Source organism: Neltuma alba, unplaced genomic scaffold (assembly GCF_004799145.2).
Source record: "Neltuma alba isolate B1F8T4 unplaced genomic scaffold, ASM479914v2 tig00001301_pilon, whole genome shotgun sequence".
In the NCBI taxonomy this organism is placed as follows: domain Eukaryota; kingdom Viridiplantae; phylum Streptophyta; class Magnoliopsida; order Fabales; family Fabaceae; genus Neltuma; species Neltuma alba.
Genome location: NW_021632408.1, coordinates 1 through 72,089, shown reverse-complemented (window position 1 = coordinate 72,089; position 72,089 = coordinate 1). Strand labels below are relative to the sequence as shown.

General features: G+C 33.5%; 4 protein-coding genes across 9 annotated transcripts; all 4 read right to left on the bottom strand.

Moving 5' to 3' along the window:
* Window positions 1-31,154: 31,154 nt before the first annotated feature.
* On the bottom strand, window positions 31,155-31,881 carry LOC114754754 (probable receptor-like protein kinase At5g38990). Its single transcript, XM_028943576.1, has 2 exons — window positions 31,258-31,881; window positions 31,155-31,163 (listed from the first exon to the last, which is right to left on the bottom strand). The coding sequence occupies exons 1-2, from the start codon at window positions 31,879-31,881 to the stop codon at window positions 31,155-31,157; spliced, it is 633 nt and encodes a 210-aa protein (XP_028799409.1).
* A 13,825-nt stretch (window positions 31,882-45,706) lies between these two features.
* LOC114754962 (receptor-like protein kinase ANXUR1) lies at window positions 45,707-46,984 on the bottom strand. Its single transcript, XM_028943821.1, has one exon. It carries the CDS (start codon window positions 46,982-46,984, stop codon window positions 45,968-45,970), a length of 1,017 nt encoding a protein of 338 aa, XP_028799654.1. The 3' UTR covers window positions 45,707-45,967.
* Window positions 46,985-51,973: 4,989 nt separating this feature from the next.
* On the bottom strand, window positions 51,974-60,829 carry LOC114754710 (membrane-anchored ubiquitin-fold protein 1-like). Of its 5 annotated transcripts, XM_028943535.1 has the most exons (5): window positions 60,744-60,829; window positions 59,954-60,197; window positions 58,672-58,836; window positions 57,771-57,863; window positions 57,415-57,669 (listed from the first exon to the last, which is right to left on the bottom strand). In XM_028943535.1, exons 2-4 carry the CDS (start codon window positions 60,084-60,086, stop codon window positions 57,808-57,810), a joined length of 354 nt encoding a protein of 117 aa, XP_028799368.1. In that variant the 5' UTR covers window positions 60,087-60,197; window positions 60,744-60,829; the 3' UTR covers window positions 57,415-57,669; window positions 57,771-57,807. The 5 variants fall into 5 exon arrangements, with proteins under 5 accessions (XP_028799381.1, XP_028799368.1, XP_028799358.1 ...); XM_028943548.1 differs by lacking the exons at window positions 57,415-57,669; window positions 57,771-57,863 and adding an exon at window positions 51,974-52,029; XM_028943525.1 differs by having other exon boundaries at window positions 57,415-57,863.
* Window positions 60,830-64,710: 3,881 nt separating this feature from the next.
* LOC114754945 (probable galacturonosyltransferase 14) lies at window positions 64,711-71,405 on the bottom strand. 2 transcript variants are annotated; one of them, XM_028943804.1, is made up of 6 exons: window positions 70,976-71,405; window positions 70,262-70,317; window positions 69,989-70,147; window positions 67,601-68,191; window positions 66,019-66,321; window positions 64,711-65,693 (listed from the first exon to the last, which is right to left on the bottom strand). In XM_028943804.1, the coding sequence occupies exons 1-6, from the start codon at window positions 71,184-71,186 to the stop codon at window positions 65,409-65,411; spliced, it is 1,605 nt and encodes a 534-aa protein (XP_028799637.1). In that variant the 5' UTR covers window positions 71,187-71,405; the 3' UTR covers window positions 64,711-65,408. The 2 variants fall into 2 exon arrangements, with proteins under 2 accessions (XP_028799637.1, XP_028799643.1); XM_028943810.1 differs by having other exon boundaries at window positions 69,989-70,144.
* Window positions 71,406-72,089: the final 684 nt, after the last annotated feature.

Sequence of the window (72,089 nt, the reverse complement as noted above, 5' to 3'; positions counted from 1 at the left end):
ATTTGAGTAGATATATTACACCTTTTGAGTTATAAAAATTGTCTTGTGGGATTTTTGGAATTGTGATTGAGAAGTTTAAAAAAATATTTGATCTATATCTTATCGATATCTGTTGAGAAAAGATTAAGACATTTTTTCGTTATATTGTAAATGATTGGTTATTATTTGGATTTTTGGATTGTGCCCTATCCTACCACGTGCTAAGGTCGCCATTGGTGCACATTGATTGGCTTCCTTTATCCCCCATAGTGAGAGATAGGCCTTTGTGGCTTCCTATTCGTCCTCCAGAATGAGGGACAGGCCTATATATCCGATTGATCCCTCATATTGAGGGATGGACTTGTGCAGCTTGTGTGTTAGCCCCCATAGTTAGGGGTGAACAAAATCGAACCGTAACCAAAAATCAAACCGAACCGAATTTAATTTCGGTTTTTCAGTTCAATTATTTCGGTTTTTGGTTATATATTCGGTTTTTATTTTTTTAACAATTCGGTTTCGGTGTTCGGTTCAGTTAGTAGAAAAAAATTCGGTTATAACCTAATAACCAAAATAAATATATTACATATTTATATTAATAATATTATTATAATAAATATATATGTGTGTATATGTGAACTTTTTAAATTTTAAATATATTTATATTCAATAAATATGGTTATAATAAATATTATTATAACAAATCACATTGAATGATGAAATATTTATTAATTAATGGTTATAATTGTGTTTTATTATTATTTTTAATTTAAAATTATTTTTCATATTTATATGTTTTGGTTAATCGATTAACTGAACCAAATTTTCGATTAATTCGGTTTCGTTAGTTCAGTTAATCAGTTCCAGTTCGGTATTTAAAATTTACTCTATTCGGTTGTTCGGTTAATTTGGTTATCATCAATAACTGAATCGAAAAACAGAATGCTCACCCTACCCATAGTGAGGGTTTGGATAATTAAAATTATATTTCTATGAATATATCTATGTTTTTCGAGAATTAATAACTATCCCACTTAACATGTCACGAGCACATGTTAGTATGTATGATAAATGGGAAAGTTAGTTACTGAGGTGTTTGTCTCATCCCGTGATTTCTACTATCTTCAGGTGATAGTTCAGATGGTGATCCATCAGGGAAAGCTTTGGAGGCATAGTATGCTATTATAGTTTGGATAGCATCTTTACTTTTGTTTTATATGCTGATTTACTATATGTTGCCATCTAAGACTCATCTACTCTAATGTTGTAAACTAATACTTTTAATTACTACTATCTGATATGGGAAGCCGTTAGAAGGCTGGAGGTCTTTAAGACTTTGCGTGTTATGCTATTTTAAAAGTGTTGACTTTTGACTAATGGGCTCTATCTTTTATATTAAAATGATTTGTCAGTTAGTATATTTGAAAATATGAGATTTGTATTGGGCTAATAGTTGAATGATATTTCTGAACTTTGAAAGTCCAAGGCTCAAGTTAATGATCAAAGTTACTCATGATATAAATTTATTTCTTTTAATCATGATAGTGATTTTAAAATTTTAATGTTTCTTCTTTCTTATCATGGTTAATCCTTCGAATAAATTTTTTAATTTAATCTAAATGGGTTTCAAAATATCGGTTGTCACACCAAATACTTGTGTGGTGTGGGAGTAAAATCTTGTTTAGTAATATACTACGAACAAGAACTTATCTTTCTTATTTACATGCACCCAACCCAGCTATATCCAAAGGACGTCATGAGAAGGAAGAGATACGACAGTAATATGGAAATGGGAGAGGGGGGGAGTACCTGCAAAATGTCGAGGCCTCACCTGATTGAAATGCCAACGAGAAAGTCGAATGTTACATCATATTGCAAGCGAAGAAAGGAGAGAAGAATCAGAGGACAACCCTTGGAGTATCATCGAACATCGCTGGCTGGGGGTTTAAGAAGCGCAGCTAGATCACACATTGACACTCGGCGATGAAAATCATCAGGTACATAATCAAAAGCAAAACTTCCAATGTTGTCAAAAAGGTTTTTAGATTTTAGGCGTCTTCGGTCTATTTGTTAGTGTCAACATACCAAGATTGCTCATCACCTTATAAGCTAATATGTTCCCAAGCAGGTGAGCCATGCTGATTACGCAAATTCTGTAATATAAAATTGCCAACATTCCACAATTTGCTTGGAAAGGCCTATTTGGAGGTTAACTGCTTACTTGGCAAACTAAGGTCCTGAAAGAGAAAACGTGTCCCAAAGAAACATCCTCAAAAAAATATACCATAGTCGACAAAATGCTATGATAGAATAAAGCTAAACAAATATGCCCATCTGTCCTTAAAACCAGTGTGAACCGAAACCTCTGGTTTGTGAAGAGGACATACGACATTTCCCAATGTTTTTGACATTTCTCTCCCTTGAAAAATGTTAAGTATTATGCAGCCAGCCAATACACACATAAATTCAGAAAACAACAGTAAACCTCTTTTTTTTTTTTTTTGACAATCACTAGAGGTAATGTAAACGATTAAGATACAGAAAACAACTGCATTTAAAGCATTATTTTTACAGCGTATCATATAGATGATATCTTCAGAAATTATTAATATGAAAATAAAAGACTAAAGAATCCAATTCCAATCATTTCTAAGTAAATAATCAGAAAAAGAATTTCATTCAGAAACCATTACGATTTTTGCTGCAACCCACTACTAGAATATTGAACTTTTTAGGCCTAAGCCAAAGTCATGGTTGCATACTTTCATTAGATAGTCTCCACCACAATAAAAGCAATTGAGGGGAAAAAAACTACATTGTAATCAGACTGAAATAACCTGAACTTTAATATACACTTTTTAATGAATAGTACATAGTTATTATACTCTTCCTTAGGACAAATGTATGACCCAAACCAACATAATCCCTTCAATAAAATTACAGTAGTAAGATCCACATAAAGATTATTCATAGATCAACAATAAAAACATGAACAATTGGGAAGCAATAAAGTAAGAACCATGAGTGTTGGAAATTTAGCAAATAATTTACTCAAAATAAAAGCAAATAAAGTGCAGCCGCTAAAGTTCTCTTGACAGTAAAGGAGACAAAGTGAGTAGGGATGTCTCATAGTAAATGCATTTTACGAACCTTCCCAAATCTCTCTGGGATTTTGGTCATCTCTCTTTTGAATGGTTAGAAGAGCTTATCTAGCAAGGGGCTACCGATCTGGCACTGTCACTTGATCAAACAAACGGAGACGAGCTCTCAAGGTAAGCGAGCATAAAAGAATAAGAAAATATAAACATCACCACAAGAAGATTATACTACAAATAAATAAACATCATATATAGAATATTCCAAAAAAGTCAAGGTCAGGCACAAAGCAACTGAAGGATGCAAAAACAGATACCATCACATTCAAGAACATACAGTGCCAGCAGTCTCTACAACAGGAACGCTTTATTTTCCTTTCACATCTGCAACAAGACATTAGCATTGTATCCAGAATTGAGAACCACTACAGAGGAAGAAGCCTGCAAAAGGTGTTGCAAGATATCAAAATTAAAAAAAAAAAAAAAAAAAGTAAACTAAATAAAATTACACAAATATTTAGAAAGTCCCACAGTTTTAGTGACGGAGCAGAGTTGCAATACCGGCATCAATCAATGCCAGGAAGCCAAAGTATTGGCGTTACCTTCGTGCGGTGATATCTAACCATAATAGCGCGGAGCCAAAGCATTATAAGAACAAAATCAGATATTTCACTACTGCAGCATTTTTAATAGAAAAAGCAAAAGCAAAAGCCACCAAACAGAACATGTTGATGAAGCTAAATGACTAGGAAGTCACGGTTCTGTGGTCAAGGTTTGGCATAAATTACTCTTGAGACTCCCCCCCTAGCAAACAATAATTTACAATTAAAGCATTACAATAATAACAGTATATAAATTGAAGACTAAATCAAAAGCGCTTGTAGATCCAGCCACACATCAATAGAATAAAGCTAAACAAACGTGCCCACCTGCTCTCAAAACCAGTGTGAACCGAAATCCATGATTGTGTGCAGAGGATCTATTACATTTCCAACTGTTTTGGACATATTTCTCCCTTGAAAACATTATAAATATCATGCAATCAGTCTACACGCCGGAATTCACAAAACAATTGTAAGTCATGAGTGAGGTCCCAAAAGTGAAATTAGAACATCCTTACATCTTGAAAGAAGGATGGCAGGGAAAATCAGAGGGTCAAAAACTGTCTCAAAAATGAAATTTTGAATGAAGGCATTTAAATCAGCAGAATGGTTATCTTGAGAAATTATTAATATGCAAGTAAGAAAGCATTATTTTTTAATAAAATAAACAGTACACCCATATTTTGCAAGTTTGGCAGCTAAATGATACATTACCTAATCAATGTCTTACTCTTCTGTGTTTCCAGCTGCAAAGTCGTGCTTAAGGTTCCGCCTTGATCTGTTGCTTGCGATAACTGGGGCTAGTTAAAGGGGATTCTCAGCCAGCAATGTGCTTCAACTCAAAATAAGATACTGTTGTCAATTGGTTTTGAATCATCAATGGACTAGGCATGCTATGTTTACAATAGTTTGGTGTGCTTGACTCCAAAGAATGCTAAAAGTTTGAAATAAGTGTTTTTCTTCACCTTTGTCCCCCCATATAATAGGCCTTCCAGCTGCACGAGAGAGCTCTACCAATGACACATTCAGGTATATGCCAACAGCTAGTATTGAATGGGAAATGCAAAAACTTCAACACTAATATCTCTTCACTTCTTTTCCTTCTTTCCGAAAGGCATTCTATCCTTGGTTTACTTGGTGGCTGATTCCTCTCATGCTAAACTTCATCAATATATTTAAGACACCAATAGAAACACGAGTGCATGTATAGACAAATGCTCATAAACACGTGACCTGTTGCTAATGCATTAAGGACAGTTCGTTTCAATTACAATGACAGCAAAAAACATGATTGATTAGCCGAGTTTTACCGATGTGCGCAAGCCCAAAAAACTCTCCTACCTTTGGATTCATTGCGAGAGCTACATCACCAAATGAAGTCATTGGTCGTGTTGTAGCCACCGTCAAAAAAATCACTCCTGGCGATTAGTTATCAAGACATCATTGCTCACAGCAACAGAATTTTTAAAGATGAATCGGCATAGAGAAAATAAAAGTTCATTTCAAAGCTTTACAATCAAATCATCAAATCCAAATGACATGAGCATAATATAAATTTTGCATCCCCTGGGTGTAGTGATTGGGGTGAAAAAATCCAATTAGCAAAATGGACACTGAAGAATGGCGGGAAAGAGAAACAACTCCCTGCAAAATGTCGAGGCCTTACCCGATTGAAATGCGAACGAGAAAGTCGAAGGTTACGTCATATTGCAAGCGAAGAAAGGAGAGAAGAATCAGAGGACAACCCTTGGTTATCACCGATAACTGAACCGAAAAGCCGAATGCTCACCCCTACCCATAGTAAAGGTTTGGATGATTAAAATTATATTTCTATGAATATATCTATGTTTTTCGAGAATTAATAACTATCCCACTTTACATGTCACGAGCACATGTCAGTATGTATGATGAGTAGAAAAGTTAGTTAATGAAGTGTTTGTCTCATCCCGTGATTTCTATCATCTTCAGGTGATAGTTAAAGTGGTGATCCATCAGGGAAAGCTTTGGAGGCATAGTGTGCTATTATAGCTTGGATAGCCTCTTTGCTTTTGTTTTATATGATGATTTACTATATGTTGCCACCTAGGACTCATCTACTCTAATGTTGTAAACTAATACTTTTAATTACTACTATCTGATATGGGAAGCCGTTAGAAGGCTGGAGGTCTTTAAGACTTTGCGTGTTATGCTATTTTAAAAGTATTGACTTTTGACTAATGGGCTCTGTCGTTTATATTACAATGATTTGTCAGTTAGTATCTTTGAAAATATGAGATTTGTATTGAGCTAAAAGTTGAATGATATTTCTGAATTTTAAAAGTTCAAGGCTCAAGTCAATGATCAAAGTTACTCATAATATAAATTTATTTCTTTTAATCATGATAGTGATTTTAAAATTTTAAGGTTTCTTTTTTCCTATCATAGTTAATCTTTCGAATAAATTGTTCAATTTAATCTAAATGGGTTTCAAAATATCGGTTGTCACACCAAATACTTGTGTGGTGTGGGAGTAAAATCTTGTTTAGTAATATACTACGAACAAGAACTTATCTTTCTTATTTACATGCACCCAACCCAACTATATCCAAAGGACGTCATGAGAAGGAAGAGATGCGGCAGTGGAGTACCTGCAAAATGTCGAGGCCTCACCTGATTGAAATGCCAACGAGAAAGTCGAATGTTACGTCATATTGCAAGCGAAGAAAGGAGAGAAGAATCAGAGGACAACCCTTGGAGTATCATCGAACATCGCTGGCTGGGGGTTTAAGAAGCGCAGCTAGATCACACATTGACACTCGGCGATGAAAATCATCAGTACATAATCAAAAGCAAAACTTCCAATGTTGTCAAAAAGGTTTTTAGATTTTAGGCGTCTTCGGTCTATTTGTTAGTGTCAACATACCAAGATTGCTCATCACCTTATAAGCTAATATGTTCCCAAGCAGGTGAGCCATGCTGATTACGCAAATTCTGTAATATAAAATTGCCAACATTCCACAATTTGCTTGGAAAGGCCTATTTGGAGGTTAACTGCTTACTTGGCAAACTAAGGTCCTGAAAGAGAAAACGTGTCCCAAAGAAACATCCTCAAAAAAATATACCATAGTCGACAAAATGCTATGACAGAATAAAGCTAAACAAACGTGCCCATCTGTTCCCAAAGCCAATGTGAACCGAAACCTTTGGTTGTGTGAAGAGGACATACGACATTTCCCAATGTTTTAGACATTTCTCTCCCTTGAAAATTGTTAAGTATTATGCAGTCAGTCAATACACATACATAAATTCAGAAAACAGAGTGAACTTTTTTTTTTTTTTTTTTAACAATCACTAGAGGTAATCTAAATGATTGAGATATAGAAAACAACTACATTTAAAGCATTATTTTTACGGCATATCATATCGATGATATCTTCAGAAATTTAAATATGAAAATAAAGACTCAAGAATCCAACTCCAATCATCTCTAAGTAAATAATCAGAAAAGAATTTCATTAAGAAACCATTTCAGTTTTTGCTGCAACCCACTGCTATACGCCTACTTGTCACCACTTCCCATCATTGTCGACCAACAATGCCATTGAGACCACCATAGATTGAAATTCGACCATGAAAAATCTTGAATTTTTTAGGCCTAAGCCAGAGGCATGGTTGCATACTTGCATTAGATAGTCTGCACCACAATAAAAGCAATTGAGGGGGAAAAACTACACTATAATCAGACTGAAATAACCTGCGCTTTAATATACATTTTTTAATGAGTAGTACATAGTCATACTCTTCCTTAAGACAAATGTATGACCTAAACCAACAAAATCCCTTCAATAAAATTACAGTAGTAAGATCCACATGAAGATTATTCATAGATCAACTATAAAAACATATACAAATGGGAAGCAGCAAAGTAAGCACAATGAGAGTTGCAAATTTGGCAAATAATTTACTCAAAAAAGAAAAAAGCAAATAAAGTGCAGTCGTTAAAGTTCTCTTGATAGTAAAAGAGACAAAATGAGTAGGGATGTCTTATAGTAAATGCATTTTAACGAACCTTCACAAATCTCTTTAGGATTTTGGTCATCTCTCTCTTCTGAACGGCTAGAAGAGCTTATCCAGTAAGGGGCTCCCAATCTATCACCATCACTTGATTAAACAAATGGAGACGGTCTCTCAAGGTAAGTGAGCATTAAGGAAAAAAAGAAAAAGAAAATACAGACATCACTGCAAGAAAATTATAATACAAATAAATAAACATCATAGAATATTTCAAAAAAGTCAAGGTCATACACAAAGCAACTGAAGGATGCAAAAATAGATACTGTCACATTCAAGAACATATAGTGCCAGCAGTCTCTTTGACATGAACGCTTTATTTCCTTTCACATCTGCAACAAGACATTAGCGTTATATCCAGAATTGAGAACCACTACAGAGGAAGAAGCCTGCAAAAGGTGTTGCAAGATATCAAAATTTTTAAAAAAAAAAGGTGAACTAAACAAAATTACTCAAATATTTAGAAAGTCCCATAGTCCTAGTGACGAAGCAGAGTTGCAATACCAGCATCAATCAATGCCAGGAAGCCAAAGTATTGGCCTTACCTTCTTGCGGTGGTATCTAGCCATAATAGCGTGGAAGCCAAAGCATTATAAGAACAAAATCAGATATTTCATTACTGCAGCATTTCAATAGAAAAAGCAAAAGCAAAAGCCACCAAACAAAACACGTTGATAACGCTAAATCACTGGGAAGTCACGGTTCTCTAGTCAAGGTTTGGCATAAATTTCACTTGAGACTCCCCCCAGCAAACAATAATTTACAATTAAGGCATTACATAAATAACAGTATATAAATTGAAGACTATATCAAAAGCACTTGTAGATCCAGCCACACACCAGTAGAATAAAGCTAAACAAACGTGGCCACCTGCTCTCAAAAGCAGTGTGAACCGAAATCTATGATTTTGTGCAGAGGATCTATTACATTTCCAACTGTTTTAGACATATCTCTCCCTTGAAAACATTATAAGTATCATGCAATCAGTCTACACGCCGGAATTCACAAAACAATTGTAAGTCATGAGTGAGGTCCCAAAAGTGAAATTAGGGCATCCTTACATCTTGAAAGAAGGATGGCAGGGAAAATCAGAGGGTCAAAAACTGTCTCAAAAATGAAATTTTGAATGAAAGCTTTTAAATCATTATTTTGCAGCAGAATGGTTATCTTGAGAAATTATTAATATGCAAGTAGGAAAGCATTATTTTAGAATGAATGCAATCAGAAACCATTTCGGCTTTTGCTGCAACCCACTGCTATAAAATGAGATGGACTTAAGTCTGAGCTTATGTCCATTAGCTTCTATTTGCATAGCAAGCTGTTTCGAAACTTCAAAATTTTCATCCTTTGCCCCAGAATTGTAACTGTACATTTCTATTCCAAGCAATGAAGGAAGTCTAAGCTCAACCTGGGTCTGGGCTCAAACTTGCACTTTTGCATTCAACCCAGCTCAAATTCAATAACCCAGTTGATAGGACCCCTGCAAGATTCAAGGTGACTTATTCTAGGAGGCAGAAATAGGGTCGAGAGGATTAGGGGATTCAGAATTTAGTTGTTGCTGATTATTTGTGATTTTTATTCTTTTTGTTCACTGTTCCTATTTTCCTGGTTAGTTAGTTGCAGAATAAGTGGGATACGCCCACTCAAACTTAGGAGCAATCACTTGAATTCTTGAACAACTTTCCTGATTTTTCACTCTGTAAATATTATAAATTGGCATCATGCCCCCGGAATGAATCATTGCATACTTCAGAGAGTACTACATTGTGTGGGAGATTCTCCTAGGTCTATTTACAAGTGTGAGATCCTTACCTTACTTGTCAGCAGAAGAATTCTATCCTTCTTTTTGTTTTTATTTTCTCTTGTCTTTTTAGCTGATTCAGTCTCTGCCAAAGGTTTACTCGGCCACCACTGCCATCGTCGTTAGAACCCAAGCTGTCACCACCACTCATTTGATATGACCAACCACCTTTGCCACTTTTTCCCCCAATAAAACTGAAACAAAGGGACAATTTTCCAGAAAATATTTTTCTAATGGAACCGACAACTGATAAATTTTTTGTGAAACTATAATTTCAAAATGAATTTAAAAATATGATAATAATATAAATGAATTGAGAGCTTTAGGAATCTAAAACGATTGACCGTCTCTTCCTGTAAGAAGGAAATAAATGACCAATAGACCACTACAAACAACCCACCCATATTTTGCAAATTGTTAACAGGGTTAACAGTGGTCATATTTTGCAACTTTGGAAGCCAAATGATACATTACCTTATCAATGTCTTACTCTATGTGTTTCCAGCCGCAAAGTCGTGCTTAAGGTTCTGCCTTGATCTGTTGCTTACGATAACTGGGGCTAGTTAAAGGGGATTCTCAGCCAGCAATGGGCATCAACTCAAAACAAGATAACGTTGTCAATTGGCTTTGAATTATCAGGTTTCAAACAGCAAGCAATGAACTGGGCATGCTATGTTTACAATAGTTTGGTGTGCTTGACTCCCAAGAATGCTAAAAGTTTGAAATAAGTGTTTTTCTGCACCTTTACCTCCCCATATAATAGGCCTTTTGGCTTCACCAGAGAGCTCTAACAATGACACATTCAGATATATCCCAACAGCTGGTATTGAATGGGAAATGCAAAAACTTCAACACTAATATTTCTTTACTCCCTTTCATTCTTTCCGGAAGGCATTCTATCCTTAGTTTACTTGGTGGCTGATTCCTATCACGCTAAACTTCATCAGTATATTTAAAACACCAATAGAAACACGAGTGCATGCATGGACAAAAGCTCATAAACACGTGACCTGTTGCAAATGCATTAAGGACAGTTCATTTCAATTACAATGACAGCAAAAAACATGATTACGAAAGCTACATCACCAAATAAAGTCATTGGTCGTGTTGTAGCCACTGTCGTTGGCGATTAGTTTTCAAGATATCATTGCTCACAGCAACAGAATTTTTAAATGGGAATCGGCATAGAGAAAATAAAGTTGATTTCAAAGCTTCACAATCAAATCATCAAATCCAAATGACATGAGCATAATATCAATTTTTGCATCCCCTGGTTATAGTGATTAAAAAAAAAAATCCAACATATTCGCTTTAAACAGGAAGAAAAGCAAGAAAACAGATTTGAAATTCAAGACCAGATCAAGCTAAAATTGTTTAACTATACTGCTGCCAGAAAATCACAACCATTGATATAGTCTTGAATAACAGCTCCTCCATAATGTTCATTTATTTTATCAAAAAAGTCAAGGTCATACACCAAGAAACTGAGGGATGCAGAGAGAGATACCATCACATTCAAAAACAAGTAGCATATCTGCTGGGAGAAAAACCACCAGCAGTCTCTACAACGGAAACGCTTTATTTTCCCTCCACATCTACAACAAGACATTAGCATTATATCCAGCATTGAGAACTACTACAGACGAAGAAATTCGATGCAAAAGTTAAGGCCAAAGTGTTGGCCTTCCCTTCATATGGCGGTATCTAACCATAATAGCCTGCAAGCCACAGCATTATAAGAAATAAATCAGATACTCCTCCGGTCCTTAATATAGGACCCAATTGTTGAGTTGGTTTTGGTCCTAAATATAAGACCAATTTATCATATTTATCAATTTTCTCTAAATTACCCCTATAGATAGTCCCTCAACTATAATCAAGTAAAAGAAGGAAATGAGGTATTAAGAAAGATGATTATGGTGTTTTAGGAAAGATGTGTCACATTTTTTATAATTGTGTCACATTTTTTATAATTAACTAACTTACCTAACTTTCTTAATCTAATCAAATTAGTTAAATGAGTCTTATATTAAGGACCGGAGGAGTATTTCTCTACTGCACCATTTTAATAGGAAAACCAGAAGCTAAAGCCACCAGATAGCACACATTGATAACTCTAAATAAACATTACTAGGAAGCCACAGTTCCCCAGTCAAGGTTTGGCCTAAATGACACTTGAGACTCCCACCTACAATTAAAGCATTACATAAATAACAGTACATAAATTGAAGACTATATCAAAAACACTTCTAGATCCAGCCACACACCAATAGAAAACAGAACAAGGAAAAGCCACATTCCAGTATGCCCACATGCTAAGATACAGAGGAGTCACCAACCCAAAAATTATATAACCATGCACTTCCTTCTTCAGCACAGCCATTCAGACTCAAAATTTCACAATAATGTAGCTTGTATGTCCAAAATAAATAAATGAAAACAAAAGAGTTCGCAAAAAACAAAAATTTAGATGAATTTATTTGTTTCCCTCCATAATCCGTGCTTGTCTACATAATTCCCACAAGCTTCACAATACCTGCCGCATAGCAGACCTCCCTAGAATCTCAATCTTATATTTACCTTCAAACCACCAACATCATCATCACCAAAGTTGCTCCACCACGCTCCCAGGACAAACCAATAGCTCCTCATCAGGTTCATTTACGCGGCAATCAAATGTTTAATTGTTCCATTACCACAAGGGACGTATTGACTGCCGAAGGACTTGCCTCACAAGAGAAGTATTTAATTTAATTTGAAACTAAATCCCAATGCAAAAACAAGAATATCAGCACAATCATTGACTCCATAAAGAAAATACTGTGTAAAACGTCAAAAAATCAACAAATTACAGAAATACAGGCTTTCAGTATTAATAAAAAAATACCAATTATAGATACGCTTTTCTGCAGTAAAATCGAATGTGAAGACGCCATTCTCTGATGCAGTAATTGAAATATAAGAACAAATGCTAGTCATCACAAAAGAATGAAATACTCCGTTTTCGCCAAAGCTAAAAGCTAGTATAGCCATTGACATTTTTAACTACCAAAAAAAAAAGAAGTTCATGGAAAGAGTTTAGAATTTCGCTTTCCGGTGAGAATTAAACTATTCTTCCCGTCAAACAGGGAGCTTAAAATTTTGGCCTGCCAATTTGCTTAAAAAACAAAGAAGCCGCTCTAATGCCCAAGACAAGAAAAAGAACTAATGGAGAAAAAAAAAAAAAAAAAGCTTTTAGCCAGTAACATTAAATAAAATTCGACACGCGCCCGACAAGTTACCTAATAGACGACTAGCAAACAACCCCCAATCTGCATAAATAGCAAAATGGATACTGAAGAGAGTGGCGGGAAAGCAAAAACAAAGTACCTGCAAAATGTCGAGGTCTCGCCTGATTGAAATGCCAACGAGAAAGTCAATGCACCGGCGTATTGTAAGCAGAGAGAGGAGAATCAGAGGACGACCCTTGGAGTATCATCGGACATCGGCGAGGAAAATCATCAGATACATAATCAAAAACAAAACTTGTCAAAGATTTTTAGATCTTCAGTGTATCTTATGTCTCATAAAATGCATTTTTACAAACCTTCTCAAATCTTTCTGGGATTATGGCCACCTCTTTCTTTTGAACGGCTCCAAGAGCTTTTACACCGAGGGGCTCCATACCACCAAACCACTTCTTACGAACAAATGGCTCTGTTACTTAAATAAATGAAGGCGATCTCTCAAGATAAGGGAGCATTTAAAAAAAAAAAAAAAAAAAAAAAGAAGTATGAACATCACCATAAGAAGATTATAATACAAATAACTAATCCTGATCTGAGAAAATGGAAAGTACGTGGCTCCTTTTTCTCATCTAATCCTGTCCCCGCAAGCACAGCCCATACTTGATGATCCCCGGCGCTCAATGGAGGGGGGGAAATCATCCATCGTCAACTATATATATGCACAGACACATATAATGCGTGGGTCTCAAGAAATCAATCAGAAGCCTTTATTGAACTACAGCTTAGAATCGATCAATCAAATCAATCATGCAACGTTCAAATTACCAATGAGAAGCATTTGTTGAACTACCGTTTAGAATAAATCAATCACTAATCAATCAGATCAATTAAGTAACGATCAAATTAGTAACGTTCAAATCAGAAGTATTGTTCAATATAAGCTTATTTTTTTCTTATTAAATTCGTGGCTCTGTTATATTGGGATTATTAATATATTAGAAGGAAAATTCCTCGACATAAAAAATGTTAGAAGGAAAATTACTTTACAATATTTTTTAGGGACTAAATATACCTAAAATATATTTTAGGGTATTAAATGTACTTTTTAAGATGACAATGTACTTTTTTTTTCAATAACAATATTGAATGTACCTTCCCTAGGTAAGATATGAAAATAAACTTGGAGAAAGTCTATGTTCACGCTGTTCTTTTTGAAAACACAATTTTTTGGGTTGACTATAGTAATGCTAATTTAATTACACATATGTTATTTTCTTAGTATTGCATAAAGGAAAGAATTATAATGATGCTAGTTTTTTTTTTTTGAAAAAAAAAAGGAATTCTCACATAAAAGAAGGAGAAGAATTACAAAGTTTTTTTTTTTTGTCGCAATTATCAAAATCAATTGACACAAAGGCTCCAAAAGAGGGACAAAAATCACAAAGCCACAAGGAAAAAATAAAATTGGAATGGAAATATTGTCTATTTATCAAAGGGTGTTCAAAAAATCTGTGTCGCGTGTAATTTAAAGGGTTTACTTTAACAAATGATTTCATGATTAATATCTATGCTAAGAAAATAGATTCAGTTAACGATTAAATTAAAACTATTACCTAATAAAATAGCAATTAATAAAAATTATACTACTTAATTAAATTATTAGTGCGCTGGAAAAAAATTAAGTTATTAGAGCGGTCTTATATGAAATAAATAAAAGTTCTAAAGTATGCTTTTATTATCATATGTTAAATTTATATTTATTAAGCATTTATTACGTTGGTTTGGGATTTATACTACTAAACCCAAACCAACATAGTCCCAATTTTGGAAAAAAAAAAAACCAAATCATGATTTTAAAAAATGATTTTACGATATGTGAAATAAGTATATAAAAAAATTTTATTTTGACTTACGATAAAAACATTTTTTAAAAGGAAAAATCACAAATAAAGACCCTACAATATACAAAATTATGAATTGGGTCCTTGAATTTGTATAATTCTTGTCAGAGACTCGGTCCCAAATGAAAATTATGAAATGTTAGTTAAAAGACAAAAATACCCTTCTGCTTTTGTCCGATTCTATGCCCACATGCCTCAACTTTATCTTTCTTCACTATTCGAGTTGTCTCCCTCTTCCTTTCTTACGATGACAGCAAGGGATCTGGAAGAATGAGGATGTAGATATTGGTTTTTCTACCGGCAAAGGGCCTAGAAAGCTCGAGAGTGGGATGATAGAGTGAGGCAGAATCAGCCCCATCTATGTCCCAAAGCTTCGGAATCTGAAAGAATGGAAGTGAAGAGTTCGATGAAATATGCATGTGGAGATGATTGATTGGGTGGGGGCTGTGTCTTGGTAAAATGTAGGGGGCTAATGGATTGCCACTACCAGTATTGTTAAACATAACTGCGATCATTGGGTGTCTTCTTTGTAGTGGCAAGAGTATATCCCATTATTCTTAATTCATTTTTTTTCCCTTTCTCAGACCCAAATATTACTGAAAAGAAAGTATCTTCATACTTTATCTGAATTTTTTTGCAATGAGATGTTTTGATTGAAGTAAAAAGAGCTTGGAGCTTTTGTTCGTAGACAAATATTGAATCTTGCAGAAACTGGTTGCTGTCAAAAACACCTCTAGTTTTTTGTTATTTGACTTACCATTGTTATAATTTTACTTAGTAGTGTTGTAACTACAGCTTGGTTAGTTTGATCACAGCAATATGGCATGACAATCTAAAAATGTTGGTATTTTGTTTATGGGCAAAACAATGTTAATGTTTAGTATTTATAGTTGTAAATGGTACCAATGTAAATCTATTTAATGTTCTGAAATTCATGACAAACCCCCTCACAAACTTATAATTTCACTTACCACAGTTGTTATTTGGATTTCCACTCTTGTCAATTGATTTTCATAACTTGGTATTTGATTTACTCAACTTGTCATAAATTACTTATCAGAACTTGTCATCTGCTAAAGAAATTTGAAAATTCTGTCATTTGAAAAGAGAAAATTAAATTTTCATGAATTGCTTATCAGAAGTTATCATTCGTCTTACTGAATTTGTTATTCGTCTTACTAAACTTGTCATTCGCCAAGAATGTTTAGCAACGTGTATGATAACTTCTAATAAACAATTCATAGGAATTTAAGATTCTGCGTTAAAATGACAATCTGCACAGTTCCTTGGTGAATGACAATTTTAGTTTTATTTAGCAGATAAGAAGTTTTGATAAGCAATTTATGACAAGTTTAGTTAGGCAAATAACAATTTTACTAACGCAAATGACAACTTCTGATAAGCATTTCATACAAATTTAATTTTCTCTGTTCAAATAATAGAATTTTCAGATTTCTTTAGTAGATGACAAGTTCAGTAAGGCAAATGATAGAATTTTTGTGTTTATGTCGCTGCTTTTTTGTCACCACGTTTTTAATCAACTGGACAATATTAAATAACTCTACATTATTACAATATAGAACTGATTAACAAAAAATATTAACATTCCTCTGCACAATATAAAAAGACCATCATTATCATATTGTCATGTGTTTCTATCACTGCATTATTGTCATAATAGTTAAAAGTCTGTATTAACAACACTAGCAAGCGAAATTACAACAATGGTGATCATTACACTCCCTCTAATATATTTAATTCCCCCTTCATCACTTGCTTCAAAATGTCCATCAACGTGGACGTAACGTAACAAATTCTGTGTTTCTATCACTGCATTTCTATCATCACAAGATGATTTTTTTTACTTTAGAAAATTACTCCCTCTGTTCCTTATTATAAGAGACGAATAACCGAATTACGTTGATCAAAAAAACAGTTAAAATTAGTTAAGAACAATTAATATGTAAAAAGTATAACTTTTTTTCCAAAACTGCCCTCATTAATAAGAAGAGAGAGCATGAGAGAGAATAATGGTAAATTATTAAAAGAAAGAGAAGTGGGAATGAGAGAGAGTGTTAGTTGGAGACAATAAATATGGGTAAAATAGGAAATTAACACAAAAAAGTAGATACAACTTTTAAATGTCTCTTATATATAGGAACATGCCATAAGCATCAAATGTCTCTTATAATAAGGAACGGAGGGAGTACAACTTAAGTATAATATACGACAAGTTAAGTATATCAAATTATAACTTCGTTTATTTCCAAATTTCTTTGGTGAATGACAAGTTGAGTAATACGAATGACAAGTTTAGTAAGGCGAATAACAACTTCTAATAAGTAATTCATAAAAATTTAATTTTCTCTTTTTAAATGACAGAATTTTCAGATTTCTTTAGCAGATAACAAGTTTTGATAAATAATTTATGACAAGTTAAGTAAGGCGAATGACAAGTTATGAAAATCAATCGACAAAAGTGGAAAGCCAAATAACAGCTATGGTAAGTGAATTATAAGTCTGTAAGGGGATTTGTCATGAATTTCAGAACATTGAATGGATCTACACTAATATCATTTACAACTATAAATACTAAATGTTAACATTGCTCTACCATAAACAAAATACCAACATTTTCATATTGTCATGTCATGCTGCTGTGATCAAACTAACCAATCTGTAGTTACAACACTACTAAGTAAAATTACAACAATAGTAAGTCAAATAACAAAGAACCAGAGGTGTTTTGACAGCAACTAGTTTCTAAATCTTACAAAAACTGGTGTATGACAACTTCTGATAAGCAACTCATAGGAACAATTTGCACAATTCCTTGGCGAATGACAATTTTAGTTTTATTTTGCAGATGACAAGTTTTGATAAGCAATTTATGACAAGTTCAGTAAGACGAATGACAAGTTTAGTAAGGCGAATGTCAACTTTTGATAAGCAATTCATAAAAATTTAATTTTCTCTTTTTAAATGACAGAATTTTCAGATTTCTTTAGCAGATAACAAGTTCTGATAAGTAATTTATGACAAGTTGAGTAACGCGAATGACAAGTTATGAAAATCAATTGATAAGAGTGGAAAGCCAAATAACAGCTATGGTATGTGAAATTACAAGTCTGTGAGGAGATTTGTCATGAATTCAGAACATTAAATAGATCTACATTGATGCCATTAACAACTATAAATACTAAATGTTAACATTGCTCTACCCATAAACAAAATACTAACATTTTTAGATTGTCATGTCATGTTGCTGTGATCAAACTAACCAAATAACAAAAAACCAGAGGTGTTTTGACAGCAACCAGTTTCTGTAAGATTTAGTGACAAGTGTATCTCAAACTAACTATAACATCCTCAAGCTAATAATTTCCATCATTAACTTCACGTTTCATTCTCTTTCACCATATAACCCAGTGACCACACTGCAACCCACCAAGATGATGCCATACCAATCAAGAAGTATATATACATGTAGTGTCTTGGGTAGCTTGAATCTCATTCCCTCCAACATTGATTCTGTATACCATCTCTAGAACATTATTGCTATCAACTTGAATCTGATTACTTCTGCCAACTAGCATTAACGATGAGTCACCATCGTTTTTGTAATAGAGATTGATGGCAATGGCCACAACCTTAATCATATTGATAAATACATAGGTAGAAGATGAATATTTTTTAGAAGGAGATGAATAGAAGGAAGAAGAGGGAGAGGGAGATGAAAAGGGAGAGAAGGACGGAGACAGAGAGAAAGAGAAGAAGGAAAGAGAAAGAGATGGGATGATGGAAGAAAGAGAAGAAGGGTATTTTTTTCTTTTTAGCCTGCTTTCATAATTACAATTTGAGATCGGGTCCTTTTTGGTAATTTAACTTATTCAGGTGACCTCCTTATAATTTTAGTAATTCAAGAGTCTTTATTTGTCATTTTTCCTTTTTTAAAAGTACTTTTTGTGTTTACCAAATATGAGAGTATTTAAATAGAACTCAAATCATAATTTTAAAAGTAATTTTATGGTATACTAATTAAAAATGTGAAAAAATTTGTTTTGTTTTATGGAAAAGTGTTTTTTTAAAAGCACTTTTCACCAATGCCAAACACCCCTTTAATGTTAAATGTAAGATCTCATTTTGTTTTGTTTCTTATATTTAAATGTACCAAACAAGTTTCAACCTAATTTAAGCGGCCATGTTAATGGCTATTATATGTCTCTCTAAAACAAGCAGGTATGCTGCGTAACGTTAGCCAAATACTTGCGTGGTGTGGGAGTAAAATCTTGTTTAGTAACACACTATGAACAAGAACTTATCTTTCTTATTTACATGCACCCAACCCAGTTATATCCAAAGGACGTCACGAGGAGGAAGAGATATGACAGTACTATAGAAATGGAAAGGAAAAAAAAAAAAAAAAAGGTACCTGCAAAAAGTCGAGGCCTCACCCCGATTGAAATGCCAACGAGAAAGTCGAATGTTACGTCATGTTGCAAGCGAAGAAAGGAGAGAAGAATCAGAGGACGACCTTCGAGTATCATCAAACATCGCTGGCTGGGGGTTTAAGAAGCACAGCGCTATCACACATTGACATTCGGCGATGAAAATCATCGGGTACATAATCAAAAACTAAACTTCCAATGTTGTCAAATGGGTTTTAGATTTTTGGTGTGTCTTATGTCAACATACTAAGATTGCTCATCACTTTATAAGCCAATATGCTTCCAAGCAGGTGAGCCATGCCGATTAAGCAAATTCTGTAATATAAAATTGCCAACATTCCACAATTGCTTGAGAAGGCCTATTTGGAGGTTGACTGCTTAGTTGGCAAACTAAGGTCCTGAGAGAGATAACCTGTCCCAGCGTTCAGAAAAGTGTTTTTGATGAGCTAAGAAACATCGTCAAAAAAAAAAAAACCATAATCGACAAAATGCTATGATAGAATAAAGCCAAACAAATGTGCCCATATGTTCTTAAAGCCAGTGTGAACCAAAACCTCTGGTTGTGTGAAGAGGACATACGACATTTCCCAATGTTTTAGACATTTCTCTCCCTTGAAAAATGTTAAGTATTATGCAGTCAGTCAGTACACACACATAAATTCAGAAAACAACAGTAAACGTCTTTTTTTTATTTTAAACAATCACTAGAGGTAATGCAAACGATTAAGATACAGAAAACAATTGCGTCTAAAGCATTATGTTTACAGCATATCACATCGATGATATCTTCAGAAATTATTAATATGAAAATAAAAGACTCAAGAATCCAACTCCAATCATTTCTAAGTAAATAGTCAGAAAAAGAATTTCAATCGGAAACCATTTTGGTTTTTGCTGCATCCAACTGCTAGAAGCCTACTATCACCACTTCTCATCATTGTCGACCAACAATGCCATTGAAACCACCATAGATTGAAATTGGATCATGAAAAATCGTGAATTTTTTAGGCCTGAGCCAAGGCATGGTTGCATACTTGCATTAGATAGTCTACACCACAATAAAAGCAATTGAGGGGATAAAAACTACACTGTAGTCAGACTGAAATAACCTGAGCTTTAATATACATTTTTTAATGAATAGTACATAATTAGTTAGTTATACTCTTCCTTAGGACAAATGTATGACCCAAATCAACACAATCCCTTCAATAAAATTATAGCAGTAAGATCCACATAAAGATTATTCATAGATCAACAATAAAAACATATGCAAATGGGAAGCAATAAAGTAAGAACCATGAGAGTTGGAAATTTAGCAAATAAAGTGCAGCCGCTAAAGATCTCCAGACAGTAAAAGAGACAAAGTGAGTAGGGATGTCTCGTAGTAAATGCATTTTAACGAATCTTCCCAAATCTCTCTGCGATTTTAGTCATTTCTCTCTTTTGAACGGCCAGAAGAGCTTATCTAGCAAAGGGCTCCTGATCTGTCATTGTCACTTGATTAAACAAATGGAAACGATTTATCAAGGTAAGCGAACATAAAATAATAGGAAAATACAAACATCACCACAAGAAGATTATAACAAAAATAAATAAACATCATAGAATATTTCAAAAAAGTCAAGGTCATATACAAAGCAACTAAAGGATGCAAAAACAGATACTGTCACATTCAGGAACATATTGTACCAGCAGTCTCTATAACAGGAACGCTTTATTTTCCTCTCACATCTGCAGCAAGACATTAGTATTATATACAGAATTGAGAACCACTACAGAGGAAGAAATGCCTGCAAAAGGTGTCGCAAGATATCAAATTTTTTTTTTTCAAAAAAAGTGAACTGAACAAAATACACAAATATTTAGAAAGTCCCACAGTTTTAGTGACGGGGCAGAGATGCAATACCGGCATCAATCAATGCCAGGAAGCCAAAGTATTGGCCCTACCTTCGTGCGGTGGTATGTAACCATAATAGCGTGGAAGCCAAAGCATTATAAGAGCAAAGTCAGATATTTCACTGCTGCAGCATTTTGAATAGAAAAAGCAAAAGCAAAAGCCACCAAACAGAACACGTTGATGATGCTAAATGACTAGGAAGTCACGGTTCTCTAGTCAAGGTTTGGCATAAATTATTCTTGAGACTCCCCCTTAGCAAACAATAATTTACAATTAAAGCATTACGTACATAAATAACAGTATATAAATTGAAGACTATATCAAAAGCACTTGTAGATCCAGCCACACACCAATGGAATAAAGCTAAACAAACGTGCCCACCTGTTCTCAAAACCAGTGAGAACCGAAATCTATGATTTTGTGCAGAGGATCTATTACATTTCCAACCTTTTTAGACATATTTGTCCCTTGAAAACATTACAAGTATCATGCAATCAGTCTACACGCCGGAATTCACAAAACAATTGTAAGTCATGAGTGGGGTCCCAAAAATGAAATTAGAACATCGTTACATCTTGAAAGAAGGATGGCTGGGAAAATCAGAGGGTCAAAAACTGTCTCAATTGAAATTTTGAATGAAGGCATTTAAATCATTATTTTTGCAGCAGAATGGTTATCTTGAGAAATTATTAATATGCAAGTAGGAAAGCATTATTTTTTAATAAAAGAAATGACCAATAGACCACTGCAAACAATACACCCATATTTTGCAAATTGTTAACAGGGTTCATATTTTGCAAGTTTGGAAGCCAAATGATCCATTACCTTATCAATGTCTTACTCTTGTGTGTTTCCAGCTGCAACGTCGTTCTTAAGGTTCTGCCTTGATCTGTTGCTTACGATAACTGGGGCTAGTTAAAGGGGATTCTCAGCCAGCAATGTGCTTCAACTCAAAATAAGATACTGTTGTTAATTGGTTTTGAATCATCAGGTTTCAAACAGCAAGCAATGAACTAGGCATGCTATGTTTACAATAGTTTGGTGTGCTTGACTCCAAAGAATGCTAAAAGTTTGAAATCAGTGTTTTTCTCCACCTTTACCTCCCCATATAATAGACCTTTTGGCTTCACCAGAGAGCTCTACCAGTGACACATTCAGATATATCCCAACAGCTGGTATTGAATGGGAAATGCAAAAACTTCAACACTAATATTTCTTAACTCCCTTTCATTCTTTCCGGAAAGCATTCTATCCTTGGTTTACTTCGTGGCTGATTCCTATCATGATAAACTTCATCAATATATTTAAAAACACCAATAGAAACACGAGTGCATGTATAGACAAAAGCTCATAAACACGTGACCTGTTGCTAATGTGTTAAGGACAACTCATTTCAATTACAATGACAGCCAAAAACATGATTGATTAGCCCAGTTCAACCGATGTGCGCAAGCCCAAAAAACTCTCTTACCCTTGGATTCATCGCCAAATAAAGTCATCGGTCGTGTCGTAGCCACTGTCATTGGCGATTAGTTTTCAAGATATCATTGCTCACAGCAACAGAATTTTTAAAGGGGAATCGGCATAGAGAAAATAAAGTTCATTACAAAGCTTCACAATCAGATCATCAAATCCAAATGACATGAGCATAATATCAATTTATGCATCCCCTCGCTATAGTGATAGAATAAAAAAATACATCATATTCGCTTTAAACAGGAAGAAAAGCAAGAAAACAGATTTAAAATTCAAGACCAGATCAAGCTAAAATTTTTTAGCTATACAGCTGCCAGAAAATCACAACCATTGATATAGTCTTGAATAATAGCTCCTCCATAATGTTCATTGATTTCATCAAAAAGGTCAAGGTCATACACCAAGAAACTGAGGGTTGCAGAGAGAGATACCATCACATTCAAAAACATGTAGCATATCTGCTGGGAGAAAAACCGCCAGCAGTCTCCATAACAGGAACGCTCTATTTTCCCTCCACATCTACAACAAGACATTAGCATTATATCCGGCATTGAGAACTACCACAGACGAAGAAATTCCATGCAAAGGGATGTGGCGGTAACTAACCATAATAGCCTGCAAGCCACAGCATTATAACAACAAATCAGATATTTCTCTACTGCACCATTTTAATAGGAAAACCAAAAGCTAAAGCCACCAAATAGAACATATTGATAACTCCAAATAAACATTACTAGGAAGCCACGGTTCCCAGGTTAAGAGGTTTGGCCTAAATAACTCTTGAGACTTCCACCTATAATTAAAGAATTACATGAATAACAGTATATAAATTGAAGACTATATCAAAAACACTTCTAGATCCAGCCACACACCAATAGAAAACAGAACAAGGAAAAGCCACATTCCAGTATCCCCGCATGCCAAGATACAGAGGAGTCACCAACCCAAAAATTATATAACTGTGCACTTCATTCTTCAGCACAGCCATTCCTCAAAAAATTTTGCAATAATGTAGCTTGCATGTCCAAAATAAATAAATAAAAACAAAACGGTTCTCAAAGAACAAAAATTTAGATGAATTTACTTGTTTCCCTCGATAATCCGTGCTTGTTAATAGCATAATTCCCACAAACTTCACAGTACATGCTTCATAGCAGATCTCCCTAGAATCTCAATCCTATATTTACCTTCAAACCACCAACATTATCATCACCAAAGTTGCTCCACCACACTCTCAGGACAAACCAACATCTCCTCATCAGTTTCATTTACGCGCCAATCAAATGTTTAATTGTTCCATTACCACAATAGACGCATTGCCTGCCGAAGGACTTGCTTCACAAGACAGGTATTCAGACTAAATCCCAGAGCAAAAACAAGAATATCAGCACAATCATTGACTCCATAAAGAAAATACCGTGTAAAGCATCAACAAATTACAGAAATATAGGCTTTCAGTATTAATAGAAAAAGTACCAATTATAGATATGCTTTTCTGCAGTAGAGTCAAACATGAAGACGCCATTCTCTGATGCAGTAACTGAAATATGAACATGGATGCCAGTCATTGCAAAAGAATGAAATACTCCGTTTTCACCAAAGTAAAAGCTATTATAGCCACTGAAATTTTTAACTACCAGAAAAAGAAGTTCATGAAAAGAGTTTAGAATTTCGCTTTCCGGTGAGAATTAAACTATTCTTCCCCTCAAACAGGAAATTAAAATTTTACCCTACCAATTTGCTTAAAAAAAAAAAACGAAGCAAAGGAATTTTTTTTTTTTTTAAAGGAAGCAAATGATCATATTAAAAATAAAACGATTAAGATACAGCCGCTCTAATCCCCAAGACAAGAAAAAGAAGCAATGGAAAAGGAAAAAAAAGCTTTTAGCCAGTAACATTAAATAAAATTCCACACGCGTCCTACGAGTTACCTAATAGACGACTAACAAAGAACCCCCAATCTGCATTTCTGCACAAATAGCAAAACAGATATGGCGGGAAAGCAAAAACAAAGTACCTGCAAAATGTCGAGGTCTCGCCTAATTGAAATGCCACCGAGAAAGTGAATGCTCCGGCGTATTGCAAGCGGAGAGAGGAGAATCAGAGGACGACCCTCTCGAACATCGGCGAGGAAAATCATCAGATACGTAATCAAAACCAACACTTTAGATATTGTCAAAGATTTTTAGATCTTCAATGTGTCTTATCTCTCATAGTATTACAGCAATTATGGCTACCTCTCTCTTTTGAATGGCTTGAAGAGCTTTTACAGCAAAGGGCTCCATCCTATCAAACCACTTCTTACGAACAAGTGGTTCTGTTATCTTATTAAATAAATGAAAATGATCTCTCAAGATGAGTGAGCATTAAAAAAAAAAAACAAAGAAAGTTTGAACATCACCATAAGAAGATTATAATACAAATAAATAAATGAGCCTGATCTGAGAACATGGAAAGTACGTGGCTCCTTTTTCTTATGTAGTCCTGTCCCCGCAAGCACAGCCCATACTTGATGATCGCTGGCGCCCAATGGAGGGAGGAAAATCATCCATCGTCAACTATATATACACCCAGACATATATACTTGATGATCGTCAATGCGTGGGTCTCAAGCAATCAATCAGAAGCTTTTATTGAACTACAGCTTAGAATGAATCAATCAAGTCAGTCATGTAACGTTCAAATTACCAATCAGAAGCATTTATTGAAGTACCATTTAGAATAAATCAATCACTAATCAATCAAATCAATCAAGTAACGATCAAATTAGTAACGTTCAAATCAGAAGCATTTTTCAATGCAATCTTATTTTTTTCTTATTAAACTCGTGGCTCTGTAATATTAGGGTTATTAATATATTAGAAAGAAGATTTGTCGGCAAAAAAAAAATGTTAGAAGGAAAATTACTTGGGAAAAAGACAGAAAAATAACACCTGAATTTCATAATGTCCAAATGGTCTGATAAATTTAAGAAATCCCAATTTGGTACCAAATTGAGACTAAATTGGGATTATCATGTGAAAGAAAAAAGATCAAATTACCCTTTATTTTATTTATTATTTTTAAAATACCAAAGCCCCTACTGACTGGCCGTTCAGTCGCCGGAGCTCCGGCAGTGGCAGTCACCAGATCTCCGACGACCGGCAGACAATTGATCACCGGAGCTCCGACGGTCAGAAACAATTTTTTTTGAAAATTTTGACAACTTCAGTATAACGGTTAACAACTTTTGTAACGCTATTAATAATTTCAGTATAACAGTTAACAACAAGTTTTTTGAGAAATTCAACAAGCTCCTGTAATTGAAAACAATTTTTTTTGAAAATTTTTACAATTTTAGTGTAACGGTTAACAATTTTTATAACACTATTAACAATTTCAGTATAGCAGTTAACAACAAGTTTGCTGGAAAATTCAACAAGCTCCGACAGTCGGAAACGAATTTTTTGAAAATTTTTACAACTTCAATATAACAGTTAACAACTTTTGTAACGCTATTAACAGCTTCAATATAGTAGTTAACAACAGGTTTTCAGGGAAATTCAACAAGCGCCGGCGGGTGGAAACAATTTTTTTGAAAATTTTTACAACTTAATATAACGGTTAACAACTTTTGTGATGCTATTAACAATTTCAATATATCAGTTAACAATAGCTTTTTCAGAAAATTCAACAATTGGTTGCAAGAGCTCTAACGACTGAAAACAATTTTTTTGAAAATTTTTACAACTTTAGTATAATAGTTAACAACTTTTGTAACTCTATTAACAATTTCAATATAGTGGTTAACAATAGGTTTTTGAGTTTGTTAACGGCATTACCGAAGTTGTAAAATGCTACTTTTTGAATTTTTCGAAAAACCTATTGTTAACTGCCATATCGAAGTTGTTAATAGAGTTACAAAAGTTGTTAATCGTTATACTGTAGTTGTAAAAATTTTCAAAACAAAGTAGTTGTTAAAGTTATAAAAATGCCATTTTTTTGAATTTGTAAGAAAACCTATTGTTAAATGCTATATCGAAGTTGTTGATAGAGTTACGGAACTTGTTAACGACATTACTGAAATTGTAAAAATGCTACTTTTTGAATTTTTCAGAAAACTTGTTGTTAACTGTTATACTGAGGTTATTAATAATATTATAAAAATTGTTAACCGTTATACTGAAGTTATAAAAATTTTTTTTTAAAAAAAATAGTTGCTAAAGTTGTAATGTAAAAATATCTTTTTTTAAAAAATTTTTTAAGAAAACATGTTGTTAAATACTATACCGAAGTTCTTAATAAAGTTACGGAACTTGTTAATGGCATTATTGAAGTTGTAAAAATGCTACTTTTTGAATTTTTCAAAAAACCTGTTGTTAATAGCGTTACAAAAGTTGTTAACCGTTATACTGATATTGTAAAAAATTTTAAAAAAATAAAAAAATTGTTTCTGGTCACCAGAGCTCCGGTGACCAATTGTTGAATTTCCTGAAAAACCTGTTATTAACTGCTATACTGAAGTTGTTAATAGCATCACAAATGTTGTTAACTGTTATACTGAAGTTGTAAAAATGTTCAACAAAATTGTTTCTGACCGTCGAAACTTGTTGAATTTCCCAGAAAACTTGTTGTTAACTACTATATTGAAGTTGTTAATAGAGTTACAAAAGTTGTTAACCGTTATAGTGAAGTTGTAAAAATTTTCAAAAAAATTGTTTCCGGCTGCCGGAGCTTGTAATTTCCTAGAAAACTAATTGTTAACTGCTATACTAAAGTTCTTAATAGCGTCACAAAAGTTGTTAATCGTTATACTAAAGTTGTAAAAATTTTCAAAAAAATTGTTTCTAGCCGCCAGAGCTTGTCGAATTCTCTAGAAAACCTGTTGTTAACTGCTATATTGAAGTTGTTAATAACGTTATAAAAGTTATTAACTGTTATACTGAAGTTGTAAAAATTTTCAAAAAAATTGTTTTCGACCGCTAGAGTTCCGGTGACCAATTGTTGGCCGGTCGCAGAAGCTCCGGTGACTACCACCACTGGAGATCTGGCGACTGACCGGCTTGCCGGTAGAGGCTTTGGTATTTTAAAAAAATAAATAAAATAAAGGGCAGTTTAGTCTTTTCTTTTAACATGATAATCCCAATTTGGTCTCAAGATTCTCAAATTCAGTAGACCATTTGGGCATTATGAAATTCAAGTGTTATTTTTCTGTCTTTTTCCCAAATTACTTTACATAATTTTTTAGGGACTAAATACACTAAAATATATTTTAGGGTGTTAATTGTATTTTTTTAAGGTGACAATGTCTCTTTTTTTATAATAATATTGAATCTACCTTCCCTATGTAAGATATAAAAATAAACTTTGAGAAAGTCCATGTTCAGGCTCTTCTTTTTGAAAATACATTTTTTTGGGTCGACTATAGTAATGCTAATTTAATTACTCATATACTATTTTCTTAGTATTGCATAAAGGGCAAAAAAAATAAAGGGCAAAAAAGAAGAAGAATTACAAAGTGTTTCTTTTTTTTTTGGCAATTATCAAAATCAATTGATGCAAAAGCTCGAAAAGATGGAGAAAAATCACAAAGCCACGAGGAAAAAATAAAATTGGAATAGAAATGTTGTGTATTTATCGAAGGGCGTTTAGAAAATCTGTGTAGCGTGTAATTTAAAGGCTTTGCTTTAACAAATGGTTTAATGGTTAATATCACAAAATAGATTCAGTTAATGATTAAATTAAAGTTATTACCTAATAAAAATAGCAATTTAATAAAAATTATACTACTTAATCAAATTATTAGAGCGCTGGCAAAAAAATTAACTATTAGAGCTGTCTTATATGAAATAAATAAAAGTTCTAAAGTATGCTCTAATTATCATATGTTAAATTTATATTTATTAAGCATTTCAAACTAGTCAATCATTACATCATTTTTTGCAGAAAACAAGTGATTTTATGAATGGTGTTAAATTTTTATAGATATAACTCATTGAATTATGGATTTTGTTTAATTATATTAATTATTTTAAAATATTTATTTTATTAATAATTATTATTTTCCACAAATGGTTCTTACAAAATTGGGACTACATTAGTTAGTCCAAAAGGCATCTCCATCGTACGATGTCAACTGTCAATGGTTTAAAATATATTTTCGTAACTTTAAGGATTTTACTCAAATAAAATATAAATATTTACAACCAACGGATGGAGAATATTTATAAGTCTCTTATCATAGGGGGAAAAAGCATCAGAGTTCATAGAAAATTTTAATCTTTTGATAGATTTATTTAATTTTTTTAAAAAAAATTGGTTATTAAACTAAATATAAATCATTCAAATGAAATGAATTATAAATATTATCTCGAATTAAAATAAATTATTTTTAAATTTATAGAAAAAATCTAAAAATATGAAATATGGAGTCTTGAAATTACTTTCTAAAATTTAAAGCGTATTATAGGAAGTATAGAAGATAAGCTGTTCGAGTTTTTACATCTATAAAAAAGGTAAGTTACCTAACAATCATGTTTCTATACATTGTGAACTACATCGACCATGATTGTGTCATGAGTTCAAATATTTTTTTATAAAATTAATTCTTTATGTCCTGAGATCACTAGGAAACAAGGCCTATAACCTTATATTAGTTTTGTGATCTGTAAGCAGCTATTTACCCACTGGGTGCTGCGGTTAGATGAAACATATGTTACATTTTTAATGAGGTCCATTGATATCAGATAGATGATGGCACGTAGCATTACTAAAATAGAGGGTTAAAACTGTGAATGTAATGAATGAGAAGACTTCCACACACACACTCACCATACTGTGGCAGGTTGCTGTCCCCTCCTTTCTTTCGTATATGATACTTTGAAAACAGAGACTGATTACAAGATGAACTTCTGCAGATGATGATATGAGATAGCTAAAAGACTTCCAGACATTTGTAAAATCCAAACCATGTAATCTATAAAACTTTAAATAATTCATACATTTCTCAACCAAGACATATCAAATCCGTGTCACTAATCTTCATAGTAGAGACTTCATTGTTTATTCATTTTTCAAAACATATACTGCTAGTTTCATGGCACAGGCATTTCGTTACTGCTGCTTAAGAAATTACTCTTGATAGCTAGGAAGTAGCATGATTCTGGGTTTATTGTGAAGGTTGATACATCGTAACATATATAGTCAGTAGTTTATACTTGATCCTTCTATGCTGAACTCCTCAGCATATATTTTGAGCTTGCACTTTAAGGCCGTTTGATTTGTAATTCTAGTTACACTTAGCAATAACAGTTTGCTTTCAGGTCTAAGCGTATAGAATAGATAGTTTCTTGATGTTGAGATGTTATCCCAGATTGCATGTAAGGCGGCTTCTATCATTGATAATCTATGCTTCTTTTTTATTGTACGAAAATCTAAAGATGGAGGCATCTTTCTATGACCTGTAAAAAGACTTGCATTAATTGGAGCAGAAATGTTTATTCTAAATGCAATAAGAGCTGTGATATGAAGTTATCACAACAAGTTATTTACTTTTTTTTTGAACAAATTTACTATCAGTCCCAGTATGGTTAAACACCATGCCAGTGTGCTACTGAGTAAATTTCTGTTTCAGCAACCAGCTGAAATCTCTCTTTATGATTTCATCCAAAACTGATACTGCTCCTGTGGTCATAAACAGCGACAGCATTTCATGTGGAGAAGTTTGAATGTTACTAAATACAATTCCTGTACGAATCATGAATCATAGGTTGATAGTTGTTTACGTGAACGATGTAATATCTTATATATCGAATATGTAGATACCTCTATACCTGGGTGACAGAATTGTTCCGTATCAGTCTTCTCATTATCCCATAAGTCGAGTTGCAATTACGTGAACATTAAAAGATAAGTGTATTCTGAATATTCTGGTACTATCAAAATGTATCTTGTGTTTCAATGGTACTGCTTCATCCTTCTGATTTAATTAAGCTCTTTTGCAGACTCCAACCATGGCCATGACCACAACTACAATTCACACCCTATCAACAGGCATAGTACCATATATGAACAAGACATCAAGAGGAGCAACAGAATGCTATGTAATATTAGCAAATACTTGCGTTTAGCCGTGGCAAATGAGTTCCAATATAATTTACAAGCTTCACGCCAATGGCTATTATGTTTGAAATAAGCAGGAATGGTGTGTAATAGTAGCCAAATACTTTGCGTGGTACGGGAGTACATTCTTGTTTAGTAATATACTATGAACAAGACATCAAGAGACTGGCAATAGTATAAAAAAGGATTATGAGAGGTTACATCTAAAGAACCTGTGAATTAAGAGACACAAACAAGTATTTTCCGGTGGAAGAATAAGCATGAAAGATTCAAACAAGAAGAGAAATTAAATCAAGAAGCATGAAAAGCAAGGTTGTTATCTGCTTCCTCTTGTAGTTGCAATGCACGTTCAAGTAGCACTTCAACTTCTCCCATGTCTGGCCTCTCATCGGGATCGTCACTCATGCAACTCTCTGTGATGTCCATATACAATTTCCAACACCCCGCTGCTATTTGTCCCATCAAGCTCTGATCAAAAATTTCCTCAGCATGTCCTGTTTCTGCCAAATCACGCAATTCCTTAACATCACGAAAATCATTCTGACGCCTAAGTTGCATAAGAGGCTTTCCACAAATTAGTTCTAACAAAACTGCCCCATAAGAATAGACGTCACTTTTATGCGTGTAATTTTGGGTCATAAAGGTATCAAGAGCGATGTATCCAAAAGTACCGATAATCATTGCCTCTATAGGCCTCACATCCTTTTCTGAAAACTTTGGTCCTTTTAAAGAGAAGCTGCAAAATGTGATTTTGGGAACCCAATTCTCGTCCAAAAGAATGGCAGTCGGTTTTATATCGCGATGAATGAGGGTGCGTTTGGTTCCGGAGTGAAGATAGTGTAAACCACGCGCCACCCCTATACTGATTTCTAGCCTTTTCTTCCACGAGATTGTTGGCGGCTTGCTATTCAGTTGATCACGGAGTGATCCGTTTGGGGGGTAGTCATAAACCACGATCATTTCATTTTCATCATCGCAAAATCCAACCAGAGACACCACATTCGGGTGGTGGAGCTGGCACCTATATATGATATTGTTCTTAACCAATTGCAAGTCTGAGTCCACGAAGTCTCCTTTGAGCCGCTCCACTACAACATCTTTCAGTTCGCCATTGATGGAGATGCAACCCTTGTACGCCCGATAAAAGTCGTCTGTATGGGTTATCAGGCGGCTGTCAAAGTGGTTGGTGGATTTTCGAAGTTGGGCAAGAGAAAAACGATGGCATAGATCTTCTATTGTTGCGGAAGTTGAAGGTTGCTGCATAGAAGTTGAACCACAGCCTCCGAAGCACTTGAGAAGGAACGCCATTCCCCTGTATGTGGTGAGAAAAGAATAGACAAGAGATTGAAAGGGCTTCCCCTGGATGCGGTGAGAAGAGAATAAAGGGCCAGAGAAGGAGTCCAACCGTACGCGTTTTATAGACCCCACAATGATTTTCAAATCAATTTTAATTTTTCCTGTAATTAATTAACAGAGAACTCCTAATTAAGAAGGCCCCATCCTCAGGCCGTCTTACACTAGTGAGGCGGCGGAAGATTCTAGATGATAGTAGAGTTCCCGACCATCCGAGTTGCCATTTCATTTCCTGTAGATGTCGTACCAACCAGTGGGGGAAAGATTAGGAAAGTCTTTGTGTGTCAACCTTTCGTATAGTCTCCTTCTTTATACCGTGAGCAATCACTTCTAATCAAAATCTTTCGTTTGGGATGACGATAGAGAGGGGAAAAAAAGAAAAAGAAAAAGATTTCACGAAAAAAAGCAATTTTTATCTTGAAGCTATATATATATATATATATATATATATAGCTTTTCTAATTATACCATCTCTCTTATCTTAAAAGAAGTGCTATTTGCATAGAAAATAATCATGCTATCCATATTTATTTGTTGTTATTTTTATTTGTTAATGTAGAAATAACAATTAAAATAAGAAATATTTTACAACTTTTTTAATAATACATCAAATCCTTCTATTTTTATAATTTTGATTTTAATTTTTTTTTAAAAATTCACATTATACATAAATAATGTATATAATAAAATTCATATTATTTTTAATCATTTTATATCTAAACTTACATTCTCATTAATCATTCAAACAAGTTTCAACTTTTTAGGGGGTGTTTGGATAGAAACCAAATCATGGTTTCAAAAGTGCTTTTACGGATTACGAAGTAAATATGTGAAGGAGGTTACCTCGTTTTGCGGAAAAGTACTTCTGAAACCACGGTTTTGAGAATACCAAACACCCCCTTAAACTGATTTTTTAACAAAAATCAATTCAAACATAAATTACATCACACTGTATAACTTTTATCGAATTTAATTTTTACAAATTATATTTAATTTATGACAAAAAAAGTCAGATTAAAAAAAAGTAACTTTTCTTGCTGCTAATCCAAACTCACTTTTTTAGGGGATGTTTGGCATCGCATAAAAGTGCTTCTGAGAAGCATTTTTTCACAAATTGAGACAAACTCCTCTATATATTTATTTCATATACTGTAAAATTACTTTTAAAATAATGATTTGATTTTCATCTAAACACTCTCCTAATCTCATGGGACCACTACCGTTGAAGCCTAGTTTCAGCTCTTATTTATTAGCTATACTTCCACGGTTCAGTAACCAATATCCCTCCTGAAATTGAAGATATCGTTCATTCAGTGTTTTAATAAGTTTTAAAAAACCAACAAAAAAATATAATGACCAAAATCAAAACATACTAAAAGTGTTTAACACTTGGAAATATACACTACTATTGCCATTGATTAATTAAAAAACTGACTATCCCGAGTCGTGTGTTTGATTAAAATTGAATATTTCCTTCACATGTAGGGAACATTTCTTGGCCTTTTAAGGGGGAAAAAAAATCATAAAACATATTTCTCATATTTATCAAAAAAAAAATACCCCTCCAGTCTTTAATATAGGATCTAATTGTTAAACTAATTTTAGTCCTAAATATAAAACATATTTATCATATTTATCATTTTTGTGTGGATACTCTCTCATACATAATCAAGTAAGTGAAGAAGGAAATATTTTTTTTTTTTGGTATGCACCAGGGTATCCATCGGAGCGAAGCCAATGACTAATCCCTCGGGTACTGTCGGGACCATGATGGGGGTGACCCTCCAGGCACACTTGCTCCATTCCCATCCCTCCAGGAATCGAACCCTAGAGATGATGGTTAAGGGAACACGACTCCCTTACCGGTCGTGCCAGCGTGCGCTGGTAAGAAGGAAAGATATTAAGAAAGATGATTATGGTATTTTTTTTAAAAACATGTTATATTTTTTATAATTAACTAACTTACCTAACTTCATTAATCTAATAAAATTAGTTAATTATATCTTATATTAGAGACGGAGGAGTATATAGTTATTACTATCAAATCCTGAAAAAAAGAAGAAAAATTACAATGAATGCCTAGGGAAGGAAAAATATTACAAAACAAGTTTTACAGGTTGTTATTTTTCACTCTAAAATTTGTCATTTCAAAGCTGCTTAGATTGGTATTAAAACTTTTTAGTAATTTTTTTTTTCGTGAGACTTGATTATAATTTTTTCTTAAAAAAATAACTGGTTATTTTGAGTTATTGTATTTTATTAAAAAGCAATTGAATGTTTTCATCTCATGGAGGGAGAACATTTCTAAGCTTTTCAAAGTGGAAAAAAAAGGCATGACCCATTCTAATAAATAATCAAGTTAACTAATTTTTCTAATACACTCAAATTAGTTATGTAGTCCTTATATTAATGAGCAAAGGTCACAGTACAAAATAATGCTATATTATTTTGTCTCCGTTAATAATGGACTAATTTAACTTGTTTTTAAATGTCCAATGATATAATCAGTAACATGTTACGAGTTGAACTGGAAGTTGGTCTTGTGATTTTGCTTTGGGTCCACCCTAAAACCCCGCGTAACGAGTGCATTGAAAATTCAACTTAAGGGGTATTTGGATATTATCAAAAATATTTTTTAAAAGTATTTTTTCGTAAATAGAGAAAACTACTTCACATATTTATTTCAGATAAAATCATTTTTAAAACTATGGTTTGATTTCTATCTAAATTTGTCCAAAGCATTTGACTTTTAACTATTGGAAAGTTGATTTTATTGTTTTTTCTAGTCTTTGTGCTTTTTAAAGTGCATCGAAAGGCACTTTTTAAAGGAACTTTTAAGAGTGTTTTTAAAAAATATATTAAAAATTTATTTTAGGAGGTGTTTGGATATTATCAAAAGTGTTTTTTAAAAGTATTTTTTATAGACGGAGACAAATTCCTCCACATATTTACTTTGTATATCATAAAATCACTTTTAAAATGGGAAAATGACAATAAAATATCACTTGAATTCCAAAAAGACAGATAAGGGACCTGAATAAGCAAAATGACAAATAGGGCACTGGGTACCAATCTGGAATTCATATTTTCGGCCAAAAGACCAAAATGCCCTGATGAAATGGGGGAAGACCGAAAGCTGAAAGTGAGAGAAAGGAGAGAGGAAGACCGACACAGTGAGAGAAAGGAGAGAGGAAGACCGACGCTGATGAAATGCGGGAAGAAGGAAAGAAGAATGTTGGAAATGCTATTATCTTACTCCTTCGCATCACCATTCTGTAGAGATTGTTGATTTGGTGGGTTTTGGTTGTAGGAAAGAGGATTTGTAGTGAGAGAGGGAGTGAACCGAAGCGGAAAGACGAAGCGGAAATCAGAAAACTGGCAAGCAATTACGTAACGTAACTGCTGTCATATGCCTGCTGGTTTTTGGTAAATCCCATTACGTGAATGGTAAATTTCACTATACATGTAGTTAATTATGAATTTTACAAAATACATATTGTGATTTACAACTTTTGTAGTGAAAGTGACTACTTTGTTAATGGGTTTTGCAATCTGTTTTCAGGAGATAAACAACTTGTTTGTAAAAACTAATAAAAGTGACAACTTTTGTTGTCACGTTGAATTAACTGGTTGCAAAAGCCATTTAAGAAGTGGTCATTTTCACTATAAAAGTTGTAAATATCACTGTGTGTTTTATAAAATTCAGCGTCAAATTTTATTGATTTTTAGAAACAAGTTGCTCATCCCCTGAAAAGAGGTTGCAAAACTCATTTAAGAAGTGGTAATTTTCACTAAAAAAGTTGTAAATATCACTCTGTGTTTTGTAAAATTCAGCATAGAATTTTATTGGTTTTTAGAAACAAGTTGTCAATCTCTTGAAAAGAGGTTGCAAAACTCATTTAAGAAGGGTCATTTTCACTATAAAAGTTGTAAATATCACTGTGTGTTTTGTAAAATTCAGCGTCAAATTTTATTGATTTTTAGAAACAAGTTGCTCATCCCTTGAAAAGAGGTTGCAAAACTCATTTAAGAAGTGGTAATTTTCACTACAAAAGTTGTAAATATCACTGTGTGTTTTGTAAAATTCAGCATGGAATTTTATTGGTTTTTAGAAACAAGTTGCCAATCCCTTGAAAAGAGGTTGCAAAACTCATTTAAGAAGTGGTAATTTTCACTACAAAAGTTGTAAATATCACTCTATGTTTTGTAAAATTCAGCATGGAATTTTATTGGTTTTTAGAAACAAGTTGCCAATTCCTTAAAAAGAGGTTGCAAAACTCATTTAAGAAGTGGTAATTTTCACTACAAAAGTTGTAAATCTCACTATGTGTTTTGTCAAATTTAGTAGGAAATTTTATTAGTTTTTAGAAACAAGCTGCCCATCCCCTGAAAACAAGTTACAAAACCCATTGAATAAGTGGTCATTTTTACTACGGAAGTTGTAAATCCCACTATACGTTTTGTCAAATTTAGCGTGAAATTTTATTAGTTTTTACAAACAAGTTGTTTATCTCCTGAAAACAGGTTGCAAAATCCATTAACAAAGTAGTCACTTTCACTACAAAAGTTGTAAATCACAATATGTATTTTGTAAAATTCATAATTAACTACATGTATAGTGAAATTTACCATTCACGTAATGGGATTTACCAAAAACCAACAGACATATGACAGCAGTTACGTTACGTAATTACTTGCCATTGTTTTCTGATTTTCGCTTCGTCTTTCCCACAAGTTCACCCCCTCTCTCACTACAAATCCCCTTTCCCACAACCAAAACCCACCAAATCAACAATCTCTACAGAATGGTGATGCGAAGGATTTAGTTTCGTCAACTGGAGGGGGTTCGGTTTCGTGGAGTGGAGGGATTGGTTTCATCGAGTAGAGGGATTCGGTTTCACTGAGGGGAGGGATTAGTTTCACCGAGTAGATGGATTAGTTTCGCCAAGTGGGGCCAGTTTCTCTTTCGCCGAGTGGGGGGAATTGCTTTCGCTGGGAGGAGGCGAACACAATAAGGGCAATTCAGTCTTTAGGCCAAAAATCAAAATTCCAGATTGGTACCTGATGCCTTCTTTGTCATTTTGCTTATTCAGGTCCCTTATTTGTCTTTTTGGAATTCAAGTGGTATTTTAGTGTCATTTTTCCTTTTAAAATCATAGTTTGGCTTCCATTCAAATACTCCTTTAAACTAATTTGTCCAACTCGTTCGACTTTTGACTATTGGAAAGTTGATTTTATTGTTTTTTTTCTGTCTTGTGCTTTTTAAAGTGCATTGAAAGAAACTTTTTAAAAAGTTTAAAGTGCTTTTAAAAAGTGCATTGAAAATTTAATTTAGGGGGTGTTAGAGGATTATTAAAAGTACTTTTTAAAAGTATTTTTTTTAACAAATCGAGATAAATTTTTTTTATATATTTATTTCGTGTACCATAAAATTACTTTTAAAATTATGATTTAGTTTCTATCCAAGTACTCTTTTAAACCGATTTGTCCAACACGTCCGAATTTTGATTATTGGAAAGTTGATTTTATTGTTTTTTCCAAGAAAATGTGAATCAAATGCGCTTTGGAGCTTGCATGCAAACCATCAGAAACAATGATCTCTTCCTGAATTTGTAGAGCTGACAAAAAGAGCTGAGCTTAACTAACTAATCTGTTTATGTCTGAAAATTGTGAGGACTGGGTTTAAAATTTTTCCCTTTAAGTGAAAAATAGGCTTAAAAGGGCTGGCCCTATAGAACCGATAGCTTAAATGGGCAGGCTCGCTTAAGCCATTTTATAATTTTAAAATTTTTTTTTGTATAATTCTAATATTATTAATTTTTTATATTGTCAATGATATTTTGAATATTTGGTTATTATTATCATTTTGAAATTAAATTTCATATAATGGTTTGATTTATTTGATTTTAGACAATTATTTATCCAAATAAATTTTAAAAAATAGGTTAATTTTTACTTTAATAATAATTTGATTTATGTTATATGTGTTGATATTTTTAAACTATATATTTAACAAAAGAGTATTTTTATATTTATATATCTTGCGATTCTATAATTTGAATTAGAAATTTATGAGTTTCAACAACAATACTTCTCAAAATAAAGTAAAATAATAGTTAGATTACAAAATTTAAAAGTAAAATTCCTATAAAGAAGAAAAACTTGGTATTTTTATTAATAAAGAAGAGTATATTCATGAAGAAGAGCAATTGATTATAGTGATGATGAAACTTCAAAAAAATTAATGATTGTATTTATCTATTGCACATTTGTACTATTGATAAAGCTTTTGGATGTTGTGGTCTTGTTAATACATATTTTAGATGTTCTTTGATGTTAATGAATATTTAGATATAATGATATTTTGTATTTATGACTTAATTTTATTCATATTTATATCTTTTATTAATAATTTTATTGATTTGTTTTATTTTTTGATAAAATGTGAGAAATATGAAAAATAGAATTTTTTTCCCCTTAAACGGACCGAAAACCAGTGGGCTGACCCTGAGCCCACTAGCTTAATAAGCGGGCCTAGCAAAATTGGGATTTTTTTTTTTAAAATTATGACCTTGTGGGGCCGGGTGTTTAAAGCCCGTCTATTTGGATGATTAATGAAAGTCAGTTTAGATATAAAATGACTAAAAAACATATAACTTTTATTGAGTAATACTACTTCTAGTGTTTAATATAAGAATTTGTTTGATATTTAACTTGATTCTAAATATAAGACAAAATCTATTTATTACAAATAACTAATTTAATTAACTTTTTTAATCTACATAAATTAGTCAATTAGCTCTTATATTAATAATAAAAAGTAGTACATATTTAATATTAAATGCATATAATGTGAAAATTATAAAAAAATATAAAAAACAAAATAATTAAAAATAAAGAAGTTAATTTATTATTAGGAAGAAATTGAGAAGTATTACTTTACCACCACACCGGTGGTTTCCCACTGTTAAAAGCAAAGTTCATTAGCGTCTTTCATAAGTACATTTGACCCTCAAAAGTCAGATCGTAAGAACATGAAACCAAACACCACTTTTCTTGGAAGAGCAGTGTTTGCCATTTGAACTGTCCATTTTGGTGTCAAAACGTGAATACAAACACATTTCGGTGGTCTTTAACGCAGCGTCTTCGCCAGCTTTAATTTCTTCCTTAACAAACTCTCCCTCTCTCTTCTTTTCTTTCTTACTATTTCTGAATCATCAGATTAGATATATGTCTTTGCTCAAAAAAAAAAAAATCAGATTAGATATAGATCTGTTAGAAAGGCGCGTGACACGTCATATTCTCAATATTACAATAATTTATAATTTATAATAGACGAAGATAATAAATAGGATGTGAATTGCCTGTGGGGGAGAAGTTGGACGCCCCGTAATCCCTTTTAAGGCTTGTTTGGATTGCTGTTTGGAATGCCAAAAGCATACGGGAAAACGTGAAATTAAGGTTTGTGGTTTATTGCAGTTCAGAAGATTGTTTGGATTAAGCTTCGTTTCTAACTGACTTATGAAAAAAAGTAACTTTTCTAACTGACTTATCCAACGCAATCTGGATCAACTTTTCGAACTGACTTATGGAAAAATTGTGCAAAGCTTACGATCTAATTAGTTATGTGATTTTATTTACTTTAATTAGAGACCAAATAAATTTTAATTCATATTCATATTTGTTCATTATGTATATTTAATTAATTATCTATAATATATTTTCAAATTTTTCTCCGTAATAAATATTTTTATTTTATAATTTTACAAATAAACTATTTATATTTTATCATAAAAATTTTACGTGTTTCTTTAAATTATTATCACATTAAAAATATAAAATTTCAAACACTACTCCATATCCTTTTCAGTCATTTTACAACTAAACTAACTTTTCTATTAATCATCCAAATAACTTTTAACTTTTTCAACTAATTTTTTAAAAGCATCTATCCAAACATAAATTGCATTACACTAATTGACTTTTACTCTAACTTCAGTTACAAAAGTCAGTTGGGTTAGAAGTCAGTTTTGCCCAACGCCAATCCAAACATACCTTAAGGGGGTGTTTGACAATCCTCAAAAGTGCTTCTCAAAAGCACTTTTCTGTAAAATGAGACAAATTTTTCCACATATTTACTTCGTAACCCGTAAAAGCACTATTGAAATCATAATTTGGTTTCTATCCAAACACCTCTTAATTCTGGTCTCCCAAACGCGCTGCTTTTGTATTCAATCAGCCAATCCCCACCCTGTATATAGTATTATGAGATGACGTCTTTGCCCCTCCATTTCTTTTCTCTCTTTTTTTTTTTTGTCGTTTATGCGTAACAAGCACAATAATTAGGCCGCGACATAGCGAAAAATTAAATACGGCACACGATGGAGTTGCTGCGTACGACATGTAGTTTAAGTAATAAATTTCATATATTAATATACTGTACTAATGTGGCTATGGCCCCTGGGCTTGCGTTTCGGCTGGCTACTGACTACGTACTAATTAAAACCATCAAACCAGTCAAACAACAACCAAAAATACTCTCCCGTTGAAAATATAAAACCTTTTTTTATTATGTAAATTATATTATAAAATAAATTTTATATTTAGAACTGCACAGTATAATCCAAAGGACGATTTGCTAGGATGTTATGGATTGTACGTACTATCATTAATATCTACAATCTGCTCCTTCCTTTGTGGCTCTTCTGGATTTTTATTAAATGCCAGTCTGCATCGTTTCTGTAGGTTCTTTTTTTTATTTTTTTGGTCAAACCATCGTTTCTGGAGCTTATATATGCATTATAGACCGAATTCAATGTACCAGAATTAATTATAGGCCTTAGTAATACGGTCATATGTATAATCAGCTAATTATTCATCGTACGTATTACTAATTTCTACTGACCAACAAGCTACTCCTCCGATCGTTAATATAGGACCCAATTATTAAATTGGTTTTAGTCTTAAATATAAGATTTATTTCTCATATTTATCAATTTTCTCTAAATTACCCCTATAGATACTCCTTCAACTATAATCAAACAGAAGAGAGAGAGGGGTACTAAGAAAAATGATTATGATGTTTTAGAAAAAATGTGTAACATTTTTTACAATTAACTAACTTATATAACTTTCTTAATCTAATCAAATTAATTAAACGGGTTTTATATTAAGAACCAGAGGAGTATTTACTTCTTGTTTGAACAAATTTACTACCAATCCTAGTATGGTTAAACACCATGCCAGTATGCTCCTGAGTAAATTTATGTTTCAGTAGCCAGCTGAAATCTCTCTTTATGATTTCATCCAAAATTGATACTGCTGCTGCGGTCATAAACAGCGCCAGCATTTCGTATGGAGAAGTTCAGATGTTACTAATATACAATTTCTGTATGTAGATACCTTTGTACCTCGGTGACAAATTGTTACGTATGAACCTTCTCATCATCCCATAAGTCGAGCTACAATTACGTAAAAGATAAGTGTATTTTTGAATATCTATATCTATATATCATAATAAATCAAAATCCATGGCAAGTCGAGCCATTTACAAATCCTGAACGGCTCTGCTCTATTTTTACTGTTCTATGAACAATAATGGCTCTATGAACAGTGGCAGCTCGTATGTGGCTTTGTTTCTTCTTTTTTTTTGAGCGGGAAGTCCTCAGTTTTAAATTTTGAAATTCCTTTTTCATCATCCCTTATCTCTGTATCTGTCTTTCTTTTTTTTTAAGTTTGGTTTTCTTCTCATATGCTCCTCTCTGCTTCCAACGCTTTTTCTGTCACTCTTCATCTCCCTCTGCCTCATCGCACTCGTCGTTGCCATAGGAAACCTCATCAATCTAACTTAGACGAAGGAAACAGAGTACTCTAATATTCTCTGTATTAGTACCCAGCTTGGAAATGAGGCGATTGACATGGCTTATTACCAAAAGGTTTGTATCTGATAACTCCCTTCTTCTGGTTTTTTTCCCCTCAGTTTTCGTTTTGATTTATTTTCCAGGCACATTCTCCCTTCTCCTTTGTTTCTATCACTCTCATCTATAAATTTTAATTTCTTCTATTCTTAACGCTCTAGATTTTTGTTGAAATCAACAACGGGGATGGGCAACAAGGAGCATGAACACAGGCAGGTGAAGGGGATTTAGAGGGAGAAATCTAGGTGCTGGAATCCAAAATCGAGCTAGTGGTAATAAACTTTCAGTCCAAAATACATAGCTGAGTGTTGAATTGGAGATGGAAGGTTTGCAGCCACAGGTATGCGGATCTCTAAGGCGGGGTAAGATATGCTAATCTTATATATTTAAAGCATTTGTTGCATCACAGACAATCTGCACACAAATTTGTTTTTTCTTCGCAATTGGAATTTATAGATTGCCACAATTTATGGGTTTTTCATTTTACAGTTTCATGTCCATTTTCATTGTTTATATGGCTCTCTAAACACAAGCCAATCAAGTATGGTGGTTCAGAGTTTTAAAAATGAATTTATGTTAACGGAGTCATGTCTTTCTCCTTTTAAAAATGGTAAAATCCATATTTTATCTGATTACGCATTATGATTGTTCATTATCTTATTTGTATATTTGTTTGTTTATTTTTTAGTTATTTAAGTGAGTCACAGCTTGAGATTGCTGTGAAAAGCATACCTTTATCCAGAATGCATGCAGCACCTAATTTATCCATTCCGAAGTTACAAAATAATTGTAATATGTGCTTGATTTATGTGGCTTTTTTTTTGTAACGTTTTATTTTATAATTATTTCTGGGAAACTGATTGATACATTAAATCATCAATTCCTTGGGTGATGGTGCTGCTTCTTTTATTGTTGCTATTCTATGCTTTGCAATTATGTTACACACTTTAATGAATTATCCATTTAATTGTCATATATGCAGTTGCTGGTGTTTGTTGTTTTTGTCCCTGTTATTGCTGCTGTGCTACGTTTTTTTTAATATGGCTTGGTTTTTGTAATTTATTTATGCTATGGATGGGTTTTAGGATGAAGGATAATAATAAAAGGGAAAAGAGTAATCTTGCATGTATGGTCGTGTGTTCCAAGACTTTTTTCCCGAGAAGATCTGTTAATAGATATATGCCATCCTATTGTGTGGTGATAACAAAGCGGGGTGTTGGTCATTACCCTTGGTACGATTGAAGATCTGATAGTATTCAATGATGTCAAAAGTTGGATTATGGGTCCGATATTTTTAATCAATGTTCTCTTTGAAATGCAGCATCAAGCAGACATGTGAATTAAATTCTCCCAATGTTTGCTCTTTGCATTTAAATTTATGAAATATAAGTCTATGAATTCGTTTGCTAATAAATTATAGCATTTTGAAATAGGTGGAGTTGTCGTCGTATGGTAATTATGCATATCATAAAGGCGTGGTAGTCCTCAGTTTATGGGAAGTTCATGCACGTGGAGGATGCAGGAATTTGTTTGGAGTTGAATTTAGAATTTTTATTATTATTTAGCCTAATTTAACCATTGTAGTGGATTTTTTTTCCTTCTAAAATCTACCCAATAAATAATGGGTAAATTCATTATATGTTAAATTCATGTATTTTTTGTTTAATAATTATTTTATGTAGAAGTTGATCCAGTACGAAAGAAATGGTCATCTATATTTTTGTGGTAAGTCTATTGGTTTTCTTATTTATATGACATATAATTCTGTTATTGTTCATATCCTTATTTTATAGACTTACACTTTAAGAAAGTTGGTTGAAGGTTCTTGAAAGAGAATCAACTTTGGGAACACAAGTTATGATATTTCCAAAGGTAGAAAATCGGTATGGACTTATCTTGTAGTATTTGCTTGGTCGTGAAAATCTTCTGGGATGTGTTGCAGGTCAAGGTGTATGGTTTGTAACTTTTTGTGGTAGCTCTTTTAGGTTTCTTATTAAAATGTCTTACAATACTAATGTTGTCCATATCCTTGTTTTATGGGCTTACTTATTTAGTAAGTGGATTGGCTGAAATTTCCTGGAAAAACATCCCTAATTAATTTTGGTGGTGAATGGGTTTGACAGGATGTTTGGCTGACTTGTGCTCCTTTTTTTTTTTTTTGGTGAACGACTTGTGCCCTTTTTTGCCACGAACAATGTATGCTTTAATTCGTAGGGTCTGATGCTGTACAAGAGGAGGTCTTATTGATCTTCATAGCAAAGGAAAGAGGACGAAAAAGAACAATGAAGATATGAGAATGAAAGAGATTATGTGGTAATAAACTAAAGAAAAATGGTGATTGACTTGAGGAAAGAATGGGAGAAGAATAATGCCTGACTAGTGCGGAGACAATAGTAGAAAAGAGTGAATAGGAAAAAGAAGGTTTTATAGGAGAGCGCTTAGGGTTTGTTTATAAGAATATAATAATTTTTTTACTCTAAATAATATAATAGTAACAGTAAATATGTTTCTTTTTTAATGACTAATGATCACAGTGAGCAACTTGCGTCAAAGTTTGTTGAAGGTGGTGTGTACCAAATTTTTGCTTTTAATGTTCATGTTGGTGGTCTTGGTCTGCATGACAGATATATGTTTCATTGCTTCAACTAAGGTTGTGAAGAGAATAGATGAGTTTCCCTGTTATTCATTTAACTTGAAAAATGTTTTTGAAATTTATGGTGGAATATCTGAAGAATTTTTTTTTTTAATGACAAGATTTTGTCACGATTTTTGATTTGTGAATGGTTGAAGCCTTGAAGGTGAATCTGATTTCTAAAAAAGTTTTGGGTGATGCAGATATTTATGGACTTTTGAAACATTGGAGTTTTGTTAGTCCTATAAAGCTTATTGGAATATATAGGAAGGAATTGGAGGTTCGCGTCAAAAGGATGGTATTGTTGTTTTGATCTTGTAAACTTAATGTGTTATCCCATTTTAATTTACATATTGATGCTTTCATCTTTTTGTGGTGATGGAAATTAAATTTTGTCAGTCAACCAAAGGAGCTGAGTATTAAGCTTTATGATGAGTGTGCTGCCGTTACTCTTGCCAAGATAAAAGCCAAAGGGTGAGAGCTGGGGATTTTCTAATTACACAATATGCTGTTGGCATGGTTTATAAAAATCATGGTATGACAATTTTCCCTTCATTTGTTAAATAAGTCACAAGTTCATGTTTGTAATTTCTATTAATAGCAAGATTCAATATTTATTGGATGGAGCGAGATATTTTATCATACTTATAGTTGTTATATGCAACTGGATCTGTGCTTAGCTCATTTTGGGGTGCCACAAGGGTGTTATTTGATGATGATCTTAAGTTGCTGCTGTACTTGCGCACCACGACTGCTGCCACATGTATGTACCTCCATAATATTTTTCTTATTTTGTTTTTCTGTGGCATTTGGATCCCCCTCTATTCAAATCATTGAGTAATGTTCTGCAAAGTTCATGGCAATGTAACTAGCGGCATATGCTTTAAAAGAGTTGCTCTAATCTCATTTTGATATGATGTCTCTACATTGAGTGATGTTTAATGGACGATAGCAGTCATTGATTGACATTCTTGTGGCCCGTGCATCGCCCGGGAGATTTTGCTAGTTCTAATACTATCAAAATGTGTCTTGTGTTTCAATGGTAATGCTTCATCCTTGTGATTTAATTAAGCTCTTTTGTAGACTTCAAACATGGCCATAAGCAGAACGACAATTCGCACCCTATCAACAGGCATAATACGATATATGAACAAGACATCAAGAGGAGCAACGGAATGCTATATAATATTAGCAAATACTTGCGCTTAGCCGTGGCCAATGAGTTCCAATATAATTTATAAGCTTCACGCCAATGGCTATTATGTTTGAAATAAGCAGGAATGGTGTGTAATAGTAGCCAAATACTTTGCGTGGTACGGGAGTACATTCTTGTTTAGTAATATACTATGAACAAGACATCAAGAGACTGGCAATAGTATAAAAAAGGATTATGAGAGGTTACATCTAAAGAACCTGTGAATTAAGAGACACAAACAAGTATTTTCCGGTGGAAGAATAAGCATGAAAGATTCAAACAAGAAGAGAAATTAAATCAAGAAGCATGAAAAGCAAGGTTGTTATCTGCTTCCTCTTGTAGTTGCAATGCACGTTCAAGTAGCACTTCAACTTCTCCCATGTCTGGCCTCTCATCGGGATCGTCACTCATGCAACTCTCTGTGATGTCCATATACAATTTCCAACACCCCGCTGCTATTTGTCCCATCAAGCTCTGATCAAAAATTTCCTCAGCATGTCCTGTTTCTGCCAAATCACGCAATTCCTTAACATCACGAAAATCATTCTGACGCCTAAGTTGCATAAGAGGCTTTCCACAAATTAGTTCTAACAAAACTGCCCCATAAGAATAGACGTCACTTTTATGCGTGTAATTTTGGGTCATAAAGGTATCAAGAGCGATGTATCCAAAAGTACCGATAATCATTGCCTCTATAGGCCTCACATCCTTTTCTGAAAACTTTGGTCCTTTTAAAGAGAAGCTGCAAAATGTGATTTTGGGAACCCAATTCTCGTCCAAAAGAATGGCAGTCGGTTTTATATCGCGATGAATGAGGGTGCGTTTGGTTCCGGAGTGAAGATAGTGTAAACCACGCGCCACCCCTATACTGATTTCTAGCCTTTTCTTCCACGAGATTGTTGGCGGCTTGCTATTCAGTTGATCACGGAGTGATCCGTTTGGGGGGTAGTCATAAACCACGATCATTTCATTTTCATCATCGCAAAATCCAACCAGAGACACCACATTCGGGTGGTGGAGCTGGCACCTATATATGATATTGTTCTTAACCAATTGCAAGTCTGAGTCCACGAAGTCTCCTTTGAGCCGCTCCACTACAACATCTTTCAGTTCGCCATTGATGGAGATGCAACCCTTGTACGCCCGATAAAAGTCGTCTGTATGGGTTATCAGGCGGCTGTCAAAGTGGTTGGTGGATTTTCGAAGTTGGGCAAGAGAAAAACGATGGCATAGATCTTCTATTGTTGCGGAAGTTGAAGGTTGCTGCATAGAAGTTGAACCACAGCCTCCGAAGCACTTGAGAAGGAACGCCATTCCCCTGTATGTGGTGAGAAAAGAATAGACAAGAGATTGAAAGGGCTTCCCCTGGATGCGGTGAGAAGAGAATAAAGGGCCAGAGAAGGAGTCCAACCGTACGCGTTTTATAGACCCCACAATGATTTTCAAATCAATTTTAATTTTTCCTGTAATTAATTAACAGAGAACTCCTAATTAAGAAGGCCCCATCCTCAGGCCGTCTTACACTAGTGAGGCGGCGGAAGATTCTAGATGATAGTAGAGTTCCCGACCATCCGAGTTGCCATTTCATTTCCTGTAGATGTCGTACCAACCAGTGGGGGAAAGATTAGGAAAGTCTTTGTGTGTCAACCTTTCGTATAGTCTCCTTCTTTATACCGTGAGCAATCACTTCTAATCAAAATCTTTCGTTTGGGATGACGATAGAGAGGGGAAAAAAAGAAAAAGAAAAAGATTTCACGAAAAAAAGCAATTTTATCTTGAAGCTATATATATATATATATATATATAGCTTTTCTAATTATACCATCTCTCTTATCTTAAAAAAGTGCTATTTGTATAGAAAATAAGCATGCTATCAATATTTATTTGTTGTTATTTTTATTTGTTAATATAGAAATAACAATTAAAATAAGAAATATCTTACAACTTTTTTAATAATACATCAAATCCTTCTATTTTTATAATTTTGATTTTAATATTTTCTTTAAAATTATCACATTATACATATATAATGTATATAATAAAATTCATATCATTTTTAATCATTTTATATCTAAACTTACATTTTCATTAATCATTCAAACAAGTTTCAACTTTTTAAACTGATTTTTTAACAAAAATCAATTCAAACATAAATTACATTACACTGTATAACTTTTATCTAATCTAATTTTTACAAATTATATTTAATTTACGACAAAAAAGTTAGATTAAAAAAAAAGTAACTTTTCTTGCTGCTAATCCAAACTCACTTTTTTAGGGGATATTTGACATCGCATAAAAGTGCTTCTGAGAAGTATTTTTTCACAAATCGAGACAAATTCCTCTATATATTTATTTCATATACTGTAAAATTACTTTTAAAATAATGATTTGATTTTTATTTAAATACTCTCTTAATCTCACGGGACCGCTACCGTTGAAGCCTAGCTTCAGCTCTTATTCATTAGCTATCCTTACACGGTTCAGCAGCCAATATCCCTCCTGAAATTGAAGATATCGTTCATTCAGTGTTTTAATAAGTTTAGAAAACCAACAAAAAAATATAATGACCAAAATCAAAACTCATTAAAACATACTAAAAGTGTTTAACACTTGAAAATATACACTACTATTGCCATTGATTAATTAAAAAACTGACTATCCCGAGTCGTGTGTTTGATTAAAATTGAATATTTCCTTCACATGTAGGGAACATTTCTTGGCCTTTTAAGGGGAGAAAAATCATAAAACATATTTCTCATATTTATCAAAAAAATAATACTCCTCCATCTTTAATATAGGATCTAATTGTGAAACTAATTTTAGTTTTAAATATAAAACATATTTTTCATATTTATCATTTTTTTGGATACTCTTTCATAATAATCAAGTAAGTGAAGAAGGAAAGATATCAAGAAAGATGATTATGGTATTTTTCGAAAAACATGTTATATTTTTTATAATTAACTAACTTACCTAATTTTATTAATCTAATCAAATTAGTTAATTATATCTTATATTAGAGACGGATGAGTATATAGTTATTACTATCAAATCCTAAAAAAAAGGAAAAATTACAATGAAGGCCCAGGGAAGGAAAAATATTACAAAACAAGTCTTAAAGGTTGTCATTTTTCAATCTAAAATTTGTCATTTCAAGCTGCTTAAATTGGTATTGAGACCTTTTAGTAATTTGTTTTTTTCGTGAGACTTGATTGTAATTTTTCTTTTAAAAAATAACTGGTTATTTTGAGTTATTGTGTTTTATTAAAAAGCAATTGAATGTTTTCATCTCATGGAGGGAGAACATTTCTAAGCTTTTCAAAGGGGAAAAAAAGGCATGACGCATTCTAATAAATAATCAAGTTAACTAATTTTTCTAATACACTCAAATTAGTTATGTAGTCCTTATATTAATGAGCAAAGGTCACGGTACAAAATAATGCTATATTATTTTGTCTCCATTAATAATGGACTAATTTAACTTGTTTTCAAATGTCCAATGATATAATCAGTAACTTGTTACGACTTGAACTGAAAGTTGGTCTCTCTGATTTTGCTTTGGGTCCACCCTAAAACCCCATGTGAAGAGTGCATTGAAAATTCAACTTAAGGGGTATTTGGATATTATCAAAAGTATTTTTTAAAAGTACTTTTTCATAAATAGAGAAAACTATTTCACATATTTATTTCAGGTAAAATCACTTTCGAAACTATGGTTTGATTTTTATCTAAATATCCCTTTAAACCGATTTGTCCAAAGCATTTGACTTTTAACTATTGGAAAGTTGATTTTATTGTTTTTTCTAGTCTTTGTGCTTTTTAAAGTGTATTGAAAGGTACTTTTTAAAGGCACTTTTAAAAGAGTGTTTTTAAAAAATATATTGAAAATTTAATTTAGGAGATGTTTGGATATTATCAAAAGTGCTTTTTAAAAGTATTTTTTAATAAACGGAAACAAATTCCTCCATATATTTATTTTATACATCATAAAATCATTTTTAAAATTATATTTTGGCTTCCATCCAAATACTCCTTTAAACCAATTTGTCCAACTCGTTCGACTTTTGACTATTGGAAAGTTGATTTTGTTTTTTTTTTTCCTATCTTGTGCTTTTAAAGCGCATTGAAAGGAACTTTTTAAAAAGTTTAAAGTGCTTTTAAAAAGTGTATTGAAAATTTAATTTAGGGGGTGTTAGAGGATTATTAAAAGTATTTTTTTTAACAAATCGAGATAAATTTTTTATATATTTATTTCGTATATCATAAAATTACTTTTAAAATTATGATTTAGTTTCTATCCAAGTACTCTTTTAAACCGATTTGTCCAACACGTCCGAATTTTGATTATTGGAAAGTTGATTTTGTTGTTTTTTCCCAAGAAAATGTGAATCAAATGCGCTTTGGAGCATGCATGCAAACCATCAGAAACAATGATCTCTTCCTGAATTTGCAGAGTTGACAAAACGAGCTAAGCTTAACTAACTAATCTGTTTATGTTTGAAAATTGTGAGGACTGGGTTTAAAATTTTTTCTTTTATGTGAAAAACAGGTTTAAAAGGGCTAGCCCTATAAAACCGACGACTTAAATAGACCGGCTCGCTTAAGCCATTTTATAATTTTTTTTAAAAAATTGTTTTTGTATAATTCTAATATTATTAATTTTTTATATTGTTAATGATATTTTGAATATTGGTTATTATTATCATTTTGAAATTAAATTTCATATAATGGTTTGATTTATTTGATTTTAGACAATTATTTATCCAAATAAATTTTAAAAAATAGGTTAATTTAGATTTTAATAATAATTTGATTTATGTTATATGTGTTGATATTTTTAAACTATATATTTGACAAAAGAGTATTTTTTATATTTATATAATTTGCGATTTTATAATTTGAATTAGAAATTTATGAGTTTCGACAACAATACTTCTCAAAGTAAAGTAAAATAATAGTTAGATTACAAAATTTAAAAGTAAAATTCCTATAAAGAAGAAAAACTTGATATTTTTACTAATAAAGACGAGTATATTCATGAAGAAGAGCAATTGATTATAGTGATGATGAAACTTCAAAAAAAAAAATAATAATAGTATTTATCTGTTGCACATTTGTACTATTGATAAAGCTTTTGGATGTTGTGGTCTTGTTAATACATATTTTAGATGTTCTTTGATGTTAATGAATATTTAGATATAATGATATTTTATATTTATGAATTAATTTTATTCATATTTTTGTCTTTTATTAATAATTTTATTAATTTGTTTTTATTTTTTTGATAAAATGTGAGAAATATGAAAAATAAAAATTTCCTCCCTTAAACGGGCCGAAAACTAGTGGGTTGGCCTTGAGCCCACTAGCTTAATAGGCGGGCCTAGCAAAATTGGGATTTTTTTTTTTAAATTATGACCTTGTAGGGCCGGGTGTTTAAAGCCCGTCTACCCGGTAAGGCCAACCCTCTAAGGCTAGGCCATTTCGTATTCCTACCTCTATGTATCTATTTGTCCCCCCCTATAAATGGTGTTAAGCAATCACCATGAGGACTATTTTCAAAATAAATAAATAAATATGAGAGACAAAATAAATCTAAATCTTATATTTATAATCAAATTAAATTTCTAAGTAGATATTATAATTGGGACTGAAATAACATTAGAAGAGAAGTTATTTGTGTTATTGCATCTATAAAAAGAAAAGAGATACTCTCATCCAACCTTAAATGTAAAACCTATTTTGTAATCTAAATTATATTATAAAATAGGTCTTATATTTATGACCGGAAGAATACTTCATAATTTACCTAACAATAATATTTCTATACATTGTGAACTACATGGGCTATGATTGTGTCTCAAGTTCAATTGTTTCCCCCCATAATATCAATTCTTTATGTCCTAAAATCACTAGGAAACAAGATCCTGATTGTAAGTTTATTCCCTTAAGCATAAGAAGATTTTTTTTTTTGAAATATATATAATCGGATACATGAAGGAAATGTATAGAGTTGATTTCATTTCAACACACAATTATAGCAACCCACCAATAAAACATCACAAGAAAGCCATCGCCTATGAAAATTGTGAATAGAATTTACTGTCTCAGAGGAACCACCACCATATAACTAGCATCACTATCTTCAACAGGCCAATTTCTCTTTACCTGCTGTGAAAACCAAACAATCAAATAAGAGTTGTGTCATGAGGAAGTCTTGGGCTGTCAAAAATCATGTTAAGCTGAATGCAACACTTGATCACCTAGGAAAAATGTCATCTTTGATCTCTTCAATGGAGAATGCTATAATATTACACAAATGCACTTGTTTTGTTTTGCTTCACTTCTTGCTTTCTTCTCTGTTTTAGACAAGAAAGGTCAAGAATATCAATCATCGAATGAAAAAAAAAAAACTAAACAAAACAACTTTAAATATTGGAAAAGAACTAAACAATCTTGTGTCTTTCATTTCATTGCAACGCTTCACAATGGGCAAGCCATGGCTTTTTTTATCTGACAAATTTGTCAAACACCATTGAACTTGGATTTTCGGGTTTTCACTCACACCTTCCACATATCCACTTTGAACCCTGAAGTTTGATTCTTGAAAGAGAGGGAATGAGGCCACTTGGACCATTAGATGAAGAACTCTTCTTTGATTAGAATACATTCTATGGAAGGTTGAAGATACAAGATTTAATAGCCCTTTAACCCTGATTTTTGAGGATAATTGGTGTTTAAACTTGAATCTTGGTGTCTAGTTTGGAATCAAAGTAAGTTGGAGGAGCAGGTGAACAAATCTCTCTCAAGATTTGTTTGCCGCGGCGAAGTGAAACTTCATCGCGATGAAGCAGAGAGTTTTGGGAGAGCTTCCTTTCGCAAATAGGTTTTCGTTGTGACTAAGTTAAGGGGAAGTCGGGACGAAAGGTGTCAGGTGAGCAAGAGTTCCTCTCCGGAAAAATTTATTGCCACGACGAAATGGGTTTTTGGCTGCGACAAACTTGGGTCTCTAGGTTAGAAAATCCCTCTCGGAATTAGTTAGTCGCGACCAATTACTGGGTTTGTTGTGACGAAAAGGTCACGTCTTTAAATCCGGAGAAGGGGTCTAATGTGCGAAAATTAGAAAATCTGAAGGAAAAGAGAGAGACTCTGCTAGGGTTTCGGTGTTTTGGCTTGGAGAAAGTGTTCCTAAGGGTTCAATACCTCAAGTAAGTAAATCTAACTTTTAATCTATTTTCTTTCTCGGAATTTTTGAGGATTTATGGTGAAACCCTAGAGTTTTCTATTTTCTGATGGAATTGAGATTTTTGACTGATTGTTTTAAGTTTAAATGATTATTATGGGCTAGTCTAAGTATTTAATCGGTGTAGTTTTCTTGAATTTGGAGATTTGGAAGTTTTGGGAATTTGGGGTTTGTAAAAATAGAGGTTTATGATTGAGGATGATAATATAGTAGTTGAAATTAGGTTATGTTAAGGAAGGTTAAATTGGATGTTTAATTGGTTTAGAATGTTATTAGGACTTGATTTTTGTTCTAATTGGATGTTTGAGTGATGAATTTCTAGAGTGGGATTTGAGTTTCTAAATTCAATTGAGGTTTTGGAAGGGAAGCTATAGTATTAATGGTCTCTTGTGGTTTTGGAGAGTTATTGTGATGATTTTGGCTCTTGTGAGTTGGGTAAAGTTTTGGTTGAGGCTAGGAATTTTGAGTCTCCAAATGTTGTGTTAACCAATTTATTAGTTTGAAAGCTAATACATAGAAGTTGTGTGTTTGTGTGCTTGTGTAGACCTGTTGTGAGTATTTGTTAGTGTACGGGGTATCGTGGTGTTTTTGTTATTTCTTGCTCAGGCGAGAGGTAACCACTTTCTAATCCTTTGTACATGCTGTTATGGTATTGTAAGTGGATTTATATTTTGTGCATCAAATAATAACTGGTGTTCTAAATGTATTTTTGTATATCAAAAAGGAATAGTTGTCTTGTGGGTCTTTGTACAACACTGAATGCATTGGGAATTTTCTGAAAGATATGTCACTGATTGAAATTACTTACAAAATGGTATATTTACTCTTTGGTAAAGATGTTTGATCATGATGCATGTGTTGGGATTGGTGAGAGATTGCATTGTTACTACCACGTGGTAAGACCTCCATTAATATATGATGGGTGGCTTTTTACATCCCCTAGAGTGAGGGATAGGTCCTTGTGGCTCCTTACGTCCCCCACAGTGAGAGATAGGCCGGGTTCAGCTCTTTGAAATCCCCCAAAGTGAGGGATATATTGATGGGTTGCATCATTGTACTTGCATGGTTCTTTGTGGCTATCACTTACAGTTTTACATGTAACTGCCCCCACTTGACACCTCTTGAGCACCTATTCATCTGTACTCTGTATTGGAATGTTGGTTACTGGGACTTCTATCTCACCCCGGGGTTATATTGTTTTCAAGTGAAGGTTCTAAGTGTACGTCTTTGGGAAGGGACGTGGAGGTTTGAGCTTGGTTAAGCTGTAATGCCTCTAGCCTGTGGTATATGTATGACCAGTGTATATTGCCACATCTAGGGTCTTTTTGAAATATTTTGATTGCATGACCTTATTGTAAACAGGTGAAAGTGTCACCTCCTTATTTTTGTTGGCCGGAGGCCATTCTTAATGTTGTATAAAATTCTGAATTTGTGTTCATGTGGACAGTTGGATGGGCTTATGTATGATATCCTTTGTTGCCTGAGCCTGAGACTCGGAGGCCCAATGGAATGATTTGATTGATGAATGAATGATCTTTGGTTACATGCAATTTGTTTGGGTTTCTGCCCGCAGCTTAATTGTCAATTCTGAAAATGGTTTACAAGGTTTCTTTTCTACTATGGTAGCTTGTCTATCAGATTTCCTTTTCTACCATAGTAGTAATTTTATGACAAGATAGTAATTGTTAATGAGTTGATAATGTTTGAGGGTAAGAGTTTTACTACCGTTGAGTTTGGATCTAATATTGTCACTTTTAAAGCCTATGATTCTCTGCATGTAGATCTAAATTAGTTTATCATGATTTGTGTGGCTCTGGTTACCATGTGTTAGAAAGTTATGACAATGTTTGACAATTTATAGTCAAGCAGATCGGAAGGTGTCAAGAAATTGAATGAATTAATACAAAACTTACATGTATATGTAGGAAAAAGGAAACATGATTTGTTTGTCTTTTGTGTCGGAACTTTTGGTTTTTTTTTTTTTTTTGTTTATTGGATAAGTTATTCTTTCTGTGATCTAATAGTAGCTATTTAAAGTGGCAGTTTCTATCGCATCCAATTCTTTGAAAGCAGAGACTTGGTTACGAGATAAACTTCTTCGGATGATGATATGAGATAGCTCAAAGATTCCTAGACAATTATAAAATCCTAACTATGTGATCCATAAGTCTTAAATAATTCATACATTTCTCAACCAAGACACATCTAATTCTGTACCACATTTCTAGGCCTTTTAAGAAGCTCAAAAAAGGTTCAAGTCCATGTAAAATTATATGGGTAAAAAATCATGATTGGGGATTAAGGCTTACATGTTGTAAGGACCAACAATAGTATTAATCCTAAATAATTATTTTATCAAGCATGTATTTTACAAAATTCCAAAAAAATAACTTAAACAAAATAATGACAGAACAGTCTATATGAAAGTATATTTTTTTCATCCCCTCTCATCTCGTTGATACGAACGAGTTGTTATTAGATCTCTTTCCATTCCTTCCTTTCTTTTAACTAAACGGAGACTCAAAACAAGTATGGTATTGAAGATTCAAACAAGAGAAATTAAATAATTAAGGAAGCGTGGTTATAGAATCTGTTTCCTCCTGCAGTTGCAATAGACGTTCAAGCTGCACTTCAACATCTCCCATATCAGGCCTCTCATTGGGATCTTCTCTCAAGCAGCTCTCTGTAATGTCCACATACAATTTCCAGCCCCCCTTCTATTTCTCCCACCAAACTCTCATCAATAATTCCCTCAGCTCTTCCTGTTTCTACCAAATCACATACTTCCTTAACTACACTGAATGCAAATGGGAAAACATTTGCAATCTCATCAATATGATGCCCCTTATGCTGAGCCATTTGGGATAAAGTCTTTCCGCAAATGAGTTCTAACAAAACTACCCCAAAAGAATAGACATCACATTTATAGGTAACATTAGTACCACTAAAGCATTCAGGAGCCATGTATCCCATAGGGCCTTCAAAGTATTCCATCTGTATGGGTTTGGCTTCCTTTTCTGAAAACTTCGGTCCTTTTACAGAGAACCCCAAAAATGTGAGTTTGGGAACCCAATTCTCGTCCAAACGAATGGCAGCCGATTTTATATTCCGATGAAGGATGGTGCGTAGGTTCCTGAGTGAAGGTAGTGTAATCCACGCGCCACCCCTATACTGATCTCTAGCCTTTTCTTCCACGGTTGAATTGGCGACTTGCTCTCTATTCTATGAAGTTGATGATAGAGTGATCCATTTGGGGCGTAGTCGTAGACCACAATCATTTCATTTTCATCATCGCAAAATCCAACCAGTGACAACAGATTCGGGTGGCGTAGCTGGCACGTAAATATGATATCTTTCTTATACAGTGAGAGCCCCTCTGCAGAAATCGCTACTTGGAGTCGCAGCCGCTTCACTGCAGTATCTTTCAGTTCGCCATTGATGGAGATGCAGGCTCTGTACGCTACACCGTAGGGCCCTTCACCGATCTTCCTGCTCTCGTCAAAGTCGTCGGTGGCTTTCCGAAGTTGCGCGAGAGAAAAGCGATGGCACAAATATTCTATTGACGCGGAAGGTTGTTTTCGAGAAGCCGAACCACAGCCTCCAAAGCACTTGTGAAGGATCCCCATTCCCAGCAACACAACTGCGTTTGCCCTTCTTGATCTGACAAATTTGTCAACGCCCTAGCCTAGCGAGAACTCTCATTTTGACATATATTACGATACATAATAACAGGAGGTATTAGTACATAATAATGCTGTACTATTTAGTCTCTATTAATAGTGGACTAATTTAATTTGTTTTTTAGTGTCCAATGATATAATCAGTAACATGTTATGGTGATTGTGTTTTGGGTCCATCCCAAAACCACGTGTAACAAGTGCCCTGAAGATTCGACTTCAACCAACACGTTCGAGTTTTGACTATTGGAAAGTTGACTTTATTCTTTTTTGCAGTCTTCGTGCTATTTCTAAATTTCTATCATAAACAACATTTATTACTTTCTTAAATCCTTTTTTTACCGAAATGATACTTTCCTGAATGTAGTTATTAAGAGTCCTTAGTTATATTTTATGTTCAACTCTCGGTGTTCAATCGGTCACCGCCAAGAAGAAAATGTGAATCACGTGCGTTGAGGAGTTTGTATGCGAACCATCCGAAGCAATGATCTCTTCCTGTATCTGTTTTTATCTTATGAATGGTGTTAAACAACCACCATATGGTGACTATTTTGAAAAGAAATAAATAAATAAAAAATAAAATGAACCAGATCTTATATTTATAATTAAATTAAATTTCTAACTAAAAAATACTTCCTTCAATCCTAAATAAAAGACCCATTTTATAGTGTAAATACCACAAAATAGTCTTACATCTAGACCTAGAGAAATACTTCATAATTTACCTAACAATTATATTTCTGTACCTTGTGAACTACATTGACTATGATTGTGTCTGGAGTTCAAATATTTTTTATATAAAATCAATTATGTCCTAAAATCACTAGGAAACAAGGTCATGGTTGTATGTTTATTCCCTTTAAGCATAAGAAGAATTTTTTTTTTAATATATATAATCAGGTACATGAAGGCAACATATAGAGTTGATTTCATTTCAACAAACAATTATACCAACCCAACAATGAAACACCACCAAGAAAGCCACCACCTATGAAAATTGTGTACAGAATTTACTGTTTCAGAGAAACCGTCACAATATAACTGGCATCACAATCTTCACCAGGCCAATTTCTCTTTACCTGTTGCGAAAACCAGACGATCAAATAAGAGTTGTGTCATGAGGAAGTCTTTGGCAGTCAAAAATCATGTTAAACTGAATGCGAGGGTAACACTTGATCACCTAGGAAAGACATCTTTGATCCCTTCAGCTGAGAGTGCTATAATATTACACAAACACACTTGTTCTGCTTCGGTTCGCTTCTTGCTTTCTTCTCTGTTTTAGACGAGAAGGGCCAAGAATATCAATCATAAAATTAAATTTAAAAAAAAAAAAAAACTAAAACAGAACAAGCTCAAAATATTGGAAAAGAACTAAAACAATCTTGTGTCTTTTATGTAAGTAGATGAATTAGATCTGTTAGAGACAAGTATAGGAGAGTAAATTTGATCAGTTCGGTATCCTCTTGAAAGTGAATGTTAAGTGATGTGCAGAATTAGAAATGTCAATGGATAATTGAGGGAAGGGTTCCCCAATGGAATCAAGTTATGAGAGACTTGAACAACCAATTCAACCTTTTTGCTTTGTTCCATGTCTCGGAGAAAAGGACGCAGAAAAGTCCATATGGATAAGATAAAAGCAAAGCAAACAAAAGCCAACAAAATCGACCTCTATTCGTGATTTAAGGAAGGTGTTTGCTGTCGCTTATGGTTACCTTTTGACCAAGAAAAGTCTGACAACTGGATTACACAGCCAATTCTTTTAGGAGATCACAAATATGCAGTTTTCTTTTGGAAAGTGACGTATACCAGATTTTTCTAAAGACAATTTAATTACTACTTGCAGGCTGTAGCCTAGTCTTTCCACCAGTGAAGAGACCGTCCATAAGCACAAAACACCTCAAATCTTTTAAAAGAGCCAGACATGGGACTCAAATCATAAAAACAATTGTGATCATTAAACCTCTGTCGAAGTTAAATAGAACAACACTAAGAATCCTTAAGCTATCCAAACAATATACAGTTCAATAACACAGACAACTATCAATAGTAACTCTTAATGTGACTGCAAAGAGAAACCAGACCTTTATCCCCAGCAGGGGGTTGCACGACCACATGCATTGTTGTAACTCCACCAGGGATATCACATAACGGACTCTGGCACTCCCCCACCGTTCTGCTGTTTTCCAGTATTTTTCCGGCACTAATTAACTTCACATCTTTTACAGTCCTTGGACCATTCTCCTTGTCTTCAAAACAAAAACAGATTTATGGTTCTAATAGATCACTAAAAACCATGATAAAATGTTAATAACGATGCCTCTTGATAAACTAAATCAACAAGAAAAGCATCTAAAAGCACAATTGTAATAATTTATCATATCATCTAGACGTGCTTGCATTGACTATTGCATACGTGACTTTGCAGAACATGGGATCTCTGGCACATATTATATATACCAGCAAATTGCAATGATGTTGATGACCGCTAAGCCTGGTTCTTCGTAAAAGATTTTTCTTTAGGGGTCTGCCATGTGTTTTTAACCATAGCAAATGACTTCCAATACAATTTAAGTACCATATCATGGATACTCCTCCTGAGATAAGAAGCCATATTGCCATCTTGACCAGTGACTTCATTACTTGTAATTAATAAAAATCTATGAAAACGAAATATCAAATCTTCTTCTTTAGCCAGAACCATACACGACCACTTCAGAAGGAAAAGATACGCAGTACCGGAATGAATGAGAGGTAAAAGATTAAAAAAAAAAAATACTAATTATGTGATATAAACAAGTATTTTCCATCTTTCTCATTTCATGCCATAGAAATCCCATCATCACAGGTTATTGACAAAATTTATGAACTCCTAAATGCTGCTGTTATTGACACAGTCATTTTTCTTGCCCAGGCAAAGGCTCCAAAGTTTCAAAAATCTACTCATCTAGAAGCAGAACCTGGGTTGTCTTAGAGATACAGCACAAAGTTCATTCCCCTTTCTCAACATAAACAAGCTTTAGCATGATTGGCTGTCTCAACGTAATCACTCAAGAATTAATTATTTTAACGTCATCACTTCAACGATGGCCGCATCTTCGGCAATCTGTTGAAAACATAAGTGATATTTGTAAACCCCGATCAAGAGAAACCAATATTTCTCCATCTTCGTCAATAGTTCTCTTCTATAAACCAACACATCCAAGCACTGACATCCATTTATTTTTACTTTGCAAAGTGAATTACCCGATAGAGCAGCTAGTAAACAGGAAGTACAGAACATCTTCTTACCCAGAAATTCAAAGGAAGACCAGAAGGAATTAAAGGATATAGCAAAAAAAGGGGAGGGAGGGGGAGAGAGCTGACCATTTGGCCACTGAGCAAGAATACTCTCCTTCAAGGTAGCAATACTTGTAGCAGCAGGAAAACTCTTAGGGCCAATATCAGAACCATCGGTCAGCCGAAACTTGATCTCTAATTGATCTTGCCTCCTCGCCATGCTCACAGAAATGGAAAGCAATCTTGAAATTAAACAATCCAACAATCCAGTAAATCACTTCGACTGATTATCACGAACAGAAAGGATTCATCAAAATCTCCCTCCAATGTTCTGTAATTTTATATCAAGAACAAAAAAAAAGGAAATTGAGCCAGCCACATCTAAATCCCAGCAGACAACTCGCACCATACAATATGGACACCGGGAAATTGGGGGAAGTTTGAATAGTATTAAAGCTGTTATGGTCAGAAGTTCTAGAAACAAGTAATTGAAATCCAGTATGTAATCCTTTAATGAAAAACTTTTACGACGAAAATTCAACTCACTCACACCGACACAGAGCAATCGCTAACAGCTATAATTAAGCAAGCAAATCGCGATCCAATCTCCGCGTGATCATCATTGAATCGGGAAATCTTCACCAGTTGGGAAAAGGGAATTAAAAGAAAAGCGAAAAGAAAAATGAAAACCCAAACAAAGGAATAGAAATCTGGACGGATATTTCGAACGCTTTGGCTATATCATCACTGATCTGGGTGGTGGTTGTGTGCAAGTGACACAGTCTTAACTCGGCAGGAATCCACGTGGAAGACGAAGTGGATGCGTTTCTTTAAAAAGAGAATATTAAAATCGGAGGAAACGATCAAATGGTGGTACCAAGAGACGAGGCTGTTTCGGAGTTTTCAAAGTCCTCAAAATCTGTGGTCAATCAATTGGCAGTCTTCTCCTCCCCTTTGCCTTTGGCTTTGCCTTGCCTTCTTCAAAGATCGAACTTTTTCGCCAATCACGATCTCACTGTTCGCAAAAACGCAATCTTCAATCAGACTGCTTTTCCATACGTTGCTGACACATTCTTTACTTGCACATTTAGCATCGTCCTCTTACTATGATTGGCATGCTCTCCAAATATGACTAGTTGGTACAAGTCGCCCCCAACATCTACTTGCTCCCGTAGACATTGTCTGTAAACTATAAATAACATCTTCATAGTATTTTTTTTTTCATTTTTCTTAAAATATTACAATAATTTATTCCTTTTAATTTTTTCTTTTTTTTTTTAATTAATCAAATCATCAACATATTAGTACATCCATAGGGATTTTTTTTTTTTTGCCAACCATAGAGAATGTACTCCTATGATCATATTTATGAGGCAAAGAGAGAGTTTTTTTATCCAATTTATAAGTCACTTCATTAAAGTTTTCCTTTATTTATTGTGGTGTAAATTGTTATTTTTTTAAAAGGTGTATATATTAAATAAGAGTAAAATTAAAAAGTTATTATATTTTAATGAAGAGTTAATGTAATTTAAAGTTTTTCTTGATCCTTGTAAAATATATTGGAAGTGTCTTATAAACAAGACCAAAGGAGTAATTCACAACTTCAAGTTTAAAACTCAAGAAAGCTTCCTCATCTTCATGAGAGGACAAGTTGAAATCCTGAAAAATATACTTATTGAGGGAGGCAAAAACTTCTACGGGGCCTAAAAAAATACCCTTAATCGAATAAAAAAATACACTCCAAAAAGTGTTTATTGTGATTCACGTAGCAAGCGCTGGCTTTTAAATATATAATCTAGATATTTATTATATTTTTATATAAATTTTATACAAATTTATATCGTTAGTAAATTATGAACTGTGTGCGTACGTTAAGCTTAGATGAGTGGGAAGACACAGAATTTCCTTTGGGTTCAAAAGGCAATGAATGGACACCTTTTTCAGGTAAGTTTACTTCATAAATAAAAATTAGTATTACCTCCGTCCTAATATAAGACCCAATTACTTAAGTTGAAGTAAGTTAAGTTAGTTATTTGTAATAAATAAATATTGTAATTCCTAAAATATCCTGCTAATAAGTATATTGGCTAAACTATCATTATTAGAAGGATTATCTTGGAAAAATGCATAAATATGAGAGACAAATGGATTGGGTCTTATAATTAGGACCAAACAAAAAGTCAACGGGGTCTATAATAAGGAGGTAGTAATATTATGCCATGCATAGAATCTAAATACTGTAAATTTGATTAATACTTCCGTCTTTATTATAAGACCCCATTTGACTTTTTATTTGGTCTAATTATAAAACCCTAACATTTTGTCTCTTAATTTATGCATTTTTTTCTAAGATAATCCTTCTAATAATGATAGTTTTAACCAATATATTTAATTAGCAAGGATATTTTAGGAATGACAATACTTATTTATTATAAATAACCAACTTAACTTATTTCTTAATCTCCTCAAATAAGTCAATGGGTCTTATAATTAGAACGGAGGAGTATATAAATATAAATGTAAAGTATTAATGATGGACATAGATAGATTGTAAGAAATGGATATCTGTGAAATTGTGACAGTCAGGCGAGCAACAGAAGGAAAAAAGTAAATCTGAATTAAGATATTATGGCAAGAAAACTGAAATAGGATATTCACCCCAACCAAAAAAAAAAAAAAGCTAAATAAGGGACAAATGAATTGTTAGTTTCTTACTTTTCTTTTTCGGACAAAAAAATTGTTACCTTTCTTTCTGGTTTGTGTTCATCCTTATCTAATTTTATTTTGCATTTTTATTTGTTTTTGATCCTATTGAAAATTTTTTTTACCAAAAGTTTTTATTTTTTGAGGAGAGTCTGTAAATTTCTTTCTTTTTGTTTGGGAAATTAAGGCGTTAGGTTGGTGTTTAGCTGGCAAAACACAAACCGTCAGATTAAGTTCAGAGCTTTGATCGCATCATCCGAACCTGAACTGAATTTAACGATCGAAATTAAAAACAGCAACAAGACAGGAGGCTCTTAGGGAGGACATATTTTCCGTTTTGGGGCTCCCACACACCTACCTCATCAGAAATTTCGTATATTATTTTTTTTCACCAAGAGAAATTTCATATAATTTTTTTTTTAAACCTGAGACAACTTTTATATGTGAGATAACTCAAAAAGGAAATTTTTTTAAAATACACTAAAAATTTATAGCTGAACTTATAAGAGTTTTACGTATTATAGAATACGAATATCATACATTTTTCATAATTTAAAGTATATTAATTCTCAACAAATAAAATATAAAAAATTGAATTTTTTTATTCATATGGAAGAAGAGTAAATTCTTACTACTATTTTTCATAACCTGAACTATTTAGATCACTATATTTAAACAATGTATATTTTAATTTAATGCTTAATTCTAAATTTTTAATTAATTAAACAAAATCAAATTTAAAAAAAAAAAAAAAAGAAAAAAAGAAAGAACAACAACAGTCACCCCCAGTGGCACTCAAACAGCGATTGGTTGATGACAGAAGGGAATGAACGAAGAGGAAAGGTCAGAATTGGACGGTGGGCCCAATTCTGAAGAAGAGTCAACAACTCGTGGGACCCCATACCTTCCGATGGACCCCACCTACATGATTCCTTATATATAATCGCTTTCTTCCGCGTACGCTGTTCTGTTCTGCTCTCTCTTTGAATCTTTTTTCTTTCTTATAAATAAAAACTACTATAAAATTACTTAATCCAAAACATTGTGTCTGGAAAGAAATATTCCAACCACGAAATTAATGAGCCAGGAAAATGCCAAAAAAAAAAAAGACAAAAAAATATATAAAGGTTCCCAAAATAAAATGGTGGGTCAGGGGTGAGTCCCTTTTTAATATTTTATTACAAACACTTTAAAATTATGTGCTTGCATCAGTTGCATGCCAGGAGAACAAATTTTTGTCGGGTGCTATACAGAATAAATTTAAACAAATGCAAATGGGCTAGTTGTTCAATAAATTTAGCATCCTCGTCCAACAACTTCTATGTTGTATGTTAGTAATCATGGGAAGTTGGGAACCTTAGGACTTTGTTGTTTGAAATGAAAAATCATATTCCAACTTTTGTATATAAATGATGACACTTATAAATTACTCAACCCAGTCATAACACAAGTCTTTTTCAATCAACTTGACTTGTGTAAAATATAAGCCCAGTTTGATAATGCATAAAGTATCTGCTTTTTTTTTGGGCCCTTGTATATAATTAAACTTTGTAAGTAATTAATTTATTATAAATAATACTAATTCTAATCCTTAATATAAGAGCTTGTTTGACTTTTATTTTGATCTTAAATATGAGACTTCAATTCATCTTGTTTTTCATATTTATCCTCTTTTTTTTCAAGATATTTCTTACAATAGTAATAATTCTACCCAATACACTTAATTAGCAATAATATTTTAAAAACAACAACACGTATTTATTACAAATAATTAACTTAACTAGTTTTCTTAATTTACTCACATTAATTAATCAGTTCTTAATATTAAGGACGAGAGGTGATATAATGGTATATTTCAAAAGTTTAATTTTGTTGACATATTTAATCATATAACTGCCCTTTGACTACCGTTTTTGTTCCATATTCGGTAGTCAAATCAAACTTATATTGCTGAGAGGAGGAATATTGCATTTACAACAACTTGTGAGACTTGCTTCCTGTGAATTCAAATAGAAATTAATTGATCTTAACGAATAAATACATGGCTGGGCCATAACAATACGTCAAACATGCTTCTGAAAGATTTATTTTAGATTTCTCAGACAGGGTAAATGCAGAGGTAATATATGGATGAAGAAACATAATAAAGGAAAGAATATTCTGCACATTTCCAATGTGGTGTGATTGTACAAAACGAATACCAACCAATACATTATCCTACAAACAACAGTTCCCCAATTCAATGGACCTGAAATGTAACATAGCAATCTCATGAACTATCCTATAATTCACCATCATGGCATCAAATCAATATATGGTCAAGGTAAAAATTGGGTGCTAACAAAAATTTAAATAGCTAAATAATGAAGAGGGTAAAGAAAAAAGCTGTGCTAGAGGGGGGGGGGATCTCAACAAAATAAATGTCCTAGCATGCTGTTTTTAGAACCAACCATGACACAGGTTTCAGCTTTCTCCATCTTCATATTCACTTCCTTCAATATTCTCTATTGTCCCTCACAGAAGATCGATAGTAGTATTCTCTCTTTCTCCAACTAGAACCAGAATTAGAGGTGGCATTGTTGCTGTGTCACCATCTGAACTTGTTGCTTAAGAGCATGTCAGGATGGTACCATATCTGCAAAAACGTTGGGATGCCAGCAAAATACACCCACAATGCTTTAAATGTCTTGGCCTTTCAACCAACTTTCTTCTATCTCCCTTCTCAAATTCATGTCCAATAAAAACTCAAGCCGCAAAAACCTGTATTACTTTGTATCTCTTCGGTTCTATATATATATATATATATATATATCTCATACCATAGCTTCTTGCTCCTCAGCTATGACTCCAAGATGTGACAGGTCCTTACAAAATCATTAGAATAATTAACATACTTGGTCCAAAATGGCCGAAGATGATCAAAGCCAATTTGCAACCAGGGCTTTGACTGGCCATTATAGTGGATAACTGCAGCCTTTTTCACGTCCTCGATACTGGTTTTATTTTGATAACCCAAGCCAAGCAGGTGCCAGGAGGGGTCAATGGGATGAACATGACCTCTAAACGCAATCAAAGCAGGTGGTAGGGTTCCAAGCTTCCACATTGTCAGGTTTGACATCAGATTCTGCCATACAGAAGCCGTTAACAACGCCCAGAACATTTTTACCAAGAAAACAAAAGGCCCCTCTACCCAATATAACACCATACTCAGATGCAGCTACGTCAATGTTTTGGTTCAAGTGTGAAAAAGAAATTATGTTATTCAAGTGGCATTTACCCGATGCTATCAATTTTGTGCCTCAAAATTAGCATAAAATCAGCCCCTGGGCTTCTTGAATATTAATCAAATAGAGTAAATTTGTATCATTCTGGACATTAAACAAATGGAATAAAAGACCATAACAGATAAAATGTTAAATTTCCCTAAGTCTGACTGTATGGACTTTTACCTCTTTGAGCCAGGAATGATACGTTTCTCTTATATTTGTGTTCCTCCATGCACGCAGATCAAAGACATTCATCCCATAAGCCCATGCACACTCATCAGGGTCCAAATGATTTGCAATGAGGGGATGGGAAAAATTGAAGTAATTTCGGAAACGCTTAGACATCACCCACTCGTCTTCACCTCTGCAAGTTTCCACAGCTCCATTAACTTTCCCTTCAAGATCAATTTCCCAAAGTGGAGACAAGTCACGCTGGACAACAATATCATCATCTAAAAAAACCACCTTGTCAAGGTTTGGGAAAAGCTGTTTGCACACATAAGACACATAATCAGCATCAACATGTTTAATAGGAGCCAATATTTTAGATAAAGAAAAAGAATATAAGCATGAAACAAAAGTATAAAGATCTTCTTTAAAGATATACAAGTAATCCATAAAGCAGTGACAATGGTACAGTGCATACACAAATATATACATTAATAAATATATCAAATAAAAAATCTATCAAAGAACTTAAAAGAAGGCTCATATATAAGGTTGTAGGTATAAACCATCTCAGCGTGTGTTATACTTAACCTAATCTCTTTAAACTTCCTATTCAATGAGCGCCTTTGAATAAGAATAAGATCAATATCAACCCATATTTAAAGCACCTTTCACTGTTACTTTCCAAAAATGCTGCTAAATAAAATGGAGGGAAAATCACACAAAAAGACCCTGAAAATTGAAAAATTGCACACAGGGCTCCATTCACAGAAATTGCTGTCAAAACTCATACTATTGTTGTCAAAACTCATATTAATGTTGTCCCAGTCCCTATTTGCAATTTTTCTATTTCGGCAGTCTTTTTTGCGATTTTTCCTAAAATGAATGTTAAATTATGCAATTGCAAGTTCAAACTGCTCACAGTGTAGCGAAAATATTATAAGCAGTTAAAAAGGAAAATGAAAAAAATAACTTCCATGAAATCATCAAGATGGACCATTTAATCTTTTATTTCATCCCTTCTATATGGCTTATTTTTTCCTTTTCGTTTTGCCAGCTAAATCCAAGAAGGGAAAGAAAATCATATTGACATGTTATAATCTATAAATGCATATCAGACAATTGTTGTCAGGGTGTCATGGTAATGACTGCTAGAAGCCCGAGTAAGGAGAGTTGAACAGATGGATTTTAGCCTTATGAATAGAGGAAGAGGGAGACTAAGAAAGGCACTTGAGGAAGTTACAGAATGGGATCACATGGCAAACAATATATTTGGATAGATAGTTAATGATAGATTACAATGGTGTCCTGTGATTTATGTAACTAACGCCACCTAGTGAGATAGGACTTGTTATGCTGTGTAAAATTTGTGTGTGCCATTCATGTTTTGTTGTGCATGTTATGGCAGAAAAATCAGCAAATGTTCATTGGGCCTGGGCCCCGGCGCCGAGGGGGTGGTTGAAGGAGGCTTCATGTTAGAAAAGGGATGTAATTTAGATGACTTAAAGAGAATTATTGTGTTGATGTTCCATTCCCAGAAAATAAAATCTCACAATAATCCAAGGATAGGAAGAGTTGTCAATTAAATTTAACTTACCTCTGGTATGTATATACGTAGATGATTGAGTAACGAGATGTACTTTGGACTTCTGGACATCAATTTTGAAGCAAATGTACGTGGAGTTGTTTCACTGAGATTGGCTCCTGCTACATGATTTCCATGGTAGTAATCCCGAATCCCATTTTGATTTTCTACAGCTTCAAGAACTGGAACATTTTCTCTACTCAACCAGTCAAACTGGTGAATGCCTCTGACTTCAACAATAGCAGGGGAGACAGAATTTAGTGCAAACCATGAATGCATGCCCGCATAAGTTTTCTTGTCAGTGATGACATGGAACACGATCTTCTCAGGCTTTAGAGAAGACTGTACAGTGGAAGTTACTACTACTGAAGCAGCCAAGATGTTATCAGTTGACAGAATGAAATGGTAGTAAGAGTTATCAGACAGTAAAGGAAGTAACTCAGGAGAAGGCAATTGTTTACGAGCATGGGCATTTGACGAGTACTCATCAGTCAATCGCAAGGAAAGACAATAAATTCCTTTAGGGATTGAACTTGCTGCAAAGTGTTTATTCATAAGCTCTGCAAACTTAGACTCTCTGATATCTCTTTCAAATTTCTCCATCTGTTCAAAAGCAAACCAAAGATACAAACATTGAGTACACAAGCCTTTTATTCAACCCAATATAATTTGCATCCTTGCAACATACATCAAGAATAAAGCATACACTAATGCAATGTTATAATTTTATATGCACCTTCTATCAGTCTTACATTATTTGAATCATTCAATTAAATTTACACATTACATCATAACTGAGAGATTTGTCATCAATTGGTAATGCATTTTGTAAGTAGCTCTTTCCTCAATCTCTCTTTTAGGACCACATAAATCATAAAAAACTGCACTCTAATTGCTCTAAACCTTAACCGTCTTTGCCATGTCTCTATATCATAATATTATTTTATGGAATTTCTTAGTTGAAAAAGTTAAAGGTTCTCTATAGTCCTCTTGACTAGCAACCAGAGGTTCCATAAAAGTGAACACAACATAGTAAACTGTCTCCATCCTCCATAAACCCAGATAGTGAGTTGACCGAAAAATAAATAAATAAACCCATCTAGGGGAAGTAATCACAACCAAGATTATATACACAATATTAATGTCAGCGTAAAAATTACAGAACCGATGGTTATGGAACATGAATGACTAACATATGTCTTTGTAATAGTAATCTTCATATTTATGGTGAAATATCCATGATTGAGAGCTTATGACATTTTGTCAGTAATCAAAAGCAAGATTATAAGCATAATAATTAGTGTCAGTGTAAAAATTATAGTTATCAAAGTGATGGTTGTGGACATGAATAGCAATGTCTTCATAAAAGTAATATTAATAATTATGGTCAAGCAGCCAAGATTTAGAGCTTTATGGGATTACATCATGATCGTCAAAGAAACATCACCAGAAGCAATAAAACTAAGCCTTTCCCAGCAAAGGTGCATACACAACACACAAAATTAAGCATAAAGGCAAAATATTCAGTTTTCCTGTTAAAATTCCTCCTTAACCATAGAATGAATTTTGGTTGAGCAATTTTTCCTTTCAACATTCTTGACTGTCAATTACCAGATTGAGAAGTACAATATAAGGCCCACTCCTACCTTCAAATTAATGATGATATAAGAAAAAGTCATACGATGCAAAAGGGTAACAATCTCTCTAGCAATTTAGTAGGGTGGAGACTACCGGTTATATCTAGAAAACAGCTTTTGCCATAGGCAATTAGGCTTTAGGCAAAGCCATCTGAGCTCAAAATAAATGAGCATTATACCATTCAAGTTGGGCTTAGGTAGTTGGATAACTGAAGGGTAGGATAAAAGGTTGCAACTTCAATTTTTTTCTTGTACCAAATAATTATATAAGTATAGACATTCAGAATCTAGAGATGTCTGTTGCTGGATTGTTGTTTACCCAGAGACAGTTGTGTCATCGTGATTAAAATTTCTTTGCTGAAAGTTAGTTATAGTTTAAACTGTGCATCAGCTATCCAAACCACATGACCTTCATAATATTCATATTTTGGCAAGGACATATGCACCTAAAAAATCATCAATCATAGTGGCTTGAAATTAATACGACTACAAAGGAAACTCCATTTCTCCATATACAATGCAAAAGCCACCTCGTAAGCAGCAGGCCCATGGCATCAACAGTAAAATTCAATAATGAAGCAACAATGGTAGACTTCAGTTTAAGCCATCAGACATAAGGTGCAGCAACACTGTTATGACTTCAGTTTAATAACCCACTCCCTAAATACAAGACCCTTTTTGTAGTGTGTATAAGGGTCTTATATTTAGAACGGAGGAGTAACTTAGAAAAGCATAGTGCAGTATATCCCCATAACAAGCTTACCATTCCCCTTAAGATGAATGCAAACATCTTTGCATCATAGTGATTGCTATTCATATTAGAAACCAGGTGTTCAAATGAATCTGGCAGTGTTAGACCAGCTGGGATTTCCCCAGACTTCACTTCGTTTAGGATTTTGTAAAAGTCTCTGACCAACCGCTGCTGCATCATCACCACAATCACAAAAGGGGGTCAGATAACCTTTCCTACCCAACGTTTCATAAATATAGTGATGTAATATAAAATTAATATGAAGTGACATATAAAATGGATTACCCCTGAATTATCAACTCTACTGAGAAACCTTGGTCCTAACCGCCTGCCTAAACAACCTGGAGAACAAAAGAGGACACGATTAAGTATCTAAATTCTACAATTGGGCAAAGGCAAGACATATTAAGGATACGGGAATGATGTTTCAGACCTTCTTGAGTAAACTAGAGTAAGCTGCAAGTGAATGAAGTTCAAAACAGATACAAAATAGATAAAGAAATTTTTTCATTAATGAGTAACTGAGAACAGGATGATGACTTATAAATTAGCAAATATTATACCAAAACTTAAAAATTCGTAATTCCCAATACAGTTTAAGTCCAATATATCTCAATTCATATCAATCTTTTAAAATGAAAGACTCAAGCTTACAAATTTAAGCAATACATGTTTCCAAGTCATGACAACATATTGACCGCTGATTTAGAGTTCAAGTGCAGTCAAACTACAAGCGGAACGCTTAAAATATGTAGTCACACTTCAGATCCTACACTAAAATTTTACAACTCCAGCATGACGTAAGCTGCCCAATGACATCAATCCAGATCCTTGATTTTTAAAAATCAATAAATCAGAAAAAGAAAGATGCCACAGTTCAGCCTATGTTCAAACCGAGATCTATCACAAACGAACAAATAATCAACAAATAGCATGAAAACGATCAAAGTATTAAAACTCAAAGGTAAGAAAACAAATGTGAAGTTTATAATGGAGTACCAAATGAGGAGCACTTGTTGACACCTTCAAGGGTAACGACAGCAGTGAGAATGAAGACAAAAGGCAATAAGAACGCTAAGATGAGGATGGTGTGAAAGAGGGTTCGATAAGAAATGTGGCGAGCTGCGACCTTGATCTTCATTAAGTCAATAAAGCCATTGCTGCTCGATATCGTGATACTTCTCATGCTAGGCGAGAAGTGAAGCTGCATCGTCGTGTATGCAGCCCCAGGTCGTTGCCGCGCACAACAACCCTAGGAGAGTCGCCAGGACTGAATATACCGACAATCAGCCATGGCCTTAAAACACAAACCATCAGATCCGAACCCAAATGCACAAATCAACCACTGGCAATGCCTCTGTGATTGAAACCGAGATTGCAAGTATAATTTAGATCTATATATCCGGGTTCTGCTCAAATCTGTAATTTTCTGGGGTCTTTTGGCAGACCGCATTGGAGTGATCACAATTGGGTTTTGGCGGAATCAATCACAAAATGCAAAAAAAGCAATCCAGTTTCTACGTTGTGACGATCCCACGTCCCATGGATCAAGAGCGAAGAGAAGAAATCTGTGTCCCGTCTCTGATGGTTGTGTTTGTGCAGTACTCGTTCCGTTTGTGGGGAGCTTTGTGATTGGACGGATCTACAATTTAGTTTTCCGGAAAAAATATGAAAAAGGAGAGATGACGAGCTTTAAGAGTCAAACTCAAAACCGTGTTGGATTTAGATGAGAGAGAGAGAATGCAGAGAGGAGAGAGAAAGGAAGCCTGGGCTTGTGTTTGACCATGAGATTAGGGAATAGGCCAATAGGGACATGACTTGGGAGCTATGTTTAGAAGTCCTCCTATGTTTATGGCCAATTCTTATTCTTAAGTGAATAGTATCCAAGGAATTGATCGTTATTTTTAGTTAATCTGTCTTATCCTTTTTAGCATAACGTAGAGTAACAAGTTGAAATGGAAAGGAAAATAGTGTCTAAATTTATGTATTGTTAATTATTTTATTTTTGAATCTACTAGCAGATGTTTTAGTGTGGTAAATTTTAACTTAATATATTATATTTATTCATTGAAATTACAATAATTTTTAGGGAAATTACTAAAAGTCTCAAGAG

Excerpts from the sequence above, each read along its gene's own strand:
- LOC114754710 (XM_028943548.1), bottom strand. The coding sequence starts at position 60,086 with ATGGCGAGGAGGCAAGATCAATTAGAGATCAAGTTTCGGCTGACCGAT. Across the intron at positions 58,837-59,953 it reads TCTTGCTCAGTGGCCAAATG|ACAAGGAGAATGGTCCAAGG; the intron begins GTCAGCTCTCTC and ends TTTGTTTTGAAG. Across the intron at positions 52,030-58,671 it reads ACCCCCTGCTGGGGATAAAG|AGAAGAAAGCAAGAAGTGAA; the intron begins GTCTGGTTTCTC and ends TGTCTAAAACAG.
- LOC114754962 (XM_028943821.1), bottom strand. The coding sequence starts at position 46,984 with ATGGCGTTCCTTCTCAAGTGCTTCGGAGGCTGTGGTTCAACTTCTATG.
- LOC114754945 (XM_028943804.1), bottom strand. The coding sequence starts at position 71,186 with ATGCAGCTTCACTTCTCGCCTAGCATGAGAAGTATCACGATATCGAGC. Across the intron at positions 70,148-70,261 it reads GTAGAGTTGATAATTCAGGG|CAGCGGTTGGTCAGAGACTT; the intron begins GTAATCCATTTT and ends GTGATGATGCAG. Across the intron at positions 66,322-67,600 it reads TACGTATATACATACCAGAG|CTTTTCCCAAACCTTGACAA; the intron begins GTAAGTTAAATT and ends GTGTGCAAACAG.
- LOC114754754 (XM_028943576.1), bottom strand. The coding sequence starts at position 31,881 with ATGGCGTTCCTTCTCAAGTGCTTCGGAGGCTGTGGTTCAACTTCTATG.